Genomic DNA, 71,130 nt, shown 5'->3' with positions numbered 1-71,130 from the left:
CGCTTTTCAGTCTGTCATTTGATTCAATTGATGCCAAAAAAGAAACATTACGTTGATTAGACTTCCCTCAAAATTCCAGTGACGGTATTCAAATGCTTTGCAAAAAAACAACCACACTGCACTTCTTTACACTTGAAAAACGGTACAAATTAGTTTTGCAAGAGTTAGCAGTCAATGTATTATAGTCAAATATACTGTTGTTATAAAATAATTTGCTTTTCTCTGTCTGTTTTTCCTCAAAGCAATCTATCATTTCCAAAAATGTCACTCTGGACCAAAAGGTCTGTTTAAGAGCAGCAGGACTGATTGATTGACCGCACCACACACTAATGTTGTCATTCCTTTCCCCGAGCTGCTAGCGTAGCTAAAAATATCCCCATCTAGTCTGTTTCACAGTTCTTCAGCAGACAGAAGTGGACACGTCGATCACCTTGTTGGAGCTCTTCAGTAGCAACGAGTCGTGCTCCGCCTGCAGTTTGGTCTCAATCTCTTCCCATTTCCGGTCCTTGTCTTTGAAGAGGATCCTGGAGGTTGTTACAAAAATAGATGAAAGTCAAATTCAATAAAACACGCTTCATACAGGTGTCGATAGAAGTATCAGCTGACTGCTACAGAGATCTCATTCAGGTGTTGTTTGCAGATCATAAGAGTGTTAAAAAGCCTTTGAGTTGTCAACCTAATGAGAAAAACACGGAGCCGGTTGGCAGTGAAGCTCTGTGATGTGTCACTCAAACTGTGCTAGTTGGCCCAGTTCCAACATAAAACACCAGCAGGAATCTCACATGATGCCGTGTGTGTCTTCTTCTGAGCGCAGGAGGCATTAAACATACACACAATGACAGAAACAGCACACGCAGCCGTGTCGAGCGACGCTCACCGGATCTTGCAGGTTGTTTTGTCGACAGACTGCCGTATCCTGGTGGAGAGCTGAGTCACAGACGCCAACAGTAAACTGTCTAAGATGGCCTGATGGATGATGAAAAGAAAAAAACAAATCATTATATATAGCAACGCTTTTAACACAATGACTGGGCAATTTACAAAATGCCAACACATCCTGTTCAACGCCGTTGGTTCATTCATCAAGTGTAGATATGACTATGAGAACATTCCTCTTCACGAACTCCTCCACTGACTTCGAATCTGTTCAGGAGTGAATATAACAGGCATATGTGGAGCTCCCTCTAGTGGCACACGTGACACAGACGTGCTAATCTGCTGCACCACAGCAGGAAACTGCCGTCAGAGTCGAGGCAGAAAAATGAACTTGCAAGAGTTCACACTTTGCGTACGAGACGTAGTCTAGAATAAGTTGCGTAGCACCTTAACCAGAGATGAAATACGGTTCAAACTCTTTGAAGAGCGGCGTCGTATGCAGGATGTCTGTGGTCACTCACATCGTCTCTGTTCCACGTCTGTCGGCGGATGGAGCGGGAGCTCTGCCCGCCGGAGCCCCGGGGCCGAAGCTCCACGGCCCGCCCGTTGGTTCCCTGAATGCCGCTGTGCTCTGCGGAGGAACCACCCAGGTCCAAGCTGTCGTCAAACACACGCTCCTCCAACTAAAACAAGAATAATGTATGGAAAAGAGATGATATTTATTCAAATCCTCTCATTTGACAGCTTTACACAATTTAAACTTGATAACAAATTTCAGGGTTATTTTAGGCCGCAGTACAAAAATAAACCCTCTGATATTTAGGAGTTACAGCCTTCAAACAGAAAAAGCCACGTGATGCTGTGGTTATTTTTAATGTGATGAAATGCACCAGAGCTCCGGGGTCGGTGGCCGCAGGGCTGACGGAGTCGATCTCTCCCGCCACGTCGTGAATCTCTCTGGCGAGCATGGCGAGGTCTTTGGCGAGATCTTGGCTGATCCTGATGAACAAAAACAAGTACATCACCCTCTGACACGCAAAGATCAAACTGTCTTCTTTATATTTGGTGATAATTATTTCACAGATGTCATGCAACAGTTCATAACCATCAAATTTCAGCAGTACATACCCTTAAAAACCTTTTTTTTAAATAGGTAAAAATAGCCGTACAGCCTTTCAGCTCGAAGCAGAAGTGTGTTTGAGAAGCGTTCTCGTGACTCACCAAAGCACTTCTCACCTACGTACCTGGCTATCTCCTCGCTGTGTGTTGTCCAGTCTCTCATATACTCGTCCTGTTCCCTGGAGTGCTGCTTCAGGGCAGCCAGGCCGGCAGGATTCGGGGTCGCCGGGGCCGAACCTCCGAGCTGGGCCACTCGAGTGGACGGGAACGGCCGCGCGTGACCCCGCTTGGAAATGTGGCGGTTGGAGCCGTACTCGTCCTCGGAGGTGGAGGCGTACTCCACCGGCACACGGCGCCAACGAGTATTGGCTGAGGAGGGAATAACAGTGGAGTTCAGATGGAGCTGAAAATGCAGGTTGATGTTTTCTATTCAGGTAAATGTTGGTTTTTAAGGAGGTTCTACAGGCTGTGAAAGCATCATTTGCAGGATTTCCATTGAATATGTCCACAAATTGTTCACTATTTAGAAAACACTTACATGCAGGTGCGCCGTGTCCGTACGTGGAGCTTCCTTTCCCCTTGTCGGGCAGCTTGGAGGCGCTGTTAGCTCTGGCTCTGGGTCCAGACACCGAGGTCACGTTGGACCCTCTCGGCCCTTGTCTGATGCCGTAGTCCCCTGCGACGCTGCGGGCCCCCAGACCTCTGCTCCTCGTCACAGTGGCCTCGGAGTCGCTCTGGGCGGACGGCGAGCCCACCCTCGGCCTCCGTGGTTGTGCCAGAGCCTCAATCCGAGACATTCCCCTCTTCGCCATCCCCGTCCTGGATGTGGAACTGGCCGTAGAGGCCTCAGAGGCCACCGACATCCGGTCCAGATCGGCAGGCTCGGTGTCTGATGAATCCCCCAGCCGGGCTCGCCTCAGCAGGGACGCCCTGGTGGGTCGAGGTTTGGGGGCACTGTTGGTTTTACTGGGTGCAGAGGAGGCTGGAGCCTGCGTGATCTTAGCCCGACTGGACTTGGTGCTGGCCCCCACCGTTGTGACCCCCGTCTGGGCTCGAGCATGTGAGCTTCTGGACTCCTTGGTGGAGGTGGGCTGCGAGTCTGACAGGAGTGAGTTGGAGTTGACGTCATCGTCGGTGAGATCCAGGGAAGTCCAGGGGCGGCTGGAGTGAGGAGGAGCGGACGTCCTGGTCTTGACCCTCCGGTCATGCGTCTCCCTGCTGCCAGTCGGACCCTTGCCGGATGAGCACACTATCGTTCTCTCCTTCTGCTGCCCTGCGAGGGTCCGGCGTTTCTGGACCACTTTCCTGGCTCCATCAGCCTGACTCACTGTGCTCGTCGTGTCCACATCGGACTCTGGTGACATGGAGCCTTCAATGGACTGACTCGGGGGATCCCCTTGGTCCGACACGGTGGTTTCTAGAAAAGCTGCCACGGCGTCGGAGTCCTTGTGCAGCGTGGCGCCGTCGACGCCGGCCTCCCGGCTCTGAGTTCTGCTGCCCGTGAGCGCGTCTATCCGCGGTATGAGCTCGATGGGAACGTTGGCGCTCGGTTTCTCCACGGTGAAACTCTCCTGCCTCAACAACGGCTTCCCGCTACTCTCCCTTGCTTTGTCCTCTTCCTTTTTCCTCTTGCGCGCCTCCTCTATTCTCTTCTCCCCGCTGGTCAGTGGACGAGGCGGGAGCTTGGTCAACACTCCTGAATGACCCGACCTCCCACCGCCGCTGTCCTGCGATTTGGCCGGCGACGAGCGACCGGGACTCCCACCGTGACCGGGCGGGTTCCTCCCTCGGAACACCTTCTCCTCCTGGTTGTCCTTCTCCTGCAGCTCCGTGTCCTGTTTCTCCCCCATGTCTGCACGCAGGCCCGAGCCGGGCGTCCTCCTCCCCAGGCTGAGCTCCTCACCAGGCAGCTGGGGTAAAGTCCTCCTCTTCCGCTCGGTGTACCCGGAGGAGGCGAACGAGGCCGAGTGGCTGGATTCACTTATTTCAGCTGAAAGGAGAGAAAATCTTTTATTAGTAAAGTGAGTTCTTCAATGAATGTGCATCACACGTCAGCGGTGGGAGTTATTCTATGAGGATTGATTGATAGTGATCTCCGTTGAGTTTTGATTAAGCAATCCTCTTTCTACTTTAATGAACTGTCAATTGTTTTCGAGATGAAAACTGTGTGTAATGATCTTTATAAAAATTGATGAATTTGCTCAATTATTCCAGAAGCAACAGGAAGTTAACAGATGAACATCAGGATGTCTGGAAAAAGGAAAGAGGGTGGATACAATAAAAACAGAAAGCACTTTGACTATAAGTTTCCTCGGGTGTAGAAACATGTTTGCATGTTCCACACGTCACCGTACTTTAATGTGAACATAGCAGCTGCTGTGGTCACAACGATGCACCTTCTTATTCTCAGGTCTCGGGTGGAACAGAGATCTGGATCTGATGTTAACTGGACAGATTTCTGTGTAACTTCAGAGCTGCTTTGTGACTCTTCTCTTCTTTCTTTGTTTCATCTTTTACTCTGTAATTGTCTCTTGTGGCCAGACTTTATTTAACAAAATGTTAAATACTAAAGTTTTGTATGAACAAGATCCTTAAATCATGGCGGTATTTAACTAAACACTGAGAAAAGTACTGTGACAAGGTTATAGTAGATAAACAAGTGGATGAATAGTTGACTTTAAAGGGACATTAAAATGTTGTGCCTCTGTCCTCTGTGACCATGATGTGGCTGTCCCCTCCGGATCCCTCGGGGTCCGTCCTGATGTGGCTGGCAGCTAGAGTAGCCCACTGAGACACCCAGCGAGGACCACCCACCATCAGCTCCTCGGACAAGACCTGAGCCACGAAAACATGAAGCAACAGATCAACCGTCGACCTAAAATGAAGTAACAACTACGAATACATGACTAGAAAAACTGATTCCTGCTTTTGCACCTCTGTCTCCATGCGTCCAGGCTTTCCTCTGTCTCCGGTCGCAGACCTCTGAGCGGTCAGCCTCTCTCTTTGGTCAGCGCTCCCCAACCTGGACACGGAGCCCGACTGCTCATCCACACCGAACACCTGAAACACACACGAGTGAAAATCATTGTTTTATAAGACGATCACAGATATTCCGTCTTCCTCACCTTGTCGATCAGCTTCCGAGCCTCTTCTTCTTCGTGATCTCCGTTCTCCAGCTCGATGGTGTAGGTCCCTCTGTCGCTGTAATCGTCTCCATGGTGATAGCACTCGTCACGCCCGCTCGGCTGATGCGGCACCGAGCCGCGCCGCCTCTCCGCCGGTCCGCCTGCCGCTTTGGAGGTCGAGGACTTGCGACGACGCGCCGGACTGTCCTCCTCTGCGAAGAGACCCTCCGGTACGTTGGCGCGGCCTTCTCTGATCTTCATCCCGGCTCCGCCCCACAGACCCCACGAACGCTGCTCCAGGCCGGCGGCGCGCTGCTGCTCTCCCAGCGCGTTCTCCGAGTCGCTCTGAGTGCCGTCTTCGTGTTTACTCCCTGGAGTGAGTGTGTGTGTGGAAGAGAGGAAGGTGACAGGTCAGAGTGAAATGAATACTACCTTGTATCAATCTGTACGTATCGTATACACTCACCTTTGAGGCTCCTCAGATGTACGGGCACGTCGCTCTTCACACTCTCCCCGTCCTCCTCGGCGACCGTCTCCTTCAGAGCCAACGGCAGCTCGTTCTGAGCCAGCCAGTCGGCCACTTTCACCTCCGCTGCCACCATGGCGGTCTGAAGTGGACTCAGCTCCTCCCCGACTCCTCCCCTTTTAGGGCGTGGCCTGGTCTCTGGTCCCACTTTGGCCACTCGGTCTTTGACGGTGACTTTACCCGACGCCCCGGGGTCAAACTCGATGGTGAAGGAGGCGTGGCCGTGGACGGGCTCGGCGGCTGCGGGACCGCCGGCCTCCTGTTCTCGCGAGGAGGGGTCGCCGCTCACGTTACCCGCTGAAGGAGCTTCCTTGGTCGGGATCTCAAAGTAGCTCGGCTCCTGACTGGAGGCGGTTTGCTGAGCAGACTCACTTTTCTTGGTGTCTGTCAGAATTAATGCAAACAAATCTAGTGGCACCACTGAACAATGTGAATCTATTAAAATGTCTGATTGCTAAATTGTGATATTTAAAATAACACAATGCATACTAATCAATGCCTTAAGTACATCAGGAGATTTCTTGTGATCTTCATGCAGAAGTGTTGATACCTGTTTCAGCTTTTTCTCTCTTCTGCTCGGGGCTCTTGTCCTCAGGCCTCCCTGGTTGCTGCTCATTGTCTCCCCACCAGGCAGGTTGGCCGTAGAGGGGCGTCCCCCGGTGCAACGCTGCGATGTCTCCTGGCAAAACCAACCGGTTAGTGAGTCTACATGCTTTTACAGCTGGGGGGGGGGGGGGGGGTCCTGGCGGTTGAGGGGTTAAGTTAAAGGTGTAGACCAGGAAATACAAATGGCTGTCCACTTTGTAGTAAAGTTATAAAACGAAATAGATTAAAAAAAAAAAAATTAAATTTAAAAAAAAAAGAGCTGAGCGGTCGGTACGTTCACGACTACTTAAAGAATGCAATTATCAGTTATTTTCATTATTAATTTATGTGTAGGCCATTTTTATATTTCATCAATTATTTTTTTACTGAAAAAATGTCACAATGTTGTTGTTTTTTTTACAATTTTTTACAAGTACCTGAGATGAGTTGTTAAGTTGCCTGTGTTGTGTGTCCTGTGGGCATTTTAATTCGAAACCAATCATACAAATTCTTGTCAGTTAATTTTCTGATAGATGTTTTTCTTTATCATACTCAAACAGGGCACATGTTGTAATATTATTGATATTCTGTCGACGTCCAGGCTCACCTGTCGTCTTGTCCTCGGCCCTGCCGGCCTCCGAGGACTCGGCGGCGGCTCCGTCGCCCAACGGTGCTGCGGCGGCCTCGGAGGGTTTCACCTGAGGTTTGGGTGGTTCTGCCTCTGCAGGTTTCTTCTGGTTCAGCTGCAGCTGGCTGCTCAACTTCTCATGCTGACAAAAGAGAAGGAGGAACGAGGACACTTTAGAAAAGACTAAAACTAAAAAAGATATCAAAGTTAATCTACATTTTGTTTCTATTTTCTGAGCTTCAAATATACTGTATACTTTTTCTTTTCTTTTTTTAAACATCGTATTCATAGCTTATGATTAAAAATACATGCTGAATATTAACGCTGGAATATAAACTGCCTCATTAGGATGAAATCTTGTCTTTTCCGCAGCTACCTGGGCGGTTTGCTGTGATGAAACAGCAGATTCATCAATCTTGGAAAGCAGTTTTTGCCCAGTTCAGCGGGACTCTCTGATCTCTCTGATTAGACTCCAACTCTACGGTATTTCTACAAACTAATGATAAAAAAAAGTGCCAGAGTTTTCTGGCCTGTCCTGTTCTGAGCAGGCAGATTCACCCTCCCTGCAAACATATCAACTTCAGCCACTAGTTGTTGTTTTTTCCAGCGCACAGCATGCTGTCTAACCTTGAGCGCCTCCTCGGGAATATGCAGCTCTCCTCGCACCACGGTGAACAGGTTGGTATGTGAGACGGGCTAAGGCAGAAGACTTTGCAGGGATGAGAAACAAGCACTGATAGCCTCATCTATTATGCAGCATGCAGAGCACAATGAGCATTCAGAGCAATTCATGAGCAGATCCAGTTCCACTGACGTCCATGTTCACTGACCTTGTGCTGCGTGTCACTGGGTTGGACACTTAACACAAGAACATATTCAAAGGATATCGTATCCAAACCTCAATTTGTCATCACTTTTCAGCGTGACGTAGATTTGCTCCTGTATTCTGACGTCGTTGACAAAAGTCTGCAAACACATGGAAAAGAATCTGGTTGTTCAAAGGTGAGATTATCTAACATTTCAAATTTTATTCTTCTCAAACGTCAGTCCTCTTTGTGCCGTGTCCATAAAAACAAACTGCAAATGTTTAATCAGGATCCGGGACTTTTTCTGTTATTCTTTGCACAGATATGTCTTGATTTTAAAAATGTAAATTTGAATATTTAATACTGCATTTATGTAAAGCGCTTGCACGCATGTGCTATGTGAAGACATACATCTGTACAAACACAAATGTGTTTATTCTTAGCTATAATAATAATAATAATAAACTTAGCTCCACTCAGGGAATCACAGAGTTGTAATTTTTGGATCAAAACTCAAACTTATATGGAAATAATACCAAATCTGTTCATTTAGTTTTACAAAACAATTTACAGTCAAAGAGCATCTTTAACCCCTTCTGCCTGATTAAGTTTCAAAACAAAAGATTTTGTTCCATATAACCCTGATGACATAATCAGGTTTATACTCACAGACAAGACAAAGTTTCTTCACTACTGTCAGAAATAATTAGCAAAGGTCCCTTTAAGACACCAACAACACGCTCACCCCGTTCAAGCTGCCCAGGTCCTTCACTTTGTGTTCGTCCGTGTTCGGCTCGTAGTTGATGACGGCGTGCTGCTTGTCCACGCTGCGGGACTGAATCACACAACATCCAGTCAATCACTGTAATCCACTGTAATCTGGCCGCGGAGTCGCAGCAGTTTACCTGCAGCATGAGCTCGCAGTCGTCCCTCCCCACGAAGATCATCTCCCTGGGGAGACGGTGCCGGATGCCCCCGCCGCTCACCAGGAACCAGGAAGTGAGACTCATCTCTGCTCCGCTCGCTCACCTTTGACCCCTTAACGCATCCTGCTGGAAACCAGGACAGAGTTGGTCCCTTTGATCAGAGGAGAGATCCGGTTCTCACGGCGCTGACAGGCGTGACCGAAACGTCATGCAATTACAGCAAGCAAATTACTGCAGCATCTGTGTGTCATATGCACGGCAGCTATTTCAGTCATCACCCGAGGACACTGACATGCTCGTCACTCCAGAGCAGCTAAACAACATGAAAGGAAAACTTTAAGCGTGAAACAGCTTACAGAATTTCAGGCATCCTACGAAACTCCCCGAGTGAACAGTTGAGTTTGAGTCGCCCCGTCACCAAAATCCTCTGGAGAAAAAAAAACAAACAAACAGGAGACGTTAGAAAGAGAAGAAAGAGGAGGAAGAGGAGGAAGAGGAGAAAGAGGAGGAGGAGGAGGAGGAAGTGAGGATGGGAGGAATTATGAGACCGGCATCCAGATAGGCAGAGATAATGATATGTGCACTAGGACGGATAGTTCAACTGGATGCAATGCAGAAAGTCAGACGGACGGACGGACGGACGGACACACACACACACACACACACACACACACACACACACACACACACACATTTAAAGCACACAAAGGCCAGAAAGAAGCAGGAAGTGACAGAAACAGGAAAAATAAAGAAAGCGGTAAACATCTTCCGTTAAAAAACCAACATCTCTGCTCCACATGATTCTCATATGACTTCCAGGCAGCTCTCAGGATTCACAGACAGCACAAGAGCTCTTTTCACTGAAACAAACAGCCGGTTCTCCCTCTGCAGCACCATCATCATCATCATCATCATCATCATCCACACACACACACACACAGGCCGTGCTGACTCACGCTCTGAGAGGAACCATAGGTGGGTTAGTGGGCTTTAATTACGCATACTCTGTCATATCTGAAGCTCCTTGTTTGTGCATCAACTCAATCCCGGACCGGACTGTTACCCCCCCCCCCCCCCCTCCCCAACCCCCCTCTATATATGGACGCCTGGATCACCCTGTCACTCTGGCCTGGCTCTCAGTGGCCCAGATCTCCTCTTTAGACACTTGACCACACACGCCTTCATCTCCTCTCATATGAATCTCCTTTGCAAGATGACAACACGCGAGCTGAGCGTGCGAGATGATGGGCTGAAGTGGGCCAATGACAGAGCCTGAAAATTAGCTCACTTAGGCCACGTCTGACTCCGGTGTTCATCACGGAACCGGTTTGATAACGGTACTCTGCAGCAGTGAGGGATATTCCGTTCCCATCATCTAAAGACAAAGATCGTGCACATGAAGGTATAAATGCAGCTCCAGAGAGTCCACCTCTTATCACCGACTTGTCATCTGAAGCGTACGTTGATCCCTCACGTTCAGGACAGCCTTTCACGCGCGCCTTTAGGAGCCAAACGGGCCACCTGCTGATTTAGACAGATTTACCGCGATAGTAAACAGGTGCTTTTAAGCCAACTGAAGGGTTTGTGGAGGCTGTCTGCTCGCGTGCATCCACGGATCTCGGCCGCTACACGGACGACGGTTGTCGCAGAGACAGCGATGCTCGTTTCACCGCCTCCATCCTTCGAGCCGAGGAAGCAGCGAAACGCATCGGAGCAGCTTCTCCCACAAACACACACGGAAACAGAAAAGAGTCTCACCAGGGGCTCCGCGGACATCAGCATCCGACGTGTGGAGGATTATGAACCGCGCTGCTACCAGCCCGCTGCCCAGCCCAGCTCCTTCGACGTTACCACGTCTTGGCCTCACGGTGGCGCTGTGCGCTCGTGCAGGAAGAGCACATGAAGTTATGTAATGCCACACTGACAGCAAACCATGAGTGGCCCATATTAGATTAGATGGGTGATTGTGGCTTCTGGACAATGACTGCCTACAAACAATACAGCCGTTCATGTATCATTATTTTATATAAACCCATAGTAAGAATAAAAACTACATGATGGTATCATTTTGTAAAATAGAATATATGAAAATGCTTATTATTGTACACAATATTTTAGGTTTTGATGATATTTGTTTCTGTGCCTTTAAAAGAAATGATGTAACCAAGTATTGGAGCAGTATTTATATTTCACACCTGAACTAAAGTTTGCAATCAAAAGATAAAAAAATAAAATTAAAAAAAAGTGCAAACCTGGAAGGTTTTTTGTTTACAATCCCAGCTCAGCTGCTTTATATCATTATATCTGGACACACAACAAACACCTTTATGATTATATATTTAATGTCAGTTTCGTATTGAAACACTAGATGGCGCCAAAGCACTAAACTGTGATGTGAGTGCAACCAATGATACCGGATCAATAATGGGGTTAACACGGCATCAATAAAATCATGACACTCAAACTGAAAACATGAAATAAATAAAAGTAAATCAAGACTTTTCAGGATACCAACAATCAGAAAAAGCAGCACAGATATCTTAGTAACCGATAATAATTAAAGACGAGGAGTTTATAACCTATATGTGACTAACATGGTTCAAACTCTACGCCTATTATAACTTAATCTATTATGATTGTGAAGATATTAAAAAGAAAACAATCCATTTGTTCAGATAATTTCTGACAATACGTAATTATGTAATTATAACAATAGGGTGAGATAAGACAGAAATCCGTTTCAGCTCCTTTAAGGTTTCATCACAGTAATTATCAGCCTATCATTTAATGTGAAGCCAAACTTCATGATGCTTTAATCCCTGGTGGTGTCTCTGAATGATGGAAAAGCTTGCATTTATATATATAGTTTTACTTATGGCTTATGGCATTATTTCATTATTTGTAGATTAAACTAAAGAACTCAAACAACCAATGCAGAGGAAATGTAACTTTACCTGAACTATTTGAATTCTTTTGGTGCAAAATTTTCAAATCTAAAATGGCCTGGTTGTATTTGATTTAAAATCCAAACACCTGCACAGCAAAGACTATAAAATGACAGATATATTATGTAACAATTACAACAATTACAATAAGCTCTGCCTATTTTCAATAACAGAATTTTAGAGGTGACCATAAGTTAATTTTTTAGCAGTGTGTTAATGCCCCAAATGGCCAGGAGGCCGAAGTGAAGTCTTTAAATGTTTAGCAGGTTTTGTTTCTGCTTATCTGGAAACTTCACAGATTTCACTGATGGACTCAGTTGCATTACTCACAAATTATAATTAATTTAACACATTTAAAACTAAAATTATTCTGTAAATCAAAAGACTTTTGATTGTAAATAATCCATTTTTTTCCAGGTGTGTTTTTAAAGTTTAAAGTTTTCTTCATGTCTGTGATGTTCCCACTCTCAAACCAGAAAGCTGAGAAATCAAACAAACGCAACAAAAAGCTCAAATGTAAACACGGATTTAGATTCTCATGTTGTCATGGGAATTAAAAAAAAAAAAAAAGTCATTAAATTAACCACGAAACACTTGATTCTGTGCTCATATAATAATGCAGTCTACAGTCTGCGCTGTGAATTTACATACGCGCTGCATATTCATATGAGCATGAAAATAAAGTGACAAACATGAATGTGGGAGGCTTTCTGCTCTTTGGTTCACGCGCTGCTCCTCTCTCTCTCTCTCTCTCTCTCTCTCTCTCTCTCTCTCTCTCTCTCTCTCTCTCTTAGCCCAACCCCCTTGATCCTTTTCGTCCATTGGTGTCTTCGGGGTCTCCCCCTCCTCCCCCTCCTCCCCCCCACCTCTTCCATAGGTAGTCTATAATGAGTGTCCATTGGTTTTTATTGCGGCTGGTCCCCCTCCCACTGGCCGCCTTCGCCCTGCCCATGTTTTCTATCTCAGTCGGTCCGCCTGACGTTCAAGTTCGCAGGAACGTCACGTCCGCACTTGAACTTGCAGCTCCGGGGGGCTCCACCGGACCCCCATCAGTCTCTCTTTGCGAAAAAGTCATGAAGAGCTCCGCACAGCCCGCAGCGCGCTCCGCCTCACCCTCTGTGTGATCCGCAGCTCCTGTGTGTCTTTTTTTTTTTTTTTTTTTTTTTTTTTTCCTTCTTTCCTATTTGGATGTCAGAGCATCAATGAAGACGTTTCCTTTGGAGTTTACCTTGTAGGAACGGATTTCCCGATGTGAACTCAGCTGAGACGCCGCCACTAAACCGACATGTCTCGCCGCAAGCAAGGCAAACCCCAGCACTTGAGCAAACGGGAGTTTTCGCGTAAGTGGAGATGAATCGCATTTTGACTTAATGTTGCTGCTTTCCCCTCTCAGCGACCCTCCTCCGGTTGTTTGGTTCAGGGCAACTTCCTCGGGGAATTTGAATGGGTAGGATACGGCCACGTACGGACCCGCCGCCGTCCTCAGTGAAATTACAACCAGATCCGGGACTACAGGTTCTCTTTAAAAATCACCAGGGGCTCTCCCGGTGAAACTTTCGAAACAACGTGACAGGGAGCTTCAACTTGGGTTTGTGAACGGTTGTATAACGCAGCCTTCAAGGTTTCTTTCGCCATTAAAGGGCATGCATGAGCTTTATGGCCAGAGACCTTTGCCTATAGGGAGGCTCTCAGCTGCTGGCACTCCGAGAAGTTTCCATGTGCAGCTCGTGAAGCCATTCCAGCACTACGACCCACAGCTTCTTCTCCTTTTATTGAGGATGTGTTTGTGTCTCAGGACGCGGAGAAGTGCTGTTTCCACACTTGTCCACAGCGCAGAGACCTCGTGTGCGTTACCGACAAGGAATGCACTTTCTTTGCAACCGATTCCTCGCGGCTGCTGTTTAAACTCTGTGCATTCTAAATGTGGGAGGTTATCTCGAGACATTCAGAGATGTGTGTTGTATTAAACACGCAGGAATCTCCGTGCACGAGGGCTGCTTTTACGACCACGAAGAGCAAAAGCAGGAAAGTGTTTTTACGCGCGTGTGATACCAAAAAAAAACCAGAAAAAAAAGAAGGGCAGAGCATTGATTTCGGTTTTTAGCACTCTGAGACACATTGGATGTTTGCAGGAGAGTTATGTCCCACCGTTTGTCCGATGACAGCAGGAACTGCTTTATCAATACACTCCTCGTGCGTCGGTGAACGTGGAGACGTCTCCACATTCACAGGTTGTTTAAATGTAAGTTTTAAAGCGGAGATTAAGAGCCCACGTATTTCTTTTGTCCTGAATTATTCGTGAAGTAAACGTGTCGCTGCATGCTGCTCCAATTTCGGTCGAAACCAATTACGCTCTCTCAACATGTATTCCTTCATTTGCCGGATAATTGACGGAGGGGGTTGCCAGTGGGGGGCGCAATATGATTGGAGTCCTATAGGCCATTTATGAACTTGAACTTGATCCACTTTATGCCTGAGCTGCTTGACCAGCCCAATGCAGAGGAGCGTTTTGTAGAAAAAAGGTGATTGTACATTTGATGTTTCCTGCAAAGCTCAGGCATGTTTCTAAAGGGCAGAACAACATAAACCAAAGCAAAATATTTAACATACTCAAAGAGGATTCAGACATAAAGTGTGTTTAAAGACAAGAAATTCTAGGTCTGTTTCCATGATTCATAAAAACAGAGATATTTTACTGGTGCAGGTGCTTATTTTTTTCGGTGACCCTCATCAGTATTGTTTACTTTCGCATGGTTTTCACTCATATATTTAATTTGAATGACAAAATACTTGAGACTGCATAATAACACTTTGCATAATTTTGTTTTGGAGCTTAATTGTGAGCTGTCATGTTGCAAATGGACTCTATTACATATTTATACGGGCAGAGAGAGGGACTCATAGATCGAATGATTTTTTAAATTAATTTGAAAATGGACCAAAAAATGTACTGTTAGCTATTTCGAAAGAGAAAGTGGAGAGAGATTATTGATCCACTGTTGTTACAGGGAGTCGTAATGGTGTAAAATGGCAAAGGAAGAGGCCTTAATGATTTACCTGATGGAGAAACAGACCTGCTGCTGCAGCTCAGTGGGAAACACCGAGCCTGAACTACTTTAAATTCTGGCACGGTGGAGATGTCTGAAAAAGGGATTATATTTTAGTTTTCAAAGTTATTCACATCACTCTTGCTTGGCATCAAAACGAGATTATTTGGTTTGAAGAAAATCTTTCCACCTAACCCAACCTCACACACCTCGTCTGTGTCCGTGGCATAAGCTGGTTAAGATAAGCAGCAGTAAAAATAGGGGCGAATTCTCTCATCTTTAATGCAGTCGAACATACAAGTAACAGGGCCTATCTGGCATAGTCCCTCACCACCTTCTCATCTGACCCGATATAGAATTAAAGGTTGAAACGGCGGCGAGAATTCATCACATCTTATCTCGACATCCCAGTCGGGGCGCCCAATGTCGTTTACCATGTGGTTAGATTACTTCTTGTAAAATGCTCTCTCTCCTCTCTCTTTTCTCTTTTCCTCTCTTCTCTTTTCATCTCTTCTCCTCTCCTCTTCTCTTCTCTTCTCTTCTCTTCTCTTCTCTTCTCTTCTCTTCTCTCTGCCGGTACTTCAGGGACCTACTCCACATCCAACCCCTCAATGTCTAACCTTGGTTCACGAGATCCCAGCACTTTTAACGAAATGGGGTCCAATCATCTTGAACTCAAATTAGAATCTATTTTTTGATTCTCAGAGGTGTTAGGTTCATTAAAAAAGCGAGATTGGCAGCACAATAAAGAGGGTCAAGCAACTTAATCGTTTGACTGCTGCCTGCAAGCTGAACATGTCAGTCCTTATCGAAGCCGTCTTTCTTTCTCTTCCTTGCTTCCTTCCTCAAAATATTTTAAACACATTACACAAGCTGACCCTGTTCTTTTAGATGTCTGCAAGCATTTACCGTAGCAGTGTGAGACTCCATAATGGGACACATTTGTTTACAGCCTCTCGCTGCACTGTATGTCACCATCCTCTCTCTCGTCTGCTCCTCCAGCTGAGCCGCTCTCAGGTGTTTTACCGGAAGACGTCTCTCAGGACTCCCCCAGGCTGGGAGTGGCTCAGGGCGAGCCCCTAAAAGGGGACCAGGACCTGCTGACCTGCGGCCAGTGCCACTCCCGCTTCCCCCTGGCCGACATCCTGCTGTTCATCGAACACAAGCGGAGGCAGTGCCACGGCAGCCTCTGCACGGACAAGCCTCTGGACAGGCCGCCGTCCTCCCCGCTCGCCTCGCCCCTCTCCACGTCCTCCTCGCACTCGCGGACCCACCATCAGCACCCTCGGAGGGTGCATCAACCTGTGGAGGTGGCTGTTCAGGTGTCGCCGCAGGATGAGGATTGTTTATCTGCACCCTTGCAAGGAATAATCCCCAAGCAGGAGAATATCACAGGTAAACACACGGGGAGCTTAAAATGGCTGCCATGCACAAGTAAACAGATGAGCAGGGGGAAAAGAAAGAGAAGTGTGAAGTGAGTCTCTGAACGTCTAAAGGTGTTTGGAGTGGGTCACGCTTTCTGAGGTTCACAGAGAGTTTATTTCAGAGGAGAACAAATGTTCTCTGAGATTTCCTTGGTTTTGCTGCTGGTTGTGAGGATGTATCCAATCTGCATAACCAGAGTGTGAAATATCTGCTGCTACATTTAGGAGCTGTGAATTTCCCTGAGCTGAGTCATGCACCCATATGAAGACCAGCCATCCTGAAAGGGATTGTGAGAAAAAGGGAAACGTTTGCAGACAGTGAAAAAGACCCAGAGACAGAAGAGACGGACTTCGTTTGGTTTGTTGCTGCATCACAGATGTGCTCCGATGCTGTGGACTCCAGATCCTCTCTCATGTGGTGGTGAGAGATGTATCCCGATCCCTCCCTGGCTTATTACACTGCCATATCTCTTGTACCCTCAAATATGCGCCTGCAGAGGCTCCCTCTGATGCTAAAATTAAAAAGAGATAGAAAAGAATGTAATTATGCTGATCTGTCAAGGAAGAAGTGTTTATTTGAGGAACCGTACGGCCACTAATTGTCAGTGTTTTTCTTGATTTGAGTAATTAAGGACTTCTTAAGGCGGCTGGTTGGTTTGCTGGTCGTCCACGGGGGCTAAATGAGGCCGTAGTGAAAACATGAGTCGCTGTGCAAACAAGCATGTGTCCCTCACGGCGGGTTTTATAGAGAGGGGTTTGATTTGGACCAGCCCATTTGGAGCGTTTATTCATTTTCCTATAACAGATCGGATGGCGTGCCCAGATTGTGCTGATTGTCGTCTGGTGCGGTTGTGATTTAATTTGAACTAAAACGCGTGTAGAGCGGCCGTCGATAACGTCCGGCGCTCCGGCTCTGCAGATGGCGGCTGTTATTTGTTGTGTTAGTTAGCCCTCTCGCAAACAGAATGACCACTGTTCATTAGTGCAGTTAGTTCAACATCTGTGCACACGTGGATACGGACACACACACACACACACACATACACACACACACACACACACACACACACAGCTGACATGCCCCTTGGCCTTGTCAGCTGTTCGAACATGCTTTTCTTTGCTCATTTAGATCATCGTGGAGTTCACATGATATCAGAAGGTCACCAGCGACGCGCGCGGAGCTTTATTTATAGGCCCTGTGTATCTGGACATTGTGTAACAGTCAGGATTTACTTGGGTTAATGATGAATAGATAAATGCGGTTGCCGTCAGAAGAAGATTGCATCCTGTTGTGGACACTTTGTCCGATTTCTTTACAGCCCTAATATAACATCTCAGGTCAACGTCGCAGATAAGGAGGAGATTAACTCACAACAGGTTTTTTTTAGGTCAAACAGAAGATGCAGGAGCGACCACACATCAGTCACGTATTCATGTAAGACAGCCCCCCCCCCCGCCCACCCACCCACACACCTCTGTTTTCTTCGTCTCAAGATTGATGGACCCGTCCTGGCAGTGCCAGCGCGCCACCCCGTGCTCCATATGGTAGCTGCCATGTTCCCTCACCCTGCTCAGTCAGAGCCGACACCGAGCCGAGGCGTCTCAATACTTGCTGTTCCTACACGTCGTGTCCAGTCCACTCTCGGGGAGTGTCCTATACCTTCCACCCTTAAAGATGTACCGTATACCGCTGCACTGCAAACCCTCAAAACCAAAATGCACCCCCCCCCCCCTCTCCCTCCTCCTCCTCCTGAAATATCATTCGACACAGATGGATTTCCGTGCGGGCAGCAGTTTATAAAGGCGAGCGCTCGGACAGGGGTTAAGGAAAGGAGCTGCCGGACCTAAAGGGAGCCGACACCCAGGGTGGTTGAACTTGGGGGAGGGGGGGCAGTCTGTAATAGACCCAGGAGCTGGAGATGAAGCTGCTCGGTATCTGTCTGTCTGTGGGACAGCTGAGGCCGTCTGGGAGTCTTATGGCTGCAGCTGGGGTTGGGGTCCGCAGTCTGGAGAGCTGTGGGCCGTAAGGAGGGCAGAGCAGCCTGTGCGCCGTCATTTGCATGATAAACAATTTAAGATATGCACGGGGACATCGGAGCTTGTCTGCAGATTATGGATGGCCCAGAAAAAAAAAAAAAAAAGAGCAGATGATGATTTTCTCAAAACAAAACTCAGTGATTGCGGTGTGCCGTAAAAACAGCATTTATTTCACTCATAGAGTTTATCTGCATTCAAATTCATTATTTCATGGACTAAAATGTGATTGTTGTTAAATGATGGTCTGACTGATTAGAACAAGATGCTCTTCATAGCTGCAATTTAAGGAAACAAAACTGCACTACTGTACACAGACTTCTTTAAATACCATAATTAGTATTTTTTTTTACCAATCATCTTGTCTCTGCTGGATTCTACGACATCTTGGCGCTCGTTTTGCTCCGTTATTCTTCCCTGTGTGTTCGTCGCCGGCGTCAGCGCCTCCTCCTCCTCACCAGCGCCTCCTCCTCCTCCTCACCAGCGCCTCCTCCTCCTCCTCCTCACCAGCGTAGCCACGTGTGTTAATGAGGCCATTGTAGCTGTGCAAATCGACCACCATCTCACACTTCTGCCTCTTTCCAGCGCACCGCCCGCGTTGTAACCTGGACTCTAAATCGATACTGAGTCAATTATAGCAGCCACCTTCCAACACCCCTCCACCCCACCCCCCCCTCCCTCCCAACCCCTATTTTATTTCTCTATGATGAGGAAAAACATTCAAACAGTATTTCTGGTACCTCATCTCTTGGACTGTTGTGTGTCTTCCTGCAGCAGCTTGCCTGTCCTGTTCCTCCCTGTATGTCGTGGAGACAAAGGTATTTAGCAGACTTCGTACTGGCACCGTGCCACCTTTCTCCTCCACCCCCCACCACACACACACACACACACACTTCCCCTCTCCCCCTGTCCAACTCCCCAGTGTACATACACACTGGGTATCTGTATGGGGGGCTGAGCAGTGCGTGTCATGTGTGTGAGGCTCCTTGGTCCTGATATCTTTCTGTGTCCTTAGTGTGTGTCTGTGTGTGCGTGTGCAGGCATGTGGGTCACTGCAACTTTACACGCGGTGCCTTTGTTTCGGTGATCACTTTAATTGATACTGAAAAGGCACAGATGCATGCGGCTGTAATTATCGGACGCCAGCTAATATTTTAACATAAGCGCTCCATTGTCTGTAAAAACTGACTCTAATTCGATCCTACAGTCGCTCTGGGCTTTGATAGAAATCGCTCCTATTTTTGGCATCGGGCTCCACTAAGTTTTAATGAAGGTGAACAGAAATGGTTTTAAGGATGAATTTTTCATAGAGGACATTTTGTGTTTCCTGCAGCCGGGCTTCTAAACACCCACAAATGTTGTCAGTGGAGATTTGTCAGCCTTTGTTGTTGGATTAAGTGTTCGAGCTGCATTCAAGTGCTGAAGTGGAGTGAATGTTTGCATTTCCACCGTGCATGCGGTGTTAAACTAATGTATGTGCATATGTGTGCATTTATGTGTGGTTTTGACCACTTAAACTCTTTATAGCTTTCTGTGTGTGTGTGTGTGTGTGTGTGTGTGTGTGTGTGTGTGTGTGTGTGTGTGTGTGTGTGTGAAAGAGAGTAAGACTGTGTGTGTCTTGCTGTTTGTTAAAGCTTTACTACCCTGGGCGTGCAGGCTGAACATGAAAGAGTCTTTGACTTGGCAAGCCTCGCCTGAGGACACCCCTCTGTGGACCATGCCAGGCCAGACTTGGCACACAGCGGTGGGCCTGAGGGACAGGCTGGGCCTAAATGTGTGTGTGTGTGTGTGTGTAAGAGGAGGTGCATGTAGAAAAGTGTTCGGCGAGGTGACGGCTATGTGTGTGACTGACAGCCACAGTGTGTGTGTGTGTGTGTGTGTGTGTGTGTGTGTGTGTGTGTGTGTGTGTGTGTGTGTGTGTGTGTGTACTTAAGGGATAGGTATGCATCGAGTGTGTGTGTGTGTGTGTGTGTGTGTGTGTGTGTGTGTGTGTACTTAAGGGGTAGGTATGCATCGATTGTGTGTGTGTGTGTGTGTGTGTGTGTGTGTGTGTGTGTGTGTGTGTGTGTGTGCTGTCCTCAGGGGCTCCTGACTCGGTGCTTCCTGTGTGTCTGTTTGTCTTCTAACAACCCCAACACCACCGCCTCGGGCCATTCAGGTGGAGGCTAGTTGAAGTATTCACACAGACACACACAAAAAAAGAGGCTTACACAAACGCACCCACCCACAAATGTACACAGACACACACCTGTTTTCTCAACACAACAATGCGCCCTCTTCCTTTACCTACGCACACACACACTCAGTGTAAACCCCCGCCTGGGAACCTGTGTTGTGTCTGTTGTATTGGAGGCCCCATGATGTGTTAGGAGTTGATGAGATCTGTCAGAAACATATGATCCTTATTTCAGCCCCCCCACCCCCCCCCACCCCCCACCCCCCATCTGTCTCTCTATCTCCTCCTCTTCCTCTCTCATGTTTCCTCTCCATCGCTCCAGTAGTTTTATCCCGGGGGACTGGAAACTGAAAGTTTTGGCTACATTAGTGTGTCTGCACCTCTTAAAGGCTTCCAACATCCACTCTAGAGCTCATTCTCACTCACAGATTTGGCCGCAGAGCTGACCACACACACACACACACACACACACACACACACACACACACACACACACACACACACACACACACACACACACACACACACACACACACACACACTGCCTCCCTCCATCCCCTTTACCTTCTATCAGACGCAGCTCTACAACAGAAACAACCTTGTTTGTTCCACCGCCACTTCACGCCGGATGAAAAAGTATTCTCAGAAATAAGCGTGTCCCGCTGCTGTCCTGTCAATAGCGTGGCAGGCAGTCACATCACGGGGTCAAGGGTCATCTGACAGCGTCAGGGCCTGTCATGCCAGCCGCCGGCTTCACCACCTGCAGGTTAATGACTTTATTTTTAGACAGAACAGAAACAGAGAAGAAGAAGTGTCTTTGATACAGCTGTAGCTCAGGAAGTGGCGGATCAGAGCGAAAAGGACAGATGAGGTATTTTAGGAAGCGGGTTAGTTTTGGGTGAGAATGGGAACAGACTTTGACGAGGTAATTTTCTCTTTGATGTTTTCTTAGAAAAAAATAAAATCCTTTAAGTCTTCATTTAGGATCCAGATCCAGATTTTTTCTTTTGTATTATTCAGCATCTCTTAAGAGTCTGTAGCACTATCACAACCTGTATCAGCGCTCGGAGGGTCATCTAAACCTCCGCCGCTCCTTATTGTGACTGAGTTTGTGGCGGTGCTGCTGCAGGACGGCTGCTTTGTCTGGGTGATAATGTTGAGGCCATGGGAGAGCCTCGGCAACAAGGGCATCACGTTAGTCTGAGCCCTCTGATACCGGTCACTATCAGTCTCTGTTGGGTTTCTTCCTGCACTGTCTGGCCCTCTGCAGGTCCCAGACACCGACTCAGCCTGCCAGATTTGTGTGTGTGTGTGTGTGTGTGTGTGTGTGTGTGTGTGTGTGTGTGTGTGTGTGTGGGTGGTCGTCCACAGCTGCGTCTCGCCAGCCTTATCTCAACCAGAGAGATACAGAACAGAGAGAGCCCCTGTGTCTGACACTACACTTGTGAAAACTCACAGCCCCCTCTGTGTGTGTGTGTGTGTGTGTGTGTGTGTGTGTGTGTGTGTGTGTTGTATTGTGTTGTGTGTGTGTGTTGTGTTGTGTGTGTGTGTGTGTGTTGTGTTGTGTGTGTGTGTGTGTGTGTGTGTGTGTGTCTCAGACCCATGTACTGTACAACATGCAAAGCAGGTCTGCTGCTGCAGCGTTTCATAAATGTATACTAATAGGTTGCCTTATTCCTCGGGGGGGGGGTTGTATGCTCAAAAAGCTCATTGGCTCCTAATAGCTCGAGTTAGCTGCACATTTGATCTTAAAATCCGACATCTTTTAAAACGCTAATCAGAAGATAGCGGCTTCGTTCATTTTTGAGAGAGTCTTAATTTAGTCATTAGAATCACTTTAGGCTGTAAGATGGTATTGATGTGATGTAGTTTGCACAAAAGCATGCAGGCACAAGCTGGCTCACCAATCAGACTGACACACACACACACACACACACACACACACACACACACACACAGTGATCATTTATGCACAGATGCACACATATACTTACACCTCCACTCCATCACACACACACTCACACCCAACTGACCCCCAGCCCTCGTTGCACAGACACACACATGCACACACACTCATAAACGCACACTCCTGTCCCAGGCACCCTTTACTTTTGCAGGCTGAATCTCACTGATAACATGCTGGCGCCCTCATTTAAATTTGAAGCGCTTCTTTAATCTTCAAAGGCCTGATTGCTTTATGAATATGCATGAACTGAGCTGACTCTCAGTTCATTACCTTGTTGTAAATTCTAATGACCATTAGGGCCCCGCGCGGTAATTGCCAATTGTTTTGCATTTTTGATTAGCCCATTACCGGAGCGCATTCTGAACATGTCTGCCCTGCCTGCCTGCCAGGCCACGGCAAGAAGCCTAGGGAGGGAGGGAGGGGGGGAGGGGGGAGGGAAGGAGGGGGGGCAATAAAAGGGAGAGTGTGTGAGGGGAAGCGCATGTCAAATTTGAAGAAATTTTGAGGAAAGTGGGGTGAGCTAGAAGGGTGGGAGGGGTGTGTATGTGTGTGTGTGTGTGTGTTGGGGGGGGGGGGGGGGGGGGGGGGTAGAACTGGATGTTCCCTAAACAAGCTGTCCGGCTTGTTTCTGCAGAGCCTGAGTGCTGGAGCGTGTACCTGGCTGCATTCATGTCAGCATGTGTATTTGTTGAGGACGTGTGTGTGTACACATTCGAGTTCGCGTGCAGCGCTGTGAGTTGAGCAGGGTGGTGGTGGTGGTGGTGGTGGGGGGGGGGGGGGGGATTCTGGTAGTGCATCCCAATGCACGCCTGTGTCTGGGACTTATGAAAGATTGATGTTTCCCAGCAGAATGGCATCGTCCTGCTACAACTTGATAACATCTAATGGATAATTTAGCGCTCTAAAACCTGCCGGCCGTCCCCCGTCTCCCCGGAGCGAGCTGGAGAGGACAGCAGCTGCCGGGCTTTTGGGGGCTGCTGTTTGTCAGGGAGAGACACATGAGGACAAGCAGGAAGAGGAAGAGGAGGAAAGACAAGACGGGAAAAATTGTCTTGTTGCAATATTTAGCCAGACCTGCTCGCTGCGTGCACCTTCACTTGTAAGTATTCCTGAAAATAATCCTTATCAGCGTTTTGTAGAAACGTCACCAGAAAGTGTCCTGCTCCGGTCCAGCACAGGTCCAGTGGAAACAAACAACAACAACCCTTAAATTCAATTCACCTCATCTTCTCGTGTGACATCCTTATCTTCCTGCTTTCTGCTGTCTCAACATTGCTGCCGCCCGTAAAAAAAAAAAAAAAAACCCCGAGAAATCCGACATCCTGCCACAGAATATTTGGGTTTAACAGACTTGTGCACACAAAAAAGAAAAAGATTAACTGCACCCATAAATGTTGCAGCATCCTTGTGTGAACAGGGATTCTCTCTTCCCGTCTTGTGTGCCATTCATAATCTCCGTAGTGTTTACACTCAGCTCCGAGGCCGACTGTCCGGCTCTTATTCCCACACTATTAAGCTGTTGACAGTTTGGTTAATCGTCCTGCAGTTTGACTTGAGGGGAGTCGGCGAGGGGGTCAGCGGAGTCCGTCTCCAAGGTGTGGAGGGAGAGTGGCTTACATGTGCGTGCTGTTTCTGTACTCTGTGGGTGCCTTCATGTCAGGCGGGGGAGGAGGGGGGGGGTTGTCTCATTTAAGGGGGCCGATGTGTATATTTGTGTGTGTGTGTGTGTGTGTGTGTGTGGGGGGGGGGGGTCTTTGCTGTGGTCTTGCCAGGGGCCACGAGGGGCCAGAGACACAATGGGGGAATTGTCCAGCTCGGGATCAGCTAGTGCAAGAAGCTAGATGGAGTTAGCAGGCTGGCTGGTCTGTGTCCAGCCTGTGGACACACACACACACACACACACACACACACACACACACACACACACACACACACACACACACACACACACTGATAGAGAGCAGCAGCAGCATCACGGCCCTCTATGGCCAAAGGAGTCTCCGGCAGACAGCATGATAGATGGCTTTGTTAAAGGGTCCCAGGGTGTCCCCTGAACTTGAAGCACTCTGTTTATCTTGAATAGGAGCAGCACAGAGTGTTGGGGCAGGGGGAGGAGGGGGGCAGGAGGAGGGATTGGGGGGAGGAGAAAAGGGAATGATATAGCTTTCAGGGGAAAGGAGGGAGAAAGGGAGTGGAGGAGGAAGAGGGAGAGTGAGTGTGGCCCAGGATGGGGGGTTGGGGAGGTTAAGGGGGGGTCGCGAGTAGGCTGGAGAGACAGAGAGGAGGGAGAGAGAGGGGGGAGGGAGGGGGGCAGCTCTCCTACTAGCTGTCCATTAACAGATGAACTTGGCAATGATCCAGGCCTCAAAGGTCTTGGGAGACAAACACACACACACACACACACACACACACGCACGCGCACACGCACGCACACACACACACACGCACGCACGCACGCACGCACACACACACACACATGCACGCCCACGCGCGCGCACACACACACACACGCACACACACACACACGCACACACACACACGCACACACACACGCACGCGCACACGCACGCACACACACACACACACACACACACACACACACGCACGCGCACACGCACGCACACACACACACACACACACACGCACGCACGCACGCACACACACACACACACACCCACGCACACACACACACACACCCACGCACACACACACGCACACACACACACACACACGCACACCCACACAGGGATGCACACCTCCCTGGTACCTGCTGACTGAGGATGTAAAGCCACCACGGTTTCTTTTTTGTCCAGAGGCGAAAGATGACAAGTCTCTGCTTCACCTGTCAGAACCAGTTCAGACCGGTTAGTCGGCAAGGCCTCCTCCTCCTCCTCCTCCTCCTCCTCTCGCTCCCTCTCCTCCTCTGGCTCCCTCTCCTTCTCTGGCCTCCTCTCGTCCTCGGGTGGAAGGAACAGAGAGAAGCTCTAACCTGAGGGCACGGGACAATGCAGAGGAAGAGGAGAAACAAGCGAGGGAGCGTGGGAACAAAGCGAGAGACGGACGGATCCGGTCGTAAACAGGGTGGGAAGAGGAGGGAAGTGTTTGCTTGTTGTCGCTGCTCTCCCTACTTGATGGGGCAACATGAGCTCAACACCAGCGCTGCTACTGTGTACTGAAAACATGACGAGCAAAACACCAAGAGAGGTGAAAACTGGGGAGGGAAAGAAATCCGATGTGGAAGATGGACGCCTCCGTCGCCGTCGGCAACCGCATCTCACCGAGCCGCGCGCATACGTGTCAGTCGTGGAAATCGTGTTTGTGTCTGCGAAACGCTATAAAATATGGACACAGCTTCTCTCCTAATTACGACTCGGATGCGTCCCTTGAGTTTTGAGCGCAGGCTGTTCCACTTCAGATGCTTTCAGCTCGCGCACGAAGCAAAAAAAAAAGCTCCGTCACATCGGGAACATCTGAGGAAGTCATGAAAGCCAGAGTTTAGCGCTGCAGGATGGGTCGACTCTCTTAACGTTACATTATCAGGTGGTAAAATGTAGGACAGGAAAAAAATTATAAGTTGAGGACAACAGTGCGATTGTAAGTAAAGCAGGAAGTGAACGAGGTGAGAAAAAGATTTGTTAAAAAGTGTGAAAGGTGGCGTGTGAAGGTTTACGTAAGACGAGCAGCGGATTAACTGTCTCCGTCCCTCCCTTTTAAATCTGTCTGCTTTCATGACGACAAACCAGACAAAAGACTTCTGCGTATTTATTTGATTCTTTGAAGTTGGGTGTAAGTTTCAGAATATAAAAGCGCGATAAACGTCTTCCGGGTTTGGAACGGCGTCCGCGGCGCTCGAGGACAGTCGGCAGACGCCGTGACGTCTCGCAGCGACCGCTTGTGTATAAATCACATGCAGGCTGCAGGGCGAACACGGATAATGTATGTTTGCTGTGTCTGTGTGTGCGTGTCTTTATGTGGGTCTCCATGTAAATGCATGCAATCCCATTTGCATGTATTTCACACACGCTCACATTAGTTTGTTATTTATAAAGAAGATTCTTCTTTTTTTGATCCCCTCCTCTTCTTTCCTAACAGCTCTCGCTCGATTTCTCAGAAACATGTTTTCTTTTCCAAAAAAAATCTCTTGTGTGGCTACTGTAGTGCAGAGGCCAACTAAATATCTCACGTGTGTGTGTGTGTGTGTGTGTGTGTGTGTGTGTGTGTGTGTGTGTGTGTGTGAGATGATGGCTGTTTTTATAATGCCCCCCTGCAAATTTGCATATGTATATGTGCAGATTGTATGAGAAGAGCTCTCACACTTAGAGCAGTTGGAGGGGGAGGAGGGCGATGGCTGGGGGGGGGGGGGTGCAAGGGTTGTGTGTATGGTTTATGTGTGTGTGTGTGTATTAAAGGGGGGTTTTGTTGGCGCTTTCACCCCCCCCAGACAAAGCCGGCCACTACTCCCAGATGGTAGTCTGCTCTCTTCGGCCTTGTGTGTGTGTGTGTGTGTGTGTGTGTGTGTGTGTGTGTGTGTGTGTGTACAGAGGCATATATACAAAGACAGAGAGAGTGATGGAGAATTTTGCGAGCAAGAGTTTGTGTTCCCGACATGCAGGCGGATGATGGCGGTCGATGGACATGAAGTGCCTACACACATCAGAGTGTGAGACTTCATGGACTTTCATGTCCTCTGGATTGTCATGCATGACGTGACTAAAAGCCACCCGGTGTGGTCGGCCACTCTGTGCCTTGTTCCAAATGCATTAGAATACATAATTCAAGACAGATGGACAGAGAGAGAGGCAGGAAAGGAGAATATGTGCAGACCGACAGAGGGACGAAGGGACGGACGAGCAGGGATAGATTCTTCTTCGTCTTAGCGGCGATGACCTCGAGATGTCTGCGGACGTCTGGTTTAATGGGGTCCGCGTTAAAGACCGGGCGGCAGGATTATGTTTACTTCAACTGTCTGATGGACGGCGAGACAACGAAAGAGCAGGTTGGCGCTGAGTGATTTCTCTGAACTGTCTTTTACGCTGACGACATCGTGCTGCGAGCGTCTCTCAGACGGCTGAGGAAATTATATTCAGATCGGGAAATATGTCCAACCGCGTAAAGGCCAGATATTCAATCAGAAACAGGGGCCTTCGGGTTCTGTCTAAATCCCGGCGTCTCCCCGGGGCCGCGTGTTAAAACTATCGGCTTGGACAGACTCCAGCTCCTCTGACCTTGATGTTTGCTTTCCTTGTATCTCCAGACACAAACACGGACACACAGACAGACAGACAGACAGGGAGACAGGAAGACAGACAGGGAGACAGGAAGACGTCCTCTCCCTGCTCCTGAGCTCTTTCTACTGGCTCCTCTGTGAACATGGTTGGATGTATTGGGGGGGATTGAAAACAAGTACAAAGCCAGGTGAACACAAACGGTGTGTGCATCCCCCCCCCCCCCCTTCTCCCATACCTGTTGGGCAGGTTCTCCTCTCTCTCTCTCTTTCATTAAAGCAAAGCCCTCCTCTGTTCCTGACCAGGTAGTATTTTGTTATCAGACACAGAAACCCGACTCCCTCATGACGGGCCTTTACCCCGTAGTTCAAAGTGCCAAGATAACCGTTCTGTATTTCGTTTATTGAGGCGAGCCCTTCCCTGGCAGCGAGCGGCCTGGCAGCGAGCGCTCTCCGGGCTGGACGTGCCCCGTCCTCCCCCGGCTCTGGTTCTGCGCCGCTCTGCCAAGTTGCGGGGCCAGATTGCCTGTAATGGGCCTGCCATTTCCCTCTCATCATCTGTCAGTACTCTGGATCCAACTGCCGGGTCCAAAGAGGGCTACCACTCTCCAATTAAAAAGGTTAATTTGCCCTTGCCCATCCCCCCCCCACCACCACCACCACCACCCCATCTACAGCTTGCTATGTCTTCATTAGCAGTCATTTGTGTCCCTGTTGCTTTCCCCTTTATTGTTTTTTTTCTTTCTCTAGTATGCGAGTTGGTTTCTGTAAACACTGTTTTACATGGAGAAGGTGAACGAGCATTAGCATATTAGTTGTTTTTTTTTGCATGTTTATTAAATTGTTCTCGCCGGTCTCGGCCGAGGACTTCATGTACATTTTTTCTTGCTCTCTACTCCTTATGAAATGCCACTTTGATCAAACTGACGAGTCTCTGCAGAGGAAGCGGGAGATTAAAGGAATAGTTCGAGATGTATTCGTCTGCTATATATTGAAGAGAGTCAGATTGAGAAGATCAATAACACTACTTAGCTTGGCTCAGCGTACAGAGGAGGGGAAAAATGCCAGTCCTGTCGTCACCGGGAGCAGAGACTCCAGGAAGTCAGTGCGCTTGGCAGTGAAATAATCTGGAACATAACTCCTGTGAAAACACATTGAAAATGTGAATGTGTTAATCAGTGAGATTTAGAGGTGAATTTTGTTACTTTTGGAGCGGCTCTAACTATTTTTCCCCGTTTCCAGGCTTTCTGCTCAGAAACACTAACTGGCTCTCTGTGCTGCACAGATTTGAGAGTGGAAGCAATTTTTTTAAACTAATTTGGGCACAGAAGCAAAAAAAAATAAAAAATAAAAAAATAAATCACCAAAATGTAGTAAAATAAGGATTTTCTTTTAAATTACCTGGCGGCATTTTCTTTTACGTACAATCAGCAGTTGTTCCAGAATAATGGGAGGAAGCAGCGCTCAAACTCCGCTCCCAACTTTTTTTTGTGAGTGTTGTAAAGATGCCACTGACTCAGCAAGCTCAACAAGTAGGAAAAAAAATAAAAAAAATAAGAAGCTTGTTCCACATGTTAGACATTACAATAATTCTACGAGTGGTGTGAATTCTGACGGTGAGAAGAAACACCTGCCGCTCTCTGTAAGACGAGGAGGGAAGGCTGACAGCTCTTTCCGTTTGTATGTGGCGGCCATACTTCATTGTCATTACGCTCACATAGCGGTGTCTCTTAAGCCAAACCTGTGTGGATGAGCGGCTCCGGTGGGACACGGAGTCACAAGCCGACTTTCATCAACCGTGACGCGCCGCGTTCAAACAGACGGAGACGAGATCTCCTGTTTCCATCTCTGCTTCTGGTCTTTTCCTGCATCCCCTCGGCTCCCTCGTTCTGCTCACCCCTGCCATCGTCTCTACTGAGCGGTTGAACTAAGAGGCCCCTTCCACCTCCTCCTCCAGTGGTATCACATGGCAAACGAACCCCTCCAACGTATGTGGACGTATGTGCCGCTTTGTGCGCCCAAACCCCAGGAAGGAAGCCGCCGCCAACGGCTGCCTGCGCTGCTGCTTTCTGTCAGTTAGCGCTGCCATCAAAGCTCCGTGTCTGTGCCAGGCCGACGCAGCGAGCAGAATGTGGTGTGCTGCTGCACTTCTGTCGGATCCTCAGGAGCAGATTATTCTGTCGCCGGTTGAGATATGGAATTATTTCAACTTTTTTTTGTTTTTTTTTTGCTCATTCTTCATCATTTTTTTCTTTAATTATGGTTTTAATCCGTTTAGACTTGACGCCAGTTCACAGATTTAGTTGTTTTTTTTGGCAAAAGCCATTTGGCTGCTGCTGTTCAGTCTGCGGGGTAAAAACATTCTTCTTAACAAGCACATTTGAACATGATGATGCAGCGCAAGAAAAGAAACGCATGAGTCCATTTGTTGAATCTTAAGGAAAGGACTTGGATATTTTCATTATAGATCTCTGATGGATTTTAAAAACAAATGGATTTATTTTATCACACATTTTGGGTTTCAAGTCCAACAAGAAGTTAAAACAAATCAGCAGGAAACACGGGCGCTGCCATGTGATTGTTTTACCTTCAGTTGCAGCAGCTGTGCTTCATCTGCTGTTAAGTATAGTGGCACACTCGATGAAATTGGGGGTCACTCTTGCTAGTTTAAGTGATTAACATAAGCTAATGACTTGGAAGGATGAACAGGAGGTGAAGATAAAGGGGGGAGAAAAGGAGGGAAGAAGGAGGACGTTGTCTGGCTCCCTCACCCACCATTAAGGGCCTGCCCCCGGACCGGAGAGCGGGCCAGTTTCCCATGCACCGCCGGCCCTCTTTGGTTACACAAAATGTCTGCCTGTACGTCTACTGCGAGGAGATATTATTAGCGTTATTTCGCCGCAGTTATACGAGAGCTCGGTCCCTCTTGTTTGAGCGGCTGACAGACACTTGAGTTCCTGCAGCAGATTAAATGAAATTTTAGCAGCTTTTTCTTGGGGCCGGGCCATAAAAGCACACAAAGGAAGCAGCTGCCGCTAATGTAATCTAGAACGGGGTGCTGCAGTGTAAAGCTGTCCACCACTCTTTTGTTTTTCCCTTCTTCTCCTCTTCACAGCTTTTTACGCCGTTCTTGACACCCTTCAACTACTCCCCTTCCTCTTCAGACGGATCCTCGTTCTTTCACTGCCCACTAATTCCCCTTTTCATCAGCCGGCCCTCTGTGCACTGTAAGGGTGATGAAACCGGACGAGAGCGATAAAGAGCATGTGTTTTAAGAGCAAACATATCTTTTTATGTCTTTATGTACGTACCTATATGGCGGTGTCAAAGGTACATGATAAACCTATTGCTTCATCTACAAGCGTTTTCAGGCACGGGGTTGTTTTTTTCTGCAGGCCTGCGGCGTATTAGCTGGACATGTGTGGAACGAGCACAGAGGATCTTTTACAGTTTGACCTTGAGCAAACAAAGTTCATTTCTCAGAATGCAACACAAGCGGTCCGCTGAGGTCGCCGGCCCCGCGACCCCCGTGTCAGTCAGAGGGTTGTCAGCTCCTCTCCAAATGACAGGGCTGGATCTTGAGAACCTGAGTTCACGCTGGCGGGGAGTGGAGTTACATTCCCATCCGAGCTGTGATTGTATACGTGAGACGAAGAGAGAGGAGGAACACAAAAACAACAACAACAACAGGAAAAGAAGCGGGGCGGGCGAGAGACGCCTCAGACTTTTTTTGAATCATTCCTGAGTTTACGTTTCGCATCGGTGTGGCCAAATGTTAGCACGTTGGCGATGCTTTATTCCGCTGTTACCTTCTGCAAATGAAGTTTTATAGTCTGTTAGAGAAGCAATGGCACAAACATCTGGCCCATAAATCTCAGGTGGTGCTGCGGAGTGCGGCCCGAGAAACCCGCTCTACCCATCCCCTGATCAGCCATTAATCCAAATTTCTGCACCTCCGCACTGACTTATTTATGTATCGTTTATAGCTGGTAATCTTTCCAGGGTAGGAATGGCATTTCGAGAGCACTGCTGTGCTTCTTCATACGCTTGAAAGTAAACTAAAAAGGACAGTTTAACGCATTGTGTAAGTGTAAATGCGGGTATTTGCATTAAGCCTGTCCGTTGGCTGCGAGCGGGTCTTGCCACTGCCTGTTGAGGAATGTGTGAGTTCAGGGAGCGATGGCTCGGAGGTGGACTCGGCCAGCCAGTCAGTCTGTGCAGTCCATGCGTGTGTCCTGTCCTGCAGCTGTCTGTGAATAAATCCTTCTGTCACCAAAAGGCACTCAGGCTTTCTTCACGTGTCCATCGCTCAGGTTGTTTCCTTCTTGCCGTCCGTACCTGTCGCTGCCGTCGACTCTCTTATTAGCTTCATATGACCGATTATTTTACCTTCATGTTTTTTGTATAGTCTTAAAGTGCAGCACACTTCCACATTTACACACCAACACCACACATGATTACCTAAACCCGATGACCCAATAGAAATAGCTCTTGCCCCCCCCCCCCCTCCCTCTCCACCTCTTTTGCCACCCTCCTTTTCTGCTCCTCTGCTTCGCCCTCCCCTCTCTCCCTCCCCAGGGTAGGTCGCTATAGCCCCCCTTATAAACATAGTGATCTATAGGAGCCCGAGACCCAGACAGATTTTTGGCATGGCTGTGCAGGTAGCATTCCAGCATGGTTTGAGATCTTAGGGCCCTAGCCTCGTTAAAAGCCTGATTTATACTCCACAGCTGGGCACGAAGGAACCTACAGGTTGGCTACCTTAATTAATATCACGCTCACTACTGCTTGGACCTATGCATGCTCCCGACACGCCTCCCGGGAGAACAAGCGGAAGGATCCACATGCTGTGTTTTTAACGGGCCGCTGGCTGTGTGAGCGATGCAACGGGACGTCGCTGAAAAAGACGCAGGAAGTTAAAACGTATCGCGGATTTCAATGCAGAGCAACAGGGGGATGACGGAGCAACAGGGATGTGAGTGTTGACTTGCTCTGCTTTACTAGGTCCTATTGTCCACCATTTTACTCATCTTTCTCGCTATAGTGGCTGATCAGACCACATGTCTTCAATTACTGGGCAGGAATCTGGTACAGCGAGTCTCCAAGATGAAGAATTGTGTGGAGCGTGGCCTGCCACCGCCGAGCATATGGTCCATCCATCTTACAGGCTGTTATTGATGGTAAACGTTACATGTACATTAACTGGCTGCCTTCACCCTGTTCTAACTCATGCAGTCATTTTCTCTGGCTTGTACAGTACGACAGAGAATATTCTGCCCTGTAATGTGCGATACAACTTTGACTCCTTTTGATTTGGCAAACCATTTTTTTTTTTAGGCATTTGTCCAAAGCAACATGTCAAAAAGGCCCCGGTTGGTATGAAGCCTCGAGAGCGGTCCGAGCAGCATTATGTTAAACTTCTAGCATCGAGCAGAAGAGCACTAAAAGGAAACATATGTAGGTCACTTTGGATATCTGACCACTTCCTCGCTCTGCCGCATCTCTTCCTGTTTCTGTCAGAATGTCTTGAAGGGGCTGAATTAAGGCCGAACAGGAGGCCATTTTGCAATTTTAATCAAGATTTGGAAAGCGTCTGGGCTGAGCGGTGGCCCAGCACAGTTTTCCCCCCCATGAATAAATAATGAAACAGGGAATTTGGGGGGGGGGGGGGGGGGTGAATGGATGGTGGTGAGTCGGGGGCACTGAGGTCTCACTGTCCTTATTACAGGATCAGAAAACTTCATGTCCTTGGCGTCGTGTCATTGCAGTCAATTCAGCTTGGTAAAATAATGTGTGATGCTCGAACATTTACAAAAAAAAAAGACATTGAACTTGTGACAGATTCGCTCCCTGACTTCCACCTTCTCCGTTTCTACGGAAAATGGATTTGTGAGCTCCGTCTGACCCCGACACACCCCTTGATCTAAAGAGTCTGGCTATTGATGCTTCCTTAACCACTCGACCGCCGTGTGCACAGTCACACACACCAGATGGGACGCGTGTTAAACCCTCAGCCTCCACCGCTCCGGGCCACGGGATACTCCAACACACTGGCCCTCTTGTTTCAAAGTGCCATGTCCCTCCACAATGCCTCGAGGCTCCTGTGCTTAACGAGCTGCTATGGTTGGCCTGAGCTCACATGCCCTGGTCCTCTCACCCTGAGGTGGTGGGACAGGGTGAAAAATAACTGCATGTTTAAAACAACCCTTGTTCGCTGGTATCTCGATGATGGCCCATGCTCGAGAGCTTCCGGGGTTACTGCGAGCGTGTTCAGGAACAAACAACTTCGGTCAACATCAGTCGAAACGATGCGTTCCCTACTTTAGCAGCAGGACGAGAACAATTTTACCAGCAACCCAAGTATATCTGGAACCCCAAAACCCCTCTGCACAGAGCAGGTGGCAGCCAGCAGAGATGAAGCCTCGAGTTCACACTTTGTCCGTCACCATCTTGCTAGTTCGGAGCGGTTTGGAGCAGGAAGTGACCATATTTGGACGATACGGTGTCCCGACCACCGATAGCTGTAACCTGACTGCACCACAGGCCTGTCAATCAAACAGACACGCCCCCAAAAACAGGTCTTCTTGAATCTTCTTTTCTAATGAATGAGGGATTATTTTCAGATGGACCTCCAGAAAACTAAGAAGAAGGAGTGACTTTAGCTAACAACACCGAGATAACTGATGGACACATTTTATTCACTTTGGATTTGATGAGAGAAGTTGAATGGGAGTCTATGGAGCCGGAGGCTTTTTGGAGCCGACCTCTAGTGGCACTCGCTGGTATTGCAGCTGAAGACACTTCTGCATCGGCCTCATTTTTCAGACCTTGAAGGTACGAACACTTTTACATACAGTCTGTGTCACAGACCCTCAAAGTGCTCCACCCTCCCAAAGCAATTTAGATAATGATGAGTATCTTTCTCTGTCTCGCCCCTTACTTTTCTCCGCAAGTATTATTTACAGTAACAGAACACCTCAAGCAAAGGTAGCAAAAAAAAAGAAAGAAAAAGACTCTAACACCCTGAGCAGAGGAATGAACTTTGAGATCTCAACACTAAATAAGTGGGTGGAGAAGATGAGAAGTGTATCGTGACGCAGGTGGTCAGAAAAAGAGGGATTCAGAGACTGTGTTTGTGTGTGTTATAGGCCAAGAGTAAAGAGAAACGGGTGTGTGTGGGGGGGCTGTGTGTGTGTGTGTGTGTGTGTGTGTGTGTGTGTGTGTGTGCCTGGGAAAGACAGACCCACTTTAACCTCTCAGTGCTGTCATCAGAGCGTGTTAAGGAAATAGCGTGATGGAAGGAGGAGTAACGGAGGAGCATACAGGCTGCATGAGGGACAGAGAGGGAATGACTCTATCCTTCAGACTGTTTACTCAGTCCAGACAGACTCACTGTGTGTGTGTGTGTGTGTGTGTGTGTGTGTGTGTGTGTGTGTGTGTGTGTGTGGGTGTGTGTGTGTGTGTGTGTGTGTGTGTGTCCGGACTTCCATGAGCTCACAGATACCCTGACTGCAGGTCTGTGCTTGTAGATCAGGCGAAGTCTCGAACCCTCGCTGCCCACTCTTAAACTTTCCTCCCTCTCACTTTCTATCTCCGACTGTTTTCCTTCACTCAACAGTGCCTCCTAATTTCATTCTTATTTTACGTTCTTGTTTCTCCTTATAATTTATTTTTTATGCAAAACTGTTTATGCATAACAGTGTGCGAATGCATATTTTGCCCGACACTGTAGTTTCTGTTAACCTTCTCCTACACATTCCTCTGACGCTCCCATTGCGCAAGAGGCCTCGAAGATGGACAAAATACCAGAAACACCAGAAACACCAGAAACACCTGCAGTATAAATCTCAAAATCTGTATCAAACTCTCAAGAAGGGAAAATAGGCAGCTGTCTTTAAACAAGACGTGCTGCAACCTGGCGGACGCTGTTCTCCAGCCAGAGACCAAATCAAGAATTTATCTGGGGAATAAATGAAGTTCATAAGAAACAAAACATGTTCTTTGATATCCTGGAAATGTGAATTTACAGTGAATAATGAAACAAAAAGCCGGATTAAACACATCTTTGTGTGCTGACATATTTCAGTCGTGTGATTCTGACATCCTGCAGGTTTTTGTTTGCTAATTTTAACACGTTAAACGTTTTTTCTAGTGCCTCCGAACATTCGCCCATGAAGCTGCTGTTTTGTCACAGCTTTGTTGAAATGTGACTGCGGCGTGCCTTCAGATCTTCGCGGTCGTTCTCCGTGTGGTGTTTGTGATGTTCTGTCCGTCTCCCTGCGTGTCTGTGAAGACTCAAAGAGGGGGAAAGAGGAGAGGTCAGATACGAGGCCCTGTATGCTCCGGTGGAGCCCAATCGCGTCCTGGCAAATGGTATGCAGGCTCATAACGCGCTCCACTCGTCCAATAGCCGGAGACGAAACAGTTTTGACAGTGTCGAATGCCCTGCCCCGGGGGCCTTATCATCCTCCGCTGCCCGCACGCCCCCCTCCCTCCCTCCCTCCCCTGCTCCTCTTCTCCTGATGCTATCTATCTGGAGATTTATGCAGAAATGTGCAGCTAGTCGACCTCCCTGGTCCTCCTCCATCCTTTCTGCGAGGACGCCAGCCTGTCATAAGCTGAGCTGTGCAGAGATAGTGAAGCCGCGGCTGCTGGCCTCATGTCGCACCGAGGCTATCTTGTCATTGCACTTCAAGCGGGGATGAATGCTCGTAAGGAAACGGACAGATTCACTCATCTGAATGTTGCAGGCTGCATTTCCATCGTAAGGAAACCAAAACATGCTCATGGATATCATTATTTTCTAATGTCTTCCATTGATTTCCATTTTTTGTGTTGTACTCTTTATGCCCCCCCCCCCTCCCCCTCTGCTCCCCCACTAAGCTGCAGTTTATTGAGACATATCTTTTCTTTGACAGAACACTTTTCACATTTCCCCTCTGAAGTGCTCAGAGACTTGTCGCCCATCTGGGATATTGCCCGAGTCCAAAAATACTCCTGCTTGATTAAGTCTTCTTATGTACCTGGATACGTGTGCTTAAACTGACACTTGGCAGTTTGCAGTTTCTTTGATTCCCCTCCTTTATTTAATACCTTCTCCACCGAGCATTGGCTTTTGTTGACGGCGGTTTGATCCTGTGAAGCGGATCCCAACTCAATAAATAATCTCCGCAGATGCTTACATAAGCGATGGTCCATTTAATTAGACTGGTTAAGCTTAGAAGCCCAGAGGTCTTTTCACTGTACCATTAGAGCCGGGGTGAGAAACAATAGTGTGCGGCCTCCCACCGTCGTCGGTAAGCAGAGAGCAAATAATGATCTGCATCAGAGACGCGGCTGGCCCGGCCTATTATGAGGTCTGCCGGACCCGAGCCGCACCCAGACACGAAGCTGTCCAGCTGGGCTTCGTCGGAGAGGATGAATGGACGGACGGAGGGAAAGATGGAGGGAGAGAAGGACGGACGGACGGTTCAAACACAGTTCAAGCGCGAAAAGATCAAAGGGACTAAGGTTACACCGGGAAACAGACAGCGTGGAGCGATGCTAATTTTAAAATGATTGTGGCAAGTGTATTACATACAAATATACACACACACACACACACACACACACACACAGACAAATGCTACATGGAAGCTGTCATGTGGCTGTACTTTCCCATTAAAAAAAAAAACTTGCTTGCATGCAAAAGCACATCCATATACAGTATATATACATACATACATACATATATATATATATATAAAATTTACATTTCATTCATCTGACGCTTTTATCCAAAGCGACTTACAATAAGTGCATTTCAACCATGAGGGTACAAAACCAGAACAACAAGAATCAATATATATATATATATATATATATATATATATATATATATATATATATATATATATATATATATATATATATAAAACACACTGACCTCCCCAGCACACACACACACACACACACACACACACACACACACATTTGCCTATTGTGTTGGGTGCATGCATTCATGTGGGTGCCATCTGTCCTTAGTTGCGCGGAGAAAGTCCTCAGTTCCACTGTTGCTCTTATCGACTTTCAGGAGCCGGAGCCGGAGAGAGGAAAGGTAAGAAGTGTGAAAGTCTGATTGGAGACAAAGCCACAGCCAGCAGATTACTTTATCCCGGGCACCGGCCCTCAAAGACCACCATGCATCTTTATCTGGAGATCTACCCCCCCCCCCCCCCCTCCCTCGTTGCTTGCTCATGCCAGCTCGGCGTCTCTCCTCCAGGTCTACCTCGGTCTCTCCCTTACTTCTGCTCTCCAATCACCTTTTTCGGACTGTTTGTGATCTAGCGGCTCCTCGTCTCCTTTCTCCTGACAGCGTGATGAGTGGCTCCGCCTCCTCCAGCAAACTGTACTTCCTGCTATTTTCCTGCTTTGTCTCAGGAACAAGTGTTGGTCAAACAAGCCTTTTGTCTGCGGGCCTGTGGCTCAGCACACCACGACGGGCCCGGCCCAGGACAAAGAGCTGAGTGTATGAGCCTGTGTGTGTGTGTGTGTGTGTGTGTGTGTGTGTGTGTGTGTGTGTGTGTGTGTGTGTGTGGCAGACAAACAGACATACAGACGTGGAAGTACGAGGAAGGTCAAGGCCGGCTGGTTTGCTGGATTTGTTCTTTTCACAAACACAAACAGAAGCCCAGACAGATAATGCATCTTGAGGTGAGAACACGTACGAGACTGATGAATAATTACGCTTCTTTGTGCCCCGAGTAGAAAACACAGGACACTAAAGAAGAGCTCTTACGGGAGCCGCCGCTCCCCCATCCTCTCCGCTCCCCCATCCTCTCCGCTCCCCCATCCTCTCCGCTCCCCCATCCTCTCCGCTCCCCCATCCTCTCCGCTCCCCCATCCTCTCCGCTCCCCCATCCTCTCCGCTCCCGGGTCACCCTTCACCCCGTCCACTCCCTGACTGAGAATACCCTAATGACATAAACAGAGCAGTAATCACATTAACGGCAGTTACGGCGAGGCGCTCTTAAGAGGCACTGTATTGACAAGCCTCCATCTTCCTGAGCCACTCACTCCAACACCTATAAACACTTATGAATATTGGCAAAGACCTGCTATTAGCATAATCACTTTTCAGGTGTGTGTGTGTGTGTGTGTGTGTGTGTGTGTGTGCTCTCTCTCTCTCTCTCTCTCTCTCTCTCTCTCTCTCTCACCACTGCGACTGATAACTTTGGGGAAAATGGCGGTGACATGCTGTGTCCCCGGTGTCTCCTCCTCCTCCTCCTCCTCCTCCTCCTTTTCCTTTTGGAAGGCCTGCAGGCTAATCCTGTTAGCTCCTTCCTCCATTAGCTAAATGACCAATATCAGTGAAAGCTGTGAGCTCACACCAGGACGGCCCGAGCCCACGATCAGGGGGTCGGTCAAGGACGAAACTTTAAAAAAAAAAAAAAGGAGGTCAAGCCAAGTCTGACAACTTTTCAGTGTGTGGTGAGAAAGTTTTGAAGGAGTAGCGGCGGACAGAGATGGAGGGCTTCATGTGGCGGCCAACGCCGCGTCCACATCGCCGTTGTTTTGCCGTCTGTTGTTTTGTTTGTGTTTGTGGCTGATTGGGATGATATGGCTACTCTCTCTCTCTGTGTGTGTGTGTGTGTGTGTGTGTGTGTGTGTGTGTGTGTGTGTGTGTGTGGTGATTGAGAGAGAGGCACTGTCTGCTTTGGGGGTTGGGTCACTAACAATAGAGCAATCTGCATGAGCAAAGTGCCTCCACTTGCTCGACTGTGTCCTGCTTTGTCTGGTGAGGCCAGTTCATCTGCTGCCATCGTTTCCTTCGAACCCGACGTCCGTTACCGTCACAGCCGTTTGCTTTGTGTTGCAATGCACTGAAATGGCTTCGAGTTGTTAGTTGTCCTTTTTCTCTTCCTTTGGCCGTTCCACGTCTTTTCATCTGTACTCGTCCTCTTTATATATGTCTCTCTTTTTTAATTATTGCTTCTGCTCCTGATCCTTCGCTGCTCTTTTTCAACTGGCCTTATACACTTTCCTGCCTTCTCTCCTCCAAAGTCTCCTCTTTCAGCCCCTGCCATGAAATGGCAGCTAAGGGGTTGTCAGTGTGGTTTCTCCTCTCTGCTGATCCGATTTCAAAGGGACCTGGAGATCCAGCATTAGCCCGGCTCGCCTGCTCTCCAGCACTAACTCGCCACAGACTTTAAGTTCCTAGAAGGAGAGAAACAGGCTGAGCGAGCGAGCGAGCGAGAGGGAGCTCTCCTTTATTCCATTAGAGGACAGACTCGTTTATAAGATCATCCCTCCTTTCTCGCACGGCTTTCTGCTCCTCCATACTAGAAAAAAAAAAAAAAAAACCTCTCCAGGCCATCAGATGTCTTGTCAGAATGTCTTTTATCCCTTTGAATAACTGTCCTTCCATCCCTTTGAGGACAACTATTAAGGACAATAGTGGGCTTATTTAGATATCTTCTCTGCCATTGTGGTGAAACTGGGCTCTGCGTTGGTCCGGCCCGTCGATGCCCATCAAATCTGTCCGCTGTTGGATGGGAATAACAATTATCATCGCTGCCTGTGCTGTGAGCACAGTTCGTCAAATGTCCGCAGATGGAGCGGTGATTGCATAGCGGCAGACACGCTGCTTTTGATACACGAGGAAATGAATTGACTGCCGGCTTTTGAAGTGCCGCGTTGAGGCTCTGGTGTCCTTCAGAAATGTGGGTTGTCATTAGGAATGTCCCCTTCACGCCACACTTCTCTCCCCGCGTCGCTCCTTGCCTTCCTTCCCCCTCACTTTCCCCATTCCCTCGGTGCTCCCTCTCCTCTGACAGACTGTGTCTCGAAAGGGAGAAGACAGACCGAACCTTCCCCTCCCCGGTTTTTTCCCCCCAGCTCGCCCTTCACAATAACAGAAAAAACAAATAACCTTAAATTCCTCCTCGTGCAAACGCGCTCTCCGCTCACACATCAGGACGGGGTCGAGGAAGTGTGTATAGGCTGCAAATCAAAGCAAAGTGAACAGTGGAGGCCAGGTTACTGCAACCGTTTTACGAGTGATGTGGGGCTTTCTGCTTTAAAGCTATAAAAACACACACACACAATCAGGAAATGTACATATAGCCAAAGCCAATGTAATGGGCACATTTTATTTGTGCTTATGAGAGAGGGAGAAAATGTGTACGGGCAAATGGCTTTTTTATGATGGAAAAATTCCATAGTGGGTCAAAGCCCCTCGCAGGTGGCAGCAATTAACTGTAATTTTTGCAGATTGTAATGATCCATAATTTACCAGTATACCGCCTTCCAACTCTTTTCAGTCAAGAGAAAAAGGTTTGCGTGGAGGTTTGATTGGGTGCATATTTTAAGCCGTGTTCTGGTCTTTAAGTGAAATGTTTGGAGGGGGCCACATGAGACCACAAAACACCATTCTGCTCCCTCTGCTGCTCGTCCACAACATCTCTTTTTTTTTTTTTTTTTTTTTTTTTTTGTCCCAGCAGCCGTCTTCTTTTTCTGCCCCTTCTTCACCCCTTTGTCTCTCAGCCACAGCAGGCTTTAAAACATGCACGACTGTCCATCCACCATCTTAGGGATCGCTCAGTCTCAATCATGCGCACACGCACACGCACGCACACACACACACACACACACACACACACACACACACACACACACCCAATCTTCCCCTCTCCTGCTCCCTTGTTCTCCCTCTCTCCCTCTCCCTCTCTGGAGCACAGTGTGGCTGTGGTTTTGGGTTCAGTGTCTGCAAATGACTTCAGAAAAAATGCCCTCCAGTGAAAAAAGAAAAACGAGAAGAAAGGATAAGAAAGCCGAAAGATGAAAGAGGGAGCACATTTGCAAGTGGCGGATGCTTCTTATTTTGCATATCTCTCACTTCTGCTTTCCCCTTCTTCTCCTTTTCTATTCACCTGAAAGGATTTAAATAAATCCATAAAGCATGAAATATCAGAAATAGAAAAGTAATGCATGAAATGCATTTTCATAGCAGCCTCCCCACCCACACACAAACACCCATACACAATTTTACCCTTTGCTTCTTTTAACTGTGAATGTGTGTTTTTTCGTGATAAACGCTGGTACAATTTATTAACACGTGACCTGTTATTTGTATTCAGTGTTAATATGCAGCATCAGATACATGTCCCACTTTAGCCTCGCTAATTCTGTAAACGAGGCATTGGAGGGGAGATGAGTGTGTTTAACGAGATTAGGCGTGCATTGTCAGGCAAATCTCAGGTCAGTGTGCAAGTGCCATTGAAAGTCAATTATTGTTTGAAATATTCTGATGTCTTCTCAACTGTGTAAATTGTGTATTAACTTGCCGGAGATATCTCTTGTTGTTGTGTTTTATTCTTTTCTGTCGTTAAGTGGTGTAAAATGCATATTTAATCTGTCACCTATGGTGTAATTTTCAGATTGTGTAATGACATTTAAAAAAAACAAATAGTACAGTGTATTTAAATTCAGACACAGTTAAGGAGGTAAAAAGGGAGAATATTTTTTCTGTGTTGAAATCGTTTTCATTCAGTTTTGAAGTGCGATTTCAAGGTTTTTCAAATCTTATTTTTAATGCTTCTATTTAATCAGTCAAAATTGAATGGGTTTGCTGCTAAATTCGGCTACATTCAATGATCAAATTGTTAACCGGTTTTCACGCATCTTTTTTGATGAAATCAAAAGCCTTTTATCACTACGATTTTAAACGTTCCTCTCTTTGTGTCTGGACAGATAAAGATGAGCCCAGCAGTTACACCTGCACCACGTGTAAACAGCCCTTCACCAGTGCCTGGTTCCTGCTCCAGCATGCCCAGAACACCCACGGCTTCCGCATCTATCTGGAGAGCGAGCCTGGCAGCCCCCTCACCCCCCGCGTGGCTGCAGCTCCTGGGATGGGGGGTGACTGTGCCTCCTCCCAGCCTCCCCTCCACGCCGTCCACTTGGCTGACGGCAGTCCTTACAGCCTCCTGAGGATGCCGGGCTCCGGGTCCGGCCGGGAATCGGCGTCCACGCCTCGCGAGGGCCGCTACCCCCGAACGCCACCGCTGTTCAGCCCGCCGCCACGCCACCACCTCAGCCCCGACGACCTGGCGTTGGCAACCCACCATCCCAGCGCCTTCGACAGGGTGATGAGGCTGAACTCTGTGCCACTAGAAGCCCCTCAGACCATGGATTTCTCAAGACGTCTACGCGAGTTAGCCGGCAACGCCACTGGCGGTTCCCCGCCTCTCTCCCCTAACAGGCCCACCCCTATGCAACGGCTGCTGCAGCCATTCCAGCCCGGTTCGAAGCCCCCGTTTTCTGCGACACCTCCCCTCTCCACCTCTCAGTCACCTTCCGGCTCACGTTCCACCCCGAACGCCGTATGCAACGCCGTCCAACCGGGAACGCCTCTCAAGTCAAAATCGTGCGAGTTCTGCGGGAAGACCTTCAAGTTCCAGAGCAACCTTATCGTTCACCGGCGTAGCCACACGGGGGAAAAGCCATTCAAGTGTCACCTCTGTAACCACGCCTGCACGCAGGCCAGCAAACTAAAACGCCACATGAAGACGCACTGTCAGAGCAAGTCTTCGGCGACGAACGCCAAGTCGGACGACGGCCTCTCGACCGCCAGCTCCCCTGAACCGGGGACCAGTGAGCTGATGGGCAGCGCCACGGACGCTCTCAAGTCAGTGGTGGCCAAGTTCAAGAGTGAGAACAACGGCCTCATGCCTGAAAATGGAGAAGAAGAGGAGGAATATGAGGATGAGGAGGAAGAGGAGGAAGAAGAGGAGGAAGAGGAGGAGGAAGAGGAGGAGGAGGAGGGGGAGGAAGAGGAAATTGAGAGTAAACCCGGAGTCGAGGAAGAGGGAAGGAATGACTATCGTTTCAGCCTGCGGCTAGAAGGTGCCCGCCACCACCAGAACAGCGAGGCCCTGCACCCACGCCGCCGCAGCTCGTCCCGGGAGCCCGGCGACGAGGACTCGGCCATGGAGTCCGACCGGGCGGACGACAGGACCACCACCGCCGTCAACGGCCTGGCGCCTCTATCCAATGACAGCCTGTCCAGGAAGCTGTTGGGTGGACGGGTCAGTCCCGGCTCCCTCAGCCCGCTGTCCAAGCGCATCAAGGTGGAGAAAGACCTCGACCCCCCCACGCCCACCATCCCCAACTCGGAGAACGTCTACTCTCAGTGGCTCGCCGGCTACGCTGCCTCCCGGCAACTCAAGGACCCCTTCATCAGCTTCACCGGCGGGGACTCCAGACAATCGCCCTTCGCCTCCTCGTCCGAGCACTCGTCGGAAAACGGCAGCTTGCGCTTCTCCACTCCGCCCGGCGAGCTGGACGGGGAGCGGGCGGCGTCCGGACGCAGCGGCACCGGCAGCGGGGCCAGCACTCCCCACGGCGGCAGCGGGAACGGCAGGCCGAGCTCCAAGGACGGCCGCCGCAGCGACACCTGCGAGTATTGCGGCAAGGTGTTCAAGAACTGCAGCAACTTGACAGTGCACCGCCGCAGCCACACCGGGGAGCGGCCCTACAAGTGCGAGCTGTGCAGCTACGCGTGCGCTCAGAGCTCAAAGCTCACCCGCCACATGAAGACCCACGGACAGATGGGCAAGGACGTGTACAAATGTGAAATCTGCCACATGCCTTTCAGTGTATACAGCACTCTGGAAAAACACATGAAGAAGTGGCACAGCGACCGCCCTCTGGCTAATGACATTAAGACTGAGTAGGCAAAGAGCAGCACGCCGGCGGCTCTCTCAGCTCCCCCGGCTAAAAAGCAACCCTGGCTAACTAGCCGATAAGTGAGGGGAAAGGACAACAGGGTCAGACACCAGTACACAGTACAGCCCTGTTCTCATCCCCGACTGGAAAAAGCTGGATGCATGATCCATCATTGGGGCAATACTATTGCATCAAACGCAAAACTTTTTGAGCCTTTCTATTGTGCAATAATTTACACGTTTTGTATTTTTTGTAACTGGACAGCATGCTCTGTGTGTTTTGGCTACTTAGAGAGAAAACTTGTCCTCGGCTGGTGGGTTTGGTTGTACATGTGTTGCTGTTGATACTTTTGATTTCTTCAACATGAAAAAAATAACTCGTTATGAAAACCCATGCTGCATACAGTACATACTGTTTTACATATCATGTACAGTTTTGTGTTCAAACATAGTGAACAGTGTCATATTATCAAAACATCAAGACAAGCAGGGTCACACTTAAAACAGATCTTTGTGAAAGATTTTCCATGCAACATTGAGATGAGATATATATATAAAAAAAATTGGTCTGCCTATGAAATGCTAGGCACTGGCGCCATGAAATATTTCTTTTACAAACAGCAATGAAATTAACAATATGGTGTGAAATGACAACAAAGAGTGCCTTGGATATTTTACCTGCATTAGTTAATCCTCCTTTTTGCTATAAGCTCGGAGTTTCAGCTGTAAAAGATTACAGGACATTTTTGTGCACATATGGAATAGGCAGGTCCTTGCATCAAGCACCTGTACGACCCTGTCGTTATTTGACTTCGCAGAGCGTAGGGAACCAGCTGAAACAAAAATGACAAAAATGAAAAAATGACATGTATCTCTGGTAAATCATTTATCTGCCTGACTCGTGTATATTGTTATTTTCAAGATTACAATTCTGTTTACTGGCATGTTACATGCTAAAAGGAGGAGTAGGAGTTTGGTGTGTAGGGTTTTGGTTTAGGTGTTTATGTTTTTGGGTACACGTGTGCCACGCTGAGACGGTACTCTGACGAGTCCTTCTAACCAACGTAAAGCTCTTAATTTTCCAGAGTGTTTTATTTTCTTTGAAAATTAAAAGTTTGCAGGTGTTTTTTTTTTTTTTTTGTAAGTAGCACAGAAATATGTTTCTTCGGTGTCGGCCGGGCAGGCGGTGGAGCCAGCAGTCGCTAGAAGACCACAGAGTGGGATTTAGTCATTTGTAAAGCCGGACAGATTTTGGGTGAGGGGTTGGGGGAGTGTAGGAGGGTGAGGGTGGGTGTGGGGGGAGGAGGGTTGGGTTACCAGGTGTCTCTACAATTCAAACGTTTATGTCCTTATAACGTTAATTCCTCTTTACCACGATAGATCTTAGAAACCCTTAAGTAATCTGAAACCTGTTTTAATTAACTCACATTGAAAATGAACTTAAATGGAAATCAAAAGAATCTGAATTCAGCAAACTACCTTCCATAAGAGCTTTCAAGAGTGAAACGTTCATGTCTGCGTTCTTTTAAGTCAACATGCTCTTGACCTCATTGTGGTAGCAAATTTTTTTAATATATTTTTTTTTCATCTCCATCCCCTGTCATTGTTGATGATATAGCACTTGTCACTCTGCCTTGGATTCTGTATCTGTCTCTCTAATCGGAGGTACAGTCGGTTGAGTATAAAATGAGGACCGGATTTCAGATCCGGAACTACCTAACGTGCACTGTTCAATTTTCCCAGTTTACAGTCGGACGCTCAAGGGAAAACTTGCTCTTATGCTGACAAATTAGTGTGGTGTCATTGCTTTCCATTAAAAAAACAAAAAAACAAAAACGACAAAAAAAAACAAAAAAGAGTAAAGAGTTGAACTAGAAACTGTCGCCAGCCATGTCTCCATCTGAGAACTGAACATCAGTTTGGCTCTCGGAGGTATCAATGCAGGAACCGCCATAGAAATATCCTGCTTCATACCAACTATAGAAATATACTGCTCAGTACAGAAGAATAAAAATTCTACAAATTTGATTTAAAAAGATAAGTAAACGGTGTTGTTCATTTTTTTTTTAAATAACACTTCAATATCTTTAGGGGAGAACCTTATTTAAAAAAATTTTTAATTTCTTATTGTTTATTGTTGTTTCTCTTTTCTGTCCTGGCGACATCCAGGACTCGATCACTATGTAATGAACTGTAATGAACGTGTCTCTCATCTTTTTGCCTTTACTATACACAAGTCTTCAGGTTGAACAAAAATTTGCATCGGGGAGAGATTTATGATATATAAATATATAGAGAGAACTTAAAACACGTAGGAAAATGCACACTCATGTAAGTTCCTATGTTCAAAACACATTTATGGTCTACTTTTTTCCTGTATTTAGAATGGTATTTGAAATTAATGTTCACTTAGTGTAGGCACTTATAGTATTTATGTTGGAGCCTGTATTTTTAACTGTTTTGCCTGTACTCTTTAAAGGTTTCAATGTACCCTTTTTCTGTAGTGAAAAAAAAATCCCAACAAGCTGCCACCGTATATTTTCTTAATTTGGCAGGATAATATAGTGTGAATAATTTGTATGCTTGAAAATAAGTATGTTTTTTGAAAAATAAAATGTTGTGGTGTTCCCCAAGGGTGAGAGGTCATATGATGGCCTTTTCAGGCAGTCCCGCTGGAGTGACCACAATGAGGTAAAAACAGGTGGTTGTACATATCTTTTTAGTTTGTTTTGTATATTTTTTTTCCTCTCCTGCCATTTTATATGCAGTAATACAGCTATTGTTGGGTTTTCTTGGTAGCCAACTTTTTACTGTCCTTAATCATGTACCACCTGATAACATTCCAGCTGTTTTTTGAAAAAGACGTTTTGTCATATGCAATCAATCCAACATCAATCTGAAAAGCTTTTTTTTTTTTTTTTTGCTACAGTTTTCCTTTTTCTTTTTATTTTGAAAAAAATATTTTTTTTTTCATTGCCAAAAGAACCATGGTGCTTTATAATTTAAATATGGTACATCTCAAATGCAAAGCATATTTCTAAATAGAACTGAAATCATGAAAAGAAAAAGTTTGGTACATGTTGTCATTGCTGATGGTATTAAGGTACATTTTAAGTTTTCAGCCTGATTTCATCCTGTGTTCTGTATTTACTCTCAAGCTATTTGCTCTGAGCTGAACTTGAAGTTGACCGACGGCATTGGTCGACATTATTTATTATGACTATACACACACACTCTGTTCAGAACGGAGTCACCGCTAAACAAATCCATTCAGTTTTCTCCCTCCTGATGAATTTTGATGGCTTAATAGCTCTGTTTGATGACCAAAGGTCATTGACCAACATTTATGAGTTCTTGCTCGACCTACAGATTTTTTGTTGTTATTTTTCCGTTACGGAGATGCCACTCTATTTTCAGCTGTTGTCTGCATTATTCTCTTCACTCAGCCATTTTGTCTTGAAAAAAAATAAAAAGTATTACATACATATCTGAATTTGGTTCTTTTCTTTTTTTCTTTTTTCTTTATTTATAACTATAACAGGACAAGAAGCCTGTTGGGAGCACAGAGAAACAGCCCTTCAGTGCACGGGGAGTATTGTTTGTAGGTACGGCGCCCAGATATGTTTGCACGGCTCTGCTTGAGTTACCGGTCATGGGGGTGGAAGTTCGCCATCATATCTGTGGTCTGGAGCCTTGTCAGGTCAGCTAAGCATCTGTGTTATATCTTCAGCAAACATCCATCTCCTGGCTCTCCCCCCTCCCTTTCCCCCTCTTTCCCCCCCTTCACGAGTTTGGTCCTCTTTTTTGCTTTATCTAACGTTACGTCCTCCTATACTCCAACTTGGTTCTTTTTTCTCCCCTCCCTGTTTCCCTCTATCCCCGCCGAAGCACTGGAGGGCAACGTGACAGACTAATCGCTCTCCTTGTCCGAGCCGGCGCTGTTTGCCTAGCAGGGCCAGATTAAAGTTCACAGATAGAGAGAGGTTCCTGCTTAGGCCAGGTGTTGACAGTTGAGATAAAGCAGAGTCGCAAGGAAGTGGGGTTGGTTGGGTGGGTGTTGGGAGAGAGGAATTGTTAGCCTGTGTGTGTTCTTACACACACACACACACACACACACACACACACACACACACACACACACACACACACACACACACACACACACACACACACACACACACACACACACACACACACACACGTAATCTCGGAGGGTGTTTGCTCCCCCCCCTCCCCGTTTGACTAAGATCACCCAAGTTCAATGTCAGGAGAACAACAATGCTCTGGCCCACAAATCCTGCCACTAATCAACCCATACATAGCAGACATACTTTTCCCATAGCAGACTCTTGGCCCTTGCCGACCACCTCCCCCACCCCCCCCCACCCCTTCCTCCTTCTCCTCCTCCTCCTCGTGTAGACATATGTCCTTAACTCGTAAAAGCAACAGTCACAGCTCTTCGACTGAAAGGATGGTTTACAGGAAGCTTCTCATGCAGAATAATACCCATAGTCCTCTTTGAAAAGTTTTCATCATCAAGCCTGTTTGTTCATTTGCAAAACAAGATGTTGGAGAAAATGAAAAGTGTTATTTGTGTTACGCTTATTTCTGGTGAGTTTTAAGGGGGGCGAGGGAGGGGGTGTGCTGCTTTTACTAGTCTATTAGCTCATTATGCTAATCAGAACTAGTTCACTAAACAAAAACAAAAAAGATTTCTCTCCTTTGCTTTTCCACCTCTCTCTCTGTTTGAAGACTGGAGGCCTCCCAGGCATAGCTGGGGAAATCCTGTCCAGGAGGGAGTTGTTGAATGGACCCTCTAATCCTCCTAATATACCACTTCTCCCCGTTTCTCTCTGTCGCTTCTGTCTCCATCTTACATCAACTGTCAGTGGATCATCCTTCATCATCTCTCCTACCCCTCCTTTTTTTTTTTTCTCTCTTTCCATTTCATATATGAACTCTGTCATGTTTTTTTTTTTTTCTCTCTGCCTCTGTTTCAGGCTCATTTTTTTTCTTCTTCTTTGGGTCTGAGCCGGTCTCACAACTGTGAGTGGAGGAAGGCTTGAAGAGCGGAGATGGAGAGGCGGACTGCAGCTGTGCCGCGGTGCAGTGAAGAGGGCTCCTTGGAACAATATAAAAGCACTAATCACCCAGGACAGCTGACACCCAGCGCCTCACACATACACACACACTGGGCTGCACAGACACACTCTGTACACAAAGATCTGAGGATTGCCATTATAGGGTGGAAGGAGAGGAGCTCTGCCCAGACAAGACTTGCAGGTCTGGCCCGGCTAGAAAACAAAGTCTGTGTTTTGTCTAAGGGCAGCGACGCTTCAGGGCTGAAAGTGAGTTTCTCACAAACATGCACATGCGAACATGCAATGCGCCTATGCATGCTCATATCTACTGTACAACACACACACACACACACACACACACACACACACACACACACACACACATACACACACACACACAAACTTAAAAGGCAGCTAAGCACACAGGAGTATAGAGGAAAATTCCCCTCATACATGTTTGTACGCAGACACAGAATCAAACACACATGCTTATTCTGGAACACAAACCACATAATGGATTGAGTGCATGCACGCTCATGCTCACACACACACACACACACACACACACACACACACACACACACACACACACACACACACACACACACACACACATGTGCGTACACAAAAGTGTCTTCGGGAATGTGACCTTTTCCCAAAAGCCTCCCTTTCCTGCCTCGGCTCCCCTCCCCCTCTGGCTGTGTGAAGACTGAAGGGGTCAGGGGTCAGGTTTTGGGGGGCTGGAGATTAGGTTTCACATGACTGAGCACCTTTGTTGGGGCAGGCCAGCAGAAAGGAAACGTCCAGGAGGGTAGCTGTGTCTGTCTGAGGAGAGAGGGAGAGGGAGGGGGGACACGGGGGATGGATGGATGGATGGATGGAGGGGACGAGGCTCAAAGTTTGGTTGAGAAGGCTGAAGTTGAAGTGCAAGATCGTGGGGTGGGGGTGGGGGTGGGGGGGTGCTTGAGAGGCATGGGGAAGAGGAAGAGGAGATGGGGACAGAAGAGTGAGAAAATGTGAGAACATAAAAGAGAAAACCAGAATAACCTCACCCACATTCCTCACCCGCCGACCTCCCTCCTCCTCTCTCCCTCCACCTCTCTCCCTTCACCTCTCCCTCCTCCTCTCTCCTCCTCTCTCCCTCCACCTCTCTCCCTCCTCCTCTCTCCTCCTCTCTCCCTCCACCTCTCTCCCTCCACCTCTCTCCCTCCTCCTCTCCCACCATGTGGCTTCTGTGTCGGGCTGCGGCCAGCCAGTGTCCTCAGAGCCTGCTGGCTGCTCCGATCTCCCCCATGACCACACAGCAAGAAGAAAGCTCCAGCCAAAATAGTAAACTGGATCACAGTAGAATCAAACCCACCCTACCCCCCCCCACCCTGCCCCCCAGCCCCTCCCACCTCCTCCCCCTCTTCCTCTCTCCTTCACAACATGAGTCGTAGTCTGCCCGCTAGACAATATGTGCTGTAACTGGCAGGGAAAATCTTGGCAGAGAACCTGGATTACCTCCCTCTCTTGTGAAGTATTGCTTTAAATGTCTGCGTGTGTGAGATTTCTTTTTTTTTTTTTTTCCAAGACCTAGAGAGAAGGATTTTTAACGATGTGCAACAGTTTCAACTAAATGACTCACAGAGGTGGGACTAGTACTGCTGATGGCTTCCAGATAAGGTGAAAACTTTGACCCCGGAGTGAAAACGAAGGACAAGGGGGCCGAGGGAGGCGGGGGTGAGGGGGTGGGGGGTGGGAGGGGGATGTGGACTCTTTTTGGTTTCAGGGTGCACAAACATGAGCCTCGACCTTTTGGACATTTTCTAAAGCTGCGACTGTGCATGCAACTCATGTTCCAGCACCACAAGTGTGGCTGTGTAAGTGCAGTAAGGTCAGCGCTGTTCCAGAGAAAGCTGTGAGGCATCAGTATGTGGTCGGGCCTATCGCTGAAGGGGTTTCCTTTGGCACGCTGCAGGGGTGGCTCATTCCAGAGCATGGGGCAGTTGGAGGAGCGGGGGGGGGGGGGGGGGGGGGGGGGGGTCAGGGGGTGAGGGAGGTGGAGCGGGGAAGGGCAGCAGATTCCAGAGAGTGGCTGGTCTGACCTTGAACCTCAGGGAGCGGAGCTCAGAGTGGCACGGCGTTGTTTTTAAACTGTTAAACCCGACATGGTCGCCGGACCCTGTGTGTGTGTGTGTGTGTGTGTGTGTGTGTGTGTGTGTGTGTGTGTGTGTGTGTGTGCCCCGTGTGGACATATGGTAGGTAAATGAACACGGAGGGGGGAGGGGGGGCGCTGTGTTCACTCACGCACATACGTCTGAGTTACGATCATATCTGTGTCGGTGTCTGTGTGTCCTCCAGGTGCAACACGCTGGCAGAATTTATACGGCCAGTAAAACAGGGTCATATTATCAGTAACCCTCTGACTCGTGTGTGCTTTTCATTGCACCTGCACGTGTGTGTGTGTGTGTGTGTGTGTGTGTGTGTGTGTGTGTGTGTGTGTGTGTGTGTGTGTGTGTGTGTGTGTGTGTGCAGTGGGAGACAACAGGGCGCCTGTTTACTGTCCTGTGAATAAAGAGGCAAAGTTCATCCTCTGACCTCTTTATGCCACTATATTTCAGTGTCAGTTACGGCTGGACATTAACTCAGTAAATACATAATTTATAGCTCGTAAACTACGTCAGCCATGATTATGATTCTGGCTGATATTTAACTGAAAATATCCGACACTTGTCTTTTTTTTACTGTAGTTATTGCCATCATTTCATCACCCAGGTCATGTGATCTGTGCACTTTTTTATTATCTGTGTGGCAAGTGGTTTGATATTTTATGAAATAGACTCATTCAGCTTCTCATCCAGAGTTATATGAGAGGACCGATACCGCTGTTGTGTCTGTCCAGTAAAGATAAGACCAAAGCCTGCGATTAAAGTAAGAACATGTTAGAAAATGTTGAACTATTCCTTTAAATCGAGACCGTTTTTAATGCAACAATAAAAATGGAATGAAATTATATTCCTGAAAGAGTATATATAGATTTGAAACAGCAGTTAAGACTGTTGGAATTTAATGAAATATAATATAATGATTTATTTAGATTTAGTCCAAACTTTCTTGAGGGCTCTGGGGTGGGGTTGGGCAGCAGGAATCTGAACCTTTGACCCCAGCAGCTCATTATTACTAAGATCTACATCCACTTTGAACAAATCCAGCGCTCATGACGAAGGTCGGCGGCAACGCGAGAAGTGAAGCTTCCTGCAGCGATGACGCACTCCGACTTTAAATACTGTCTTCTCTCGCGCTGGAAGGATCTTTCCAAAGTTTGACGAAATAAACGCTGTGATGAGATTTTTGTTATTTGTTTTTTAAACATTTTTAATATCTCTTAAGTTTAACCGAGTGTTTTAGTTGCGTAACTCTGACCATATTTTAAACAGTTTTAATTCCGTGATGCAGAATCATCCAATGATGACATAATCGTTTGACCACATGATTTCTGGAGCGATGACGACAGCTGTGGTTGTATAATATTCATGTTTACTTTCCTTATCGTTTCCTTATTATTGTTTGCCCAACGTGGTGTGTCTCTGAGCTGCTCCAGCTGCTGCGGGGGTGAGAGGCTAAGACCAGCGAGGGTCCTGGTTCACTCCTGGTTCACTCCTGGTTCACTCCTGGTTCACTCCTGAGGCCCAGGGGTTAAAGAGAGTAGGACTGTAGGGCCACGGTCACATGCTTGACCTGGCAGCCCATGACCCTACTACACCCAACACATACTTCCTTCTGCTGGCAGCATTTACAGTTTTTCTGTATGAACTTGTTTATTTTTGTGTTTGACCGAGAGTGCGAGGTAGAGATGTTGTAGTTAGTCATATTTGTTATTAAAAACCTCTTTCTGTTCATTGTTTTGTATCCTACTGATGGAAAAATAATGAACTCATCATACTTGTCAAATGTTTGTCTATCTGTTGCACAACATGTTCCTATTGTCTCAGAAAAGATGTACTCATTTATCTGTTGCACAACATGTTCCTATAGTCTCAGTTACAACGTCTCTGTACTTTTATCTTGTGATCTACGACCTCACTCAGTACTATCTACAAAATCAGATCTACAGAGGAAGTGGGGATGACTGTCAACAGTTTGTCACACTGTATAAAGCTGAACTACGGAGGAGAGACTTCGAGCAATGCTGGACACCTTTCTTTGAGTGTACATGTATTTGCTCCTTCTTGCAAGAATAAATGTCTGATATGTTTGATTTTGAATACAGCCTCGGAGTAATTTTTCTAACACCTACTGTCTTTCAGATACAGATTTGTTATTCTTCAGTTAGTCTGTCCAGTTAACACTTCACACACTCGCTCTCGGAGCCTTTTAGAGATCATCGTCCCGCAGGGTGTCCGGACTCCTCCGGGGGGGGCTGCGCTATAGTGCAGTTGACACTCTTGGACCAGGCCTCTAATATTCTGCTCTTTATGGGGCCAACCGGTAGTCTTTAGTGGGGACACATTCATTGTGGGCCTCCTTTCCTACAAAGCGCTTGTCAGTCATTGTGCTGAACTTGTGTTGTTTCTATGCGGCGCTCGGCAGCACAGCTGTCGTCAAAAGACCCACGGCTACTCTACCCCGGGCTGAAAGAAACAAACAAACAAAGCTATAAAACAAGAAAATGAAAGACAAAAAAGGGTCACAAATAATGAGTGTACAAAAACCATCTTGTCGAATGGCACCTAGGGAGTCTGTCTTCAGGAGGACTGAGGGGTAAGAAGCTTCTGAGCGGACCGGGGGCACAAAGGGACCCGGCCCCTCCTGTGTTACTGTTAGCCAGGCCCTTTAGATGAACTTGTCTCCTTTCAGCTGGCGCTCTTATGCCCAGGTGTGTCCTTGTGTTTGCGTGGTGTGTGTGTGTGTGTGTGTGTGTGTGTGTGTGTGTGTGTGTGTGTGTGTGTGTGTGTACGCGCATCCACAGCACTGACATCTCTTTGGCCCGAAGTGCTCCATTGAAAATAAGACGGAGAGCGAAGCGAATGAAAAGAGATAAAGTGCAAAACAAGGATGAGAGGAGGAATAAAAGAAGAGTGGCTTCCTTGCTTTTCAGGGCAAGGACAATGTTCGGGCCTTTCTCCCACGCTCTGTACAACACTCTCACTGCCCCCGTGGTCTACTTAGTGTCAAAGACAATCAGTTTATATATTAATTTATTGAAAGGCCTTTATAATTTCATGTTCAGGCAGCAGCCTTCTCGTAAATACGTAGAGAGACGTACTTTTAATTATGCTAGAAAGGAAACTACAAAGAAATCATTTCATAACTATTTTTAACAGTAGAAGTTACAAAAATAAATATACTTGAAAACGCTCAATAAAAGTTGCTGTTATTGCTTGAAATTACATCACACAGTTGTGACCTTTTGCAACTAGATGCATATCACTACTTTTTCAATATTCATAACGAATATTCTGTCCATACTCCCCCAATATTGCAATCACCTTGCAGATCTCTGGCCGGGTAGCCAGCCAGCCGGCCAAGCAGCCATCCAGACAGGCCAGTGAATGGCTTGATGCCAAGGCCAATTGAGAGGTGCTACTGTGGTGGAGAGCCAGAGGGGAGATGGTCATCCATTATTCATCACTAAGCCAAATAATCCCCAACAGAATTGGTCTGGTCTTGTCTGGCCCAACGGTTGGGGAATGGATGGGATGGTCCGGGGGGCAAGAGGGGAGGGTTTCTGGGGCTGGGGGATGGCAGGTTTGAGGGTGTTTTTTGGGGGAGGTTTAGTAGGATCTTTTCGGGGGGCCGAAAGGGGGTAGCAAGCTCTCTGTAAGGGGCGGGAGGGGGTTCTTTGAGGATTAGATGCAAATATGTCTTTGATAGCTTTCACAGTCTGGGAGTCCCATTCTGTTTATGGATATTCATATTAAGTCTAATCTTTGGAAACAATCCCGGGCACGGAGGAGTGAGAGGCTGCTGGGACGGGGACGAAGCACAGGAGCAGCAGGGGGTTCTGGGGGATGGAGTGGACCTGAATGGGGCGTCCCCTGACCCAGATCAGGGGCAGGACCGGCAGAAACCCTGGCGGTGTGTGGGACATAGGACCAATTGAACGATGACCCCCCCCTCCCCCTCCCCCACCTCCACGTCCTATCCACTGAAAGCACTGATGTGTAAAAACATAAACACAAACACTCCTAACACACCAGTTCTTGCAAAGACACACAAACTCCCAGACGCAGAGCGACAGGACATCCAGACACAACACAGCCTTCACCTCCTCCTCCTCACTCCGTGTTTTCTCTCTTCGTGACTTATCTGTGTATTCGTCCTCGCCACCGAGTCCCCGTCCCCGTCGCTGTTATGTCTGTCCACGAGGAAGACGACGATTCTTCTCAAGCCGAAGTCAACAACCACCAAACGGCAGCTTCGCCTCTTCAAGAACACACTTACAGGTTTACAGCTTCGGTCTGCTTCCTGCAATGATTTTATTCACCTGGGAATAAAATGCCCTTTGTACAAATGCTGTTTTATCATCGGCGGCCCGGAGGATTTCTGTAACTTAACTTACATACGCAAGTTAAGTTACGTACAGTATGTAAGTTTACTCACTTAATGCACTTAAAAATACACGGAGTGTTTCCTCATGGTGTCAAACAGCCGTCTCGTAGGTCAACGTCCCGTCATTCATCCTTCCAACCAGCCCACTTCCAGAAGCTAATCTCAAACATGGGCATCTCACCATTTTTGAGCTATTATTGTGAAATTAATACATTTTGCATGTGGCGATCACACGTTTCTGAAGAAAGACCTGGTGTGGGATGAATACAAATGTCACAAAACAGTCATATCACATCATTTTAGCAGGAACTAAAGTAGGACTGTCCCAGTTCAGATGGAGCCAAATTCAACATTCAAACCAGCGTGACAGTAAAAGTCAAAAAACACTTGTTGCACCGTGTTTGAACATCGGCTGGAAAACGATTCACACATTTTAAGGTAAAAAGCAAATTATAGCGTTGAGTAATGTAGATTTAATAAAGCGAGAAAAATCATAAATGTTCTGCTGCCTGTGTAAAAGTGTGACGTGGTCTCATGCAGACATGGCTGGTCCTCCGCCTCTCAGCAGGTCAGAGAGCACAGGGGTGAGGTGAGGGAGAACCGGGGAGGAGGGGAGGTTTTCTGCTCCTCCTCCACCCCAGCTGGGGCTGCAGTCGCTCTCGCTCTCTCCCTCTTCAAAATGCCCCCCTCCTCCCTCCTCCATCTCCTTCTGCTCCCCCCATACAGCCAACCCAGAGTCCTGGTAGGGTGTGTAGGGCTTCAGGTCAGGAGGTTCATGGAGGACATAGTGAGTTTCCCTCTGTATCTGTGAAAGAGTGTGTGTGTGTGTGCGTGTGTGTGTGTGTGTGTGTGTGTGTGTGTGTGTGTGTGTGTGTGTGTGTGTGTGTGTGTGTGTGTGTGTGTGTGTGTGTGTGTGTGTGTGTGAGTCAGTGGGTCAGTGTCTCAGGGGCATCTAGGGAAAAAGAAGAGAACCAGACAGCAGATCATTTCACCACACACACACACACACACACACACACACACACACACACACACACACACACACACACACACACACACACACACACGAAGACATGTCTGCAGAGTGCTGTACTGTACTCTGTGCGACTGCTCTAATAAAACTATCCTGAATAAATACATACACGGACTCGTACGGACAATTTGTTGAAAAGCAATGTTGCAAAAAAAAAAGTGCAACGAAGATACCACAGGTCACATGACAGCCGCTATAATGACATCACTGACAGGGACAGCGTTGTTGTTATCAGCCGCTGCTACAACTGCACATTTGTGAATGCTGGCCAGTGTAGCTATTAACATCGCGAGGAGACAAACATTGGCCACAATGGATGATGTTTTCCATTTGAATGTGTTCACTCTCCTCTTTCACAGAGGGTCGGTGGGGAAGGAGTGGGCTGGGGTAATAGGGGGTTACACTGTGTGTGTGTGTGTGGTGGTGGTGGTGGTGGTGTGGGGGGGTCAGCTGATGCTGACCAATGCACATAAATATCTTCCAGACCCTTCTCACCATCCCAACCGAAGAGGGCTTCACTATGTGTGTATTTCATTTTAATTTTTATATTTTAAATGTGCACAGAATTGATGAATTATGACAACTTTACATAAAAATGAATGAACTGGGCAGTTATGTATGTTTCTACATGCATGCGTGTGTGTGTGTATGTATGTATGTATGTATGCGTGTGTGTGTGTGTGTGTGTGTGTGTGTAAAAGAGAGGTTTGGGGATTCTGGGACCCCCTTTCCCAGACATGCACTGACCTTTCCAACCAGACAGGGATAAAGGGACAAAGAGGGGGGGGGGGGGGGGGGGGGCTGAGGGCACAAGGGCACTAGAGTGTGTGTGAATGTGTGCTTATTTGTGTGTGTGTGTGTGTGTGTGTGTGTGTGTGTGTGTGTGTGTGTGTGTGTGTTGTAGTTGATATCATGGACCTCTGAACCAGCCAGTTCGCCCGTCCTGCTGAGTTCGGCCCAGTAGAACCCCCCCCCCCTCATCTTTTGTTGGACCCTGTCATTGTGCCGTCCTCTCAGAGCTCTGTATGGTGCTGTGTGTGAAGGGGTCCCCAGCTCCGGACCCTTGCAAATCAATTTGTCTGTGTAAGAGGTGGGGGAGGTGTGTGTGTGTGTGTGTGTGTGTGTGTGGGGGGGGGGGGGGGGGGGGGCACAGAGGAGGACTTAGTAAAAAGCCTGAGGTGATGCGACTCTCCCTCCATGAAGTCTCTGATTCTTTGCAAACGAGGAGTTTCTCATTAAGAGCTTTTTAAAGTCGTTGTGTCCATTTTTACTTGTTTTGCCATCATTGTTTCTTCTTGTAGTCTTTTTCTGTATCAGTTTTGTTTTTTTTTGACTGACTGAGGTCATAAATAAAAAAAAATAAAAATTGTTATTTTGGTATTTGTTTAGTGACATCTTGTCAGTCAGGAGAAAAAGAAAAGAAGAGAAAGAGGTAAATCCAGACTGACCCTGCTGCTCTGAGAAGGAGCAGACATTGATTGCAGTTGCTCTCCTCTGCCTGGTCGCAGACAGGACCCCCCCACCCCCCCCCCCCCCCCCCCCACCCCACCCCCCCAAACCACACAGGCCTGAGAGGGTCTCTGCTTGACTGGAACAACGATGATCAATACCTGTCACTTCTGTCTGGTCTGGCCAGAGCCCCCCCCCCCCACCGCACACAAGAACACAGGAAACGCTCCATGCGCGCGTGTGTGTGTGTGTGTGTGTGTGTGTTGTGTGTGTGTGTGTGTGTGTGTGTTGTGTGTGTGTGTGTTGTGTGTGTACACACATCAAAATAGTTAAATATAAATAGCTTCCTCACATGCATGCACACGTGCATATGAGGGCGTGTCCATGCAAACATGAAGATTTATGCGCAAATATGCAGAACACATAGACACACATAGAGCATGCTGTCAGATGGACAATCATGCTTATACACACACACACACACACACACACACACACACACACACACACACACACACACACACACACACACACACACAAACACAAACACACACAACTGTGACAGCGAGGTCAGACAGGGCATTCAGACCCAGACACTGGTCTCTTGTCTGGGGTCAGGCCACAAGGCCAAGGTCTACTCCCTGACCCCTGTGGCCCTTCACTCACACACACACACACACACACACACACACACACACACACACACACACACACTGATCAGCCAAGATAACAGAGGAGGACAATAAGAAGGCGTGACAGGGATTAAAAAAAAGAGGCATAATGGAGGAGTGTTAAAGGAAAAAAAATAATGCATGAACAGAAGCATTTATTGAAAAATGTCAGCTAATATTTGATTATGCAAATATGTATTAACTTGGTGGATTAGTGCATAAAGGGCTGTTTTTTTTCACCGTCATCACTCAGTAAATGTGAATGAACCCACGTCGTTTAGCTGTTTGCTTTATCAGCTCGACAGCGGTAAAGGGTGGAAATAAAAATAAAATATATGGTGCTGGCTGTTATAAAAGAGAAGGGAGGGTAGGAAGTCATAAGTAAAAGCTGCTTCCTTTCACCAGCGTGTCCATTCATTTGTTTGAGGTTTCCTTCTCTCTCTCTCTCCTCCCTCTTGTCCTCCCTGTCTTCATACTCCAGAGACCCTTGCTCTGCCCAGCCAGCGAGATAAGGAAGTGGAGGGGCCAAGTTTACCACTGCAGATAAGCTGTAATTGCAGGGTAATAAAAAGACAGAAAAAAAAAAAAAAAAAAAGGAGGAAAAAAAAACGAAGGAGGAGAGGAAGAAAGAACGGACACAAAGGGGTGAATCGAGCAGCCGGAGAAATGATTGATGTGAGCTGTGGCATCGCCTGTGCTGACAGTTATCAGCGTGGGCAACCTTTCTGCTCGTTACCGTCATCCAGGACCGGCGGCTGCACTCAAACAATAACCGACAGCCTTGACCCCGGCTGATAAACTGCAACTGCAAACCAACTTGCCGAACAATCGCCTCTCTGTTCAGCGACATCACTCAGTCAGTGCTTCTGCAAACGCCGGTTATTAACATGGACGCCGTGTTCACACACATGAAACCAGCTGTTCCAGTTTGGTACATTTTTTTTTGGTTTCTTGCCGTTGTAAAAGTAGACAAAGCCGTTCACATTGTTTAGTTGTCAGTCTGCAGAGCGAACAATCGCTCCGGGTAACAAATCCATCTTATGTTTCCGAGAAGTCTTCTCCAGTTTGGACTAAATAGGTCGAACTGCAGAATTCACAGAGGTTAAAGTGACAAACGAGGACGACACAACTGTCACCCGTTGATTTGTTAACCACCGGTTTGAAGACTCAAGTCTCGCATTTCAGCTATTTCTATTTCTATTTGGACAAACTATGGGGAGGAGTGACGTCGGGGGGGGGGGGGGCTTCGATCTGACCGAGCAGCAACCAACAGCAACACCACTCTGTGGTTTTTGAACTGCCGTTATAAAGCCTTGAGTTTGACTTCATGGCGCCGATGCCATCGTGCTAGTTTTGGAGCGGTTCGGGACGAGAAGTGACCATATTTGGAGAAACTTCGCTCTTTTTAAAAGTCTAATGCTTCGTTAATTATGCAACACTGATCAGAATGAGTGAATTCAGCATCACAGTAATGATTTGTGACAAAAAAAAAGGATTGACTTTTATCTTTCATTAGAGAAGTTGAATGGGAGTCTCTGGAGCCAGAGGCTATTTGGAGCCAGCCCCTGGTGGCCCTCGGTGGTATTGCGATCACAGTAATTAACGCAAATTCAAGCAAACAGCGCAATATTTGCGGGAGCTTGCAATTTTCTTTTATTCCTGTGATTTTTCTGCAAAGAATATCGTCATCAGAAGTTGTGCTGAAAGTATTAATGACATAAAGGCGACAGGAAGTGGCGCGTTCTGTGGCCTTCACAATAAATGTTTTTAATGAAATGCTTAGATTACATATTACTGTATGCTGCTGAAAATGTAAACACGTCAAGTTGTAAGAGACGGCACTTTGTTTTCGTGCATACAGAAGGTCTACAGCAGCTAAAGCTCTTATTTTGAAGGCTGATGTAGTCGTTTCTATATTTCAGTCACAGACTGTCTGTTCTGGATAGCTGCGTCACTTTTCTGATTTATTTATGTAACTTTTATCTCTACGGTTCTCTAAGGTCAATAAATAAATAATAAAAAGATTAGGAGTAAGATATTTCTGTGATATTCAGCAGGTTTATTATCACAGGAAGTGATTACATATTTATTCCTTTATCAGGAAGTGCTTTAAAAAAATAAAAATTGTCTTCCTGAAATTGTGACTTTTTCTAATTCCTGCAATTTTACACAAAAACCTCAATTAAAACTCCACAAATTTTGAGAAAATCCGCCAATAAATTAAACATTTTTGATCGCAACAATCACAAAAAAACTCAGCGAAATCCTGGAGGTACTGATTATGGTTGTGTTTGATTCTTCTTCATGAATACCTTAATAGCTAAATTACAGTTTTTCAAATTTTTTTTGGATTATCAGCCCAGAAGGATTTATGAAACACTATAAGTACAGTTGCACTGGTGAAAGATTTGTCAGACATCTCTAATATAAAACAAGTTTTTATATTCATTCAACCACAAGGACTCATTTGAAGTGATGACATTTTACTGAAAGGTGTGGCCCTTAAATCCTCATATAATGAGCAATAAAACATGAAATTAACTTTGTCTTTAATCTCATCTAAATCCCTTTACAAACAAAGCCTTTTCTCCTCAGGGAGCCTATTAAACCTCTGTTTCCACAGCTAATGTGACTTTGCTTTGCTTGCGGCTCTGCTGCAGTCGATGTAGTCGATTCTTCATCTGACAGTATGTTTTGTTGTTTAGGTTTTGTGCTAAATATTACTTTATTACTTTATAATATTTAGTTGCAGCCTACATTGGGAACAATCATGAATATTACATATAGCCTGAAATCCTTGACATAATTTAATCAAAATAAAGATTTGACTTTGAAAGGGTATCCATTAAATGTCAGTGCAGTGTGTCTCCGCCTGCGTTCGTCTGTTTTTTTAGACGTCCCATACTTTACATTTCCCTGGTGTTTTATTTACAGTCTTGCTATCCATAAAAATATGCTTTTGTGGATTTAAGTACCAAAAACTATTTCAAATAAGTTTTACATCTCCAATCTGAAGCTCTCTGGACATCTTCCAAGATGCCCGTGACCCTCTTCTCTGATTTATAGTATCACATTTATGCAGCACTTAGACCTGCTTTATAATAATACAAGACCTGGAACTCTGAATTTATGCAATATGGGGACCTTTAAGATTTCACATTTAATGTTTTTTTGAGTCCATTTTATAGGACAGAACAAATTGCAGTGACATTAAGGCTGTTTGTACTAAAAGCTCAACGTGACCGGACTGTGGCTTTTCAGGACATTTTAAACAGAACATACACAAATCTTGTTAAATTTAAAATGGCTGAAAAAGTTTGTTACTTCCTCCTTTAGAAATTGGCATGAAAAACTTGTGAATTGCATAACGATTGCTAAACGTCACTTGGAAAGAGGTTTGCCGTTTTTTCATGGAGAGTCAGAGTGTCAACGTGCAGCTGAATTGCTCTATTAATGTTTTTCATGCTAATGAACAGAATTAGTTCATATTTCATTAGAAAAGGAATAAAAATGAATTTCTGTGCATATTGACATCTTCATTTCTCTTGTTTTCAGAGGTCGCGCTGCTGAAAGGAGACGGCAGCTTGAAGTGTGTGACAGGCAAGTTTACCGTTGGCGTGCTGTGTGACCACCAGGGCTTACTTCCTTCCTCTCTGCTGGCCTGGTGAAGAGTGAGTGTGTGTGTGTGTGTGTGTGTGTGTGTGTGTGTGTGTGTGTGTGTGTGTGTGTCCTGTTGCTCTGTTCCTCTGGGGCTTGCGTGTGTCTGTGTGTGTGTGTGTGTGTGTGTGTGTGTGTGTCCTGTTGCTCTGTTCCTCTGGGGCTTGCGTGTGTGTGTGTGTGTGTGTGTACATGTGTGTGTACATGTGTGTGTACATGTGTTTGCGTGCATGTTTTCGGTCACACTCTACAGATCACAGGAGGTCAGGTGAGATTGGGTCTGGTTCCTGATTCCTGGAAGAGTGGACACCTGCAACATCTCACACAAATGCCATGACGCGCACACGCACACGCACACGCGCACACACACACACACACACACACACACACACTCATTATTCTTTTTCTCTGACTGTCTTTTTCCCTTTTATACTTTCTGGACACTTTTCTTCATTATTTATTCGTCAGTCCTCCTCCCCCCCAAAAAAAAAAAAAATCAGGTTTTTAGGTTATTTTTGTTTTTGCAGAGAATAAAATAACTTTCTAAAACTATGGCATCTAATAAAGTATTTGATCATATTTCAAATGATACCCAGCCCAACTCATCATCCACTCATGTTTGTGCTGACTTGCTGTTATTAAAAGAAAAAAATCAAATCATATCTTATCTCCCAATGTCTGTCTCTTCTGTACACGGACTTATCTGAGCTTCTCCATATATCTTCAACAGTGATAACATACCTGGAAGGGAGGGGGGGGGGTTAAACCAGAGAAGGGTCCAGGCAGGGTATCTGACACACACACACACACACACACACACACACACACACACACACACACACACACACACACACACACACACACACACACACACACACACTAAGAAGGCCATAAACAGGTTGTCTGTGTAGTATCAGAGACATGGCTTTGCTGTGATGCACCGGAGGAGCTGCAGTCTCCTGCTCTCTTCGCTCTGTATAAATACGGCGCTCATTGTTTATACAGCGCGGTGTGGCTTCAGGTTCCAGGGACCATCACTCTGGGTCTGGGTCAGATCGCCAGAAACACACACACACACACACACACACACACACACACACACACACACACACACACACACACACACACACACACACACACACCAACTTGTAGAAGTATGAGGCACATGTGGCTACACGCGCGCGCGCACACACACACACATATTCATCCTAATGCAAACCAGACTCTCTCCATCTTTTCTTAGAGAGAGAGAGAGAGAGAGAGAGAGAGAGAGAGAGAGAGAGCAGTAGTAGGGAGACCGCACAGCGTTGGAGTTCGGCCAAATGGACCAGCGGAGCTTGTTTGGAAAGCTTTCAGTCAGAAAGCCACTTTTTGGCAGGGGCCCTGTGAGTGCTGCTGAGCCCTCTGAAGCGGGCTGGAGCTGCTAAAATAAATAATGGTTAGAGCTGAGGGGGTAAGAGTGGCGTTGGAGGGTGGGAGGCGGGGGAGGAGGGGTACACGGGTAGCGAGAGGAAAAAGGAGGGGTGGTGGTAGTATGTGTGTGTGTGTGGGGAGGGGGTTTGTGGAGGAAGGAGGGAGGAGGGTGAGGTTTTAGAGACCGCTCCTGTAATTATATCTGTCAGTCGACACCGAGGCACTTGGACCGCCAACGCTCATGTTTCCCCTCCTCACTCTCAGGCTGCCACCAGATAGACGGAGAGAGTGGACCAACGTTTGTGACTCTCAATGTGTCCGGCTGCATTTTTATGTGAGCATCAGCATGTGTCTGTGAACAGTCCTGCTTGCTCCCTGGGTGGTGTGTGTGTGTGTGTGTGTGTGTGTGTGTGTGTGTGTGTGTGTGTGTGTGTGTGTGTGTGTGTGTGTGTGTGTGTGTGGACCTGCATGGAAACAAACCTGGTCATTCTGGGAGAGGGAGATAAGGAGGTGTTTCACATGAGAGTGTGTTGGTCTTTCAGCGGGGAGCAGAGTAGTGGCCCCTCTGTACACCGGCTGGCAGCAAAATAGCCAAGAACAGCTTTTCACACATTAGCTGAGTGGGACATGTGCACTAAGTATGTGCAAGTGCACGAACATGGACGTACAATTGTTTATTTTACATGTTATGATGAGTCTCATCTGATCTCTCTAAGGAAGGTCTTTTAATTTTTGCTCTTTAAAGTGAAATTATTCAGCATTTCATTCATTATTTCATCTATAAGGTTTAAAGTTGGCTTACACACCTTATTTTACCTTTCAGTAAAATGTCATCACTTCAAATGAGTCCTTGTGGTTGAATGATTATATAAAAACTTGAGTTATATATTAGAGATGTCTGACAAATCTTTCACCAGTGCAACTGTACTTTAAGTGTCTCATAAATCCTCGTGGGCTGATACTAAAAAAAAATATTCGAAAAACTGTCGTTTAGCTATTAAGGTATTCATGAAGAAGAATCAAACACAACCATAACGAGTCCCTCCATCTATCTTTCCAGAACAGTCTTTGACTGTAATATAGAAACAACGACATCAGCCGTCTCTTAAAACTTGACGTGTCTACAGATTTTCTGTACATACAGTAATATGTAATCTAAGCATTTCACTAGAACATTTTATTGTGAAGTCCACTTTTTCTGCAAACCCTGCCACTTCCTGTTTTTCCGCTTGTCCCGGTTTCCTCTGGTGAACAGTTTGTTTTGGTGATGAGATGAAAGGAGGAGAGCTGTACTGACTGTAAATGTTATTTTAAATGTTATTTATGTCAATAAAGTGAGTTTTGTCTGAAAAGACTTCCTTTACGTCGTTAATAATTTCAGCACAGCTTCTGATGCCGGCATTTTTTGCGGAAAAATTGCGGGAATTAAAACAAAAATTGCAAGCTCACGCTAATATTGCTTGAATTTGAGTAAATTATCGTGATTTCACTGTGGCAGCATGACGAATACAAAGATCCTGAAAATAAAGCAGTTGAATGGAATTCTATTGATGACGTCCATATTGTTCATAACAACAAAAAAACAAACACCAGACCTCTTTAAAACGGGAGAATTGTAATAAACATGCACATGCAGTTTTCCCTTTCGTCTCTCTTTCTATTTAAGTCCTTCTCCTTCTTGCTCTGCTTTGTAGTGATCTGCTTCCCTCTCTGATCTCAGCCAGGATCAGGTCCAAGGATCTCACCCCAGAGACACAATTACCACACCGGGCTAAACACGCCGCCCATGAGCTACAGTACCCATCAAAGGCCTTCCGTACTCTCCTCTTCCCTCTCTTCCTCTGATGTTTCTGGTCCTCCTCTCTCCCATTATTACTATATCTCATTCACACACACTGATGGCCTCTTTCTGCTTTCCTCCATCGCGATGCTTCAGGATGATGCCAGATAAGAGGTTCCATTTGAAAACACGGTAAAGACAAACTAAATGGATGCATTACTGGAAGTGAGGCACCGCATCTTTAAGTTACACGTGTCCATTAGGGCTTCAGCGTGTCCCAATACCAGAAGAGATGTTGGGGTGGAGGCGAGAGGAAAAAAAGATTAAAAAAAAGTGCACACAAGCTGTCGACAACTGAAATCTCAACAAGACAGACGGTCAGCTCGGCAGCGGTGGTCCGAATCAGCTCAAAGTGTGTGAGAGGTGTTGATTTAGCTGTAGGAAGGAGGATTAAATGGCTCATTGGTGGGGCGAGGAGGGGAGAAGGTGCGAAGCGATCGGCCCTCCCTCTCTCCCGGTTTCTCTTTCTCTCCCTCAGCCAGGAGAAAAAGGCCATTGGGGCTGAACAAACAAATCACATGGCCATCAAACACTACTCACCACTGCTGCACTGGGACTTCATTCAGACAGCGTTTTACTGGTCTCCGCCGTGTGCTCACACACACACACACACACACACACACACACACACACACACACACACACACACACTTGTGAGTCTCCCCATCAACATGACAGTGGTTTTACAAGTCCCCATAGTGTGAGGTCTCTTATTCCCCAAGTAGCACTAGAACAACATCAGCAGTACGAGCGGAGGGGAAACGGGGAAAACAAGGACAATTCAACTATTGAACTGCTGCTGCTCAGCATTTCAGGGGAGAGTTGTCGATAAAGCTCGTAAAAAAAAGGTTGTGAAAGTTGTAACTGCGTTTTGTAATGGGAAGTTGGTGTCAACTCCCTTTAAAGTTATGACCCATTTAAAGAGAAGTGTGCTTAAACGTGACGAGGATGCACCTTGCAGGACATCGAAGATTGATGCGGAAAAACTGAAAATGGTCGTTACTTTTGCAGTGTGTGCGTGCGTATGCGTATGTGTGTGTGTGTGTGTGTGTGTGTGTGTGTGTGTGTGTGTGCGCGCGCGTGTGTGTGTGCGTGTGTGCAGGAGTGTGCGGTTTCAGAGGGTGTGTGTGGCACGACAACCTGCCTGTAACAGAAACCTTAGGCTGGCATTTTCCTTTTTAAAAAACGAAACTTTCGCTTTCATGTTCGCTCCCTCGCCCCTCGGTTAGCCACTAAATGTCACTCTCCCCTCTTTAAAACAAACAAAGCCAGTTGAGTCTAGCATTAGCCGCTATTTGAAATGGCTCAAAGCCTTCACGAGGAGCCCCTACAAACCTTACAAAAAACATTAAAAAAAGTGTATCATACACAAAACAAGCACCAACACCCCATTAGTTTCAGAAATCAGATGGAAAATATCAGAAAAACCTCGGACTTGACTGGATAATCACAACCACTGGATATTAAAGGGCTGCCATGGTATTATGGAGGGATGTGGGAGCGGCTGGAGGAGACACAGATAATGGCTGAGCGAGATGGAGACTCAGAGGGAGAGAGAGACGGAGAGCAAAGGGCACAGACTTTGGTTTTGAGCTACGCTAAATACCAGCTACCTCCAAACCGCAGATGACATGGAGCTATCGCCAAAGATAAGTCTTCAGTGTCATATCTGTCATAACATAATCATAAGGAGCTTAAATGGGCTCTGTTGCCACTGGTTTATGGAAATATATCTCAGCAAGCAGCTTGCATTTTGCTCCCGTGTGTGTGTGTGTGTGATTTTTCCTGTTGGTTCCCGTCCACGTCAAGGTTTGGCTCTCTGCAATCTCTTGAGGTTGTTTGACCCGGCTAATTGGACGGCAGCAACAAACAAACAAAGAAAGAAGTGTAGACATGAGTATGACTCAGCCAGGGACGGCAGTCGTATTTTTTATCTTCTGTGACTCGGACCACTTGTCAGGACTGAGAAAAAAACACAAGAAAAACCCCGATGAGGTCATGGTGATGTCTTTTCATACATGCAACTTTTAGTTTTTGCCAGACAACAAATGGAGAGTTTGGAGTTTGAAGGACGGATATTTACAGCATCGAATGCTAGCCTGGTGTCACAAAACCCAGATTCACTGCATGATAATCCGGTTCTGGCTCCAGTTGTTCATCCGAACGGACGTCGACGTCGGGTTGATTCTAAAAACTTGAACCGATGGGCAGTGACTACCAGATACTCTCCGTTGTGCCGTCATCACACTCGGTAGCCTCGTTAAGACTTGACGGCCCAAAATTAATTTCTGTCGTAACCAGATTTATTTATTTTTTTAAATGTGCAATTTTTTCCAATCGGATCCAAACCTCACCTTAACCTCACGTGGAGGTGATTTGAAATGCGTTTTCCAATCAGATTCTGCAGTCGCTCTCGGACACGGTAAAAGTTACTCACATAGCTGAGCTCCATCCAACCCGCTGAATAAGCTTCTTTAATGTGGACGATAACACATTGATACAAAAAAAAAAAAAAGTGTATTAAAGTCGTAGTTCGCGAAGCTACTGCCTGGTTGGAGACCCTGATCTATGCTGCTGCAGCTTCAGTGATGGAAAGCCATGTCATATATATATCGTTACCATGGAAACCCATGCAGACAGATTGGGGACGTCTGAACACGACAAATCTGATCCGCTCGCTTGCAAGTAACAGTGTGGACAGTTTGTCCTGCGTGTTGTCACAAAAAATGAAGGTTTGCATTTCTATATGAAAAAATATATTGTATTATTGTTACAGTTCAAACTACTTATTTTGCTTGTGCTGTCTCATGCTTTCTATAAATGATGGCGTCCCTCCTTAAAACACAAAATAAGTACAAAGAGATTAATTACACTCGTATCGTGGCGACAGAGAAATCTACCTTAACGCTTGGAAAATGCCTTTTGTAGCGCGTCTCTCTCCGGGTTCAAGGTGTTTGTCAAATCTCCGTCTCTACTGGGACACGCTCCGACATCTCTAATGCATTTTTCTGTTCTTTTTGCATGATTAAGCAAACTTGGCATGCAGGTGCGACCCAATGGACTGCACCAGTACAACAATATTCCCAGAACAAATTAAAGTAGCTGTCGTACGGATCAGTCTCTCTCTCTCTCAAACACACACGCACGCACGCACACACACACACACACACACACACACACACACACATTTAGAAGAAAACAAAACCAACCCAAAAACAAACGAATGTCGCGGCCGTTCTCAAACCGCAGGAGGACGTCAGAAATCAAACAAAGAGATTCACGGAACAACAAATGTCTGAAACTTGAGCGGGCGGATGTGGAGAGAGCCTCGATTTCACCGAACGATGTCCGCTCTGATGTACATCAGTGCTGTGGGCCCACTTACTACAAGCAACGGCAGGAGTGAGGCGGCGCAGCAAATCCTCTAACCCAAATCCACTGCCTCCTGTCCTGCAGTAATGATGAAGGGGCCTCCAGTGACATCACTAACGCGCTAACTAGTTTCAGTCCTCGGCAGTCTCATCACTTATTCAGATGGACTCAGAGAGAGGAAGAGACAGATATGGAGAGAAGGAGAGAGAGAGAGGTGGCAAGCACTTCACACTCTCAATTACACAGTGGAGCTCATCACTTGGCAATCTGTCCCGATCGCTTTAATTGGCTTGTAATATTGCCTCTGATCTTGTCGCCCAATTAACAGGCCTGTCTGGCAGTAGGACCGGGAAGCCGGGAGTATGTGATGACTCCCGATCCGTGCCATATGGAACAGAACCACTGATTGGCCACTGATAAGGAACCGCTTTGCCCCTCTCACACCAAGCCTCTGTATGACAAGGTGTGTGTGTGTGTGTGTGTGTGTGTGTGTGTGTGTGTGTGTGTGTGTGTGTGTGTGTGTGTGTGTGTGTGTGTGTGTGTGTGAGAGATGGGGCAAATTAGGGCAGTAATTTAACGTGGACGAGGATGATTCAGCTTTGCGACAAGACGACTCGCCAGGAGCGTCTCGAGTTAGTTGATCTAAAGGGACAGCTTACGATTATCAACTTTAAACAGCCAGTAACACGTCATGTGGCGCTCGTCAGCACGACGGTCCCCAAACATCAATAAAACACAAGCAAAAACTACATTTATTGGGCCGATAGTCCGGATGGGTCTAACGCACTCATTTTGTTTGCTTGAATCCTCGCTGTAGGTGATTCCCCCCAAAAATCGATCAGGTTCTATCCACGCAAAGCGACTCGGTACCATGTGGTGAAAAAGGGGCATTTGACTCCTTTTCGTCATCCAGATGCTCCCGTTAGGTCACCGAAAAAATTCAAAAATATCAGGCTTGCAAATGTTTTATAAGGAAGGAAATGCTTTCAACACGTTTACTAGGCTTTGAGGAAACACGCAGCGCTTCTGGGCAGCGCTGCGTGTAAATATAACTATTTTGGGGTCCCTTTAACAGCATATCGCAGCATAGGCTGCTGCTCATTATTTTGCACGGATTGTGAGTGCAGCTCTGTAACCCGGCAATCTGCAGTTGTCCAGCCCTCTCTGCGGTGCCTGATCCCTTCCATGGTGAGATTTCACAGACTGAGAAAAGAGAGAGGAATCCGGTGCCGTCTGTCATTAGGCATAGCGATGGCTGAGGGCCCTTAAATGGGAAGCAGATCCCTTTAAACTCTGACCCACTTCTGGCTGAAAGCCCAAAAGAGCCAGATACACAGAGATGAGGCGGGAGAGAAGCTGAGGAGACGAGATAGCGAGAGATCGGCATCAACAGAAGTTCGGTGTTACATAAGCACAATCAGCGAGGTGCACATTTAGTTAACCGGCGCGTTAGCCAGGATGCTGCGGCTCCAGCAGGTTCTTGCTTTCTTTAAGGTCAGTATTAAATGCCCTGCGGTGATCGACTCTCTAACCATGCTGTCGCTAAAAACCTTCTCTCGTTCAGAAGTGCAGCGCCGTAGCAGCAGGATACGGCTTCTCACACGGCGTAATCTCCATCCTCCACCCCCACCCCACCCGAGGACTCGGTGGCATAATATTCCGCAAAGATCGTACAAGTTGAATCACAGCGAAGCGTTTGATTTCACAGTCCAAGGTGTTTAACTTTCAGCCGCGCTGCCAGCGGACCGCAGCACCGAAGCTTGGCCCTCGACGGCGTGTCGGTGCCAGCCGAGGATCCCCGGACGCTCGGCGCTTGGCAGGGAACCTGCTCAACAGTACATGGCATGAAATCCAGCTCGGTGTCGCAAAGCTTCACCTACGAAACAGACACAAGGGAGGAGAGTGAGAGGCTGAGAGAGGAAACGGGAGGTTGAAGGAGAAACTGTGCAAGTGGCAGAAAAAAAAAA

General features: G+C 47.1%; 2 protein-coding genes across 3 annotated transcripts in view; one reads left to right on the top strand and one right to left on the bottom strand.

The window, feature by feature from the left end:
- The window catches only part of cep170ab (centrosomal protein 170Ab), a 12,813-nt gene extending 2,357 nt beyond the window's left edge, over nt 1-10,456 (bottom strand). The window contains exons 1-18 of one of the 2 annotated variants that reach the window (XM_069165854.1): nt 10,350-10,456; nt 8,948-9,018; nt 8,571-8,717; nt 8,411-8,500; nt 7,747-7,825; nt 7,487-7,545; nt 6,839-7,001; nt 6,197-6,325; nt 5,587-6,030; nt 5,121-5,491; nt 4,930-5,055; nt 4,698-4,830; nt 2,534-3,985; nt 2,121-2,364; nt 1,767-1,875; nt 1,398-1,559; nt 878-966; nt 431-524 (exon numbers count right to left, since the gene is read on the bottom strand). In XM_069165854.1, the coding sequence (XP_069021955.1) occupies nt 431-524; nt 878-966; nt 1,398-1,559; nt 1,767-1,875; nt 2,121-2,364; nt 2,534-3,985; nt 4,698-4,830; nt 4,930-5,055; nt 5,121-5,491; nt 5,587-6,030; nt 6,197-6,325; nt 6,839-7,001; nt 7,487-7,545; nt 7,747-7,825; nt 8,411-8,500; nt 8,571-8,675 (3,849 nt within the window). In that variant the 5' untranslated portion in view covers nt 8,676-8,717; nt 8,948-9,018; nt 10,350-10,456. The remainder of the gene's footprint in view (nt 1-430; nt 525-877; nt 967-1,397; nt 1,560-1,766; nt 1,876-2,120; nt 2,365-2,533; nt 3,986-4,697; nt 4,831-4,929; nt 5,056-5,120; nt 5,492-5,586; nt 6,031-6,196; nt 6,326-6,838; nt 7,002-7,486; nt 7,546-7,746; nt 7,826-8,410; nt 8,501-8,570; nt 8,718-8,947; nt 9,019-10,349) is intronic. The other variant, XM_069165853.1, reaches the window with a different exon arrangement.
- A 2,257-nt stretch (nt 10,457-12,713) lies between these two features.
- Nucleotides 12,714-45,362, top strand: LOC138208204 (B-cell lymphoma/leukemia 11A-like). Its single transcript, XM_069165935.1, has 3 exons — nt 12,714-12,876; nt 15,586-15,978; nt 42,138-45,362. The coding sequence occupies exons 1-3, from the start codon at nt 12,822-12,824 to the stop codon at nt 44,120-44,122; spliced, it is 2,433 nt and encodes an 810-aa protein (XP_069022036.1). The 5' UTR covers nt 12,714-12,821; the 3' UTR covers nt 44,123-45,362.
- Nucleotides 45,363-71,130: the final 25,768 nt, after the last annotated feature.

This window comes from Embiotoca jacksoni, unplaced genomic scaffold, assembly GCF_022577435.1.
Source record: "Embiotoca jacksoni isolate LCO1_2020_lvr unplaced genomic scaffold, fEmbJac1.0.p SCAF_36, whole genome shotgun sequence".
Lineage (NCBI taxonomy): Eukaryota > Metazoa > Chordata > Actinopteri > Embiotocidae > Embiotoca > Embiotoca jacksoni.
This window is presented reverse-complemented; position numbering and strand designations above follow the sequence as displayed.

Excerpts from the sequence above, each read along its gene's own strand:
- LOC138208204 (XM_069165935.1), top strand. The coding sequence starts at position 12,822 with ATGTCTCGCCGCAAGCAAGGCAAACCCCAGCACTTGAGCAAACGGGAG. Across the intron at positions 12,877-15,585 it reads GAGCAAACGGGAGTTTTCGC|CTGAGCCGCTCTCAGGTGTT; the intron begins GTAAGTGGAGAT and ends CTGCTCCTCCAG. Across the intron at positions 15,979-42,137 it reads CAAGCAGGAGAATATCACAG|ATAAAGATGAGCCCAGCAGT; the intron begins GTAAACACACGG and ends GTGTCTGGACAG.